The sequence below is a fragment of the Telmatherina bonti genome, assembly GCF_933228915.1.
Source record: "Telmatherina bonti genome assembly, chromosome: 13".
Classification (NCBI taxonomy): Eukaryota; Metazoa; Chordata; class Actinopteri; order Atheriniformes; family Telmatherinidae; genus Telmatherina; species Telmatherina bonti.
The window spans coordinates 4,021,766-4,078,633 of NC_136611.1; the positions used below are offsets into that span (position 1 = coordinate 4,021,766).

Here is a 56,868-nt window from a genome sequence, read left to right on the forward strand (position 1 = left end):
AAAATAATGATCCTCTATGGCTGGAATAAAGCCAAGAAGACATTTGGGATGCAGCTGAGTTGGAGGTGCTGCAGTGAGGATAGCAGGTAGATAGTAGCAGGAAGACGTATGGAAACATGTTTACATGCATTTAAATTCTCTTCATGATAAAATCATCTGGATGACTCGGCAGGTTTTCTGCAAAGCTGGGAGGAAGTTTCACCCCGAAATACGTTGTCTCAGCATAAAGATACAGAGACTGTTAATCATATTTAGGTTATTGATTGTTCATCTGAACTGAAAGTGGTTTTGTCCACATCAACACCTTCGCTCATCTTTCTACGGTGGCCCTGAAGACCAAAACACAACTACAAATGAAAAAACATCAAGACAAATTAAAAACATAATAACGTTTCTCCTCTTGAGCCGCAGCAGAGCGTCTCAGGTTAGTCCGACGTCCGTCTGCAGGACCCAACCAGCTTGTTAGGGGTTAACCCCAATCCGTCCAGCTTGTTAGGGGTTAACCACAACCCGTCCAGCTTGTTAGGGGTTAACCCTAATCCGTCCAGCTTGTTAGGGGTTAACCACAACCCGTCCAGCTTGTTAGGGGTTAACCCTAATCCGTCCAGCTTGTTAGGGGTTAACCCTAATCCGTCCAGCTTGTTAGGGGTTAACCACAACCCGTCCAGCTTGTTAGGAGTTAACCCTAATCCGTCCAGCTTGTTAGGGGTTAACCCTAATCCGTCCAGCTTGTTAGGGGTTAACCCCAATCCGTCCATCTTGTTAAGGGTTAACCCCAATCCGTCCATCTTGTTAAGGGTTAACCCTAACCCGTCCAGCTTGCTAGGGGTTAACCCCAACCCGTCCAGCTTGTTAGTGGTTACCCACAACCCGTCCAGCTTGTTAGGGGTTAACCCTAATCCGTCCAGCTTGTTAGGGGTTAACCACAACCCGTCCAGCTTGTTAGGGGTTAACCCTAATCCGTCCAGCTTGTTAGGGGTTAACCCTAATCCGTCCAGCTTGTTAGGGGTTAACCACAACCCGTCCAGCTTGTTAGGGGTTAACCCTAATCCGTCCAGCTTGTTAGGGGTTAACCACAACCCGTCCAGCTTGTTAGGGGTTAACCCTAATCCGTCCAGCTTGTTAGGGGTTAACCACAACCCGTCCAGCTTGTTAGGGGTTAACCCTAATCCGTCCAGCTTGTTAGGGGTTAACCACAACACGTCCAGCTTGCTAGGGGTTAACCCTAATCCGTCCATCTTGTTAGTGGTTAACCACAACCCGTCCAGCTTGTTAGGGGTTAACCCTAATCCGTCCAGCTTGTTAGGGGTTAACCCTAATCCGTCCAGCTTGTTAGGGGTTAACCACAACCCGTCCAGCTTGTTAGGGGTTAACCCTAATCCGTCCAGCTTGTTAGGGGTTAACCCTAACCCGTCCAGCTTGCTAGGGGTTAACCCTAATCCGTCCAGCTTGTCAAGGGTTAACCCTAACCCGTCCAGCTTGTTAGGGGTTAACCCTAATCCGTCCAGCTTGTCAAGGGTTAACCCTAATCCGTCCAGCTTGTTAAGGGTTAACCCTAACCCGTCCAGCTTGCTAGGGGTTAACCCCAACCCGTCCAGCTTGTTAGTGGTTAACCACAACCCGTCCAGCTTGTTAGGGGTTAACCCTAATCCGTCCAGCTTGTTAGGGGTTAACCCTAATCCGTCCAGCTTGTCAAGGGTTAACCCTAACCCGTCCAGCTTGTTAGGGGTTAACCACAACCCGTCCAGTTTGTTAGTGGTTAACCACAACCCGTCCAGCTTTTCAAGGTTAGGGGTTAACCACAACCCGTCCAGCTTGTTAGGGGTTAACCCTAATCCGTCCAGCTTGTTAGGGGTTAACCACAACCCGTCCAGCTTGTTAGGGGTTAACCCTAATCCGTCCATCTTGTTAAGGGTTAACCCTAACTCGTCCAGCTTGTTAAGGGTTAACCCTAATCCGTCCAGCTTGTTAGGGGTTAACCACAACCCGTCCAGCTTGTTAGGGGTTAACCAAAACCCGTCCAGCTTGTTAGGGGTTAACCCTAACCCATCCAGCTTGTTAGGGATTAACCACAACCCGTCCAGCTTGCTAAGGGTTAACCCTAACCCGTCCAGCTTGTTAGGGGTTAACCAAAACCCGTCCAGCTTGTTAGGGGTTAACCCTAACCCGTCCAGCTTGTTAGGGGTTAACCACAACCCGTCCAGCTTGTTAGGGGTTAACCCTAATCCGTCCAGCTTGTTAGGGGTTAACCACAACCCGTCCAGCTTGTTAGGGGTTAACCCTAATCCGTCCAGCTTGTTAGGGGTTAACCACAACCCGTCCAGCTTGTTAGGGGTTAACCCTAATCCGTCCAGCTTGTTAGGGGTTAACCACAACCCGTCCAGCTTGTTAGGGGTTAACCCTAATCCGTCCAGCTTGTTAGGGGTTAACCACAACCCGTCCAGCTTGTTAGGGGTTAACCCCAACCCGTCCAGCTTGTTAGGGGTTAACCACAACCCATCCAGCTTGTTAGGGGTTAACCACAACCCGTCCAGCTTGTTAGGGGTTAACCACAACCCATCCAGCTTGTTAGGGGTTAACCACAACCCGTCCAGCTTGTTAGGGGTTAACCCTAATCCGTCCATCTTGTTATGGGTTAACCCTAATCCGTCCAGCTTGTTAAGGGTTAACCCTAATCCGTCCAGCTTGTTAAGGGTTAACCCTAACCCGTCCAGCTTGCTAGGGGTTAACCCTAACCCGTCCAGCTTGTTAGGGGTTAACCCTAATCCGTCCAGCTTGTCAAGGGTTAACCCTAACACGTCCAGCTTGTTAGGGGTTAACCCTAATCCGTCCAGCTTGTTAAGGGTTAACCCTAACCCGTCCAGCTTGCTAGGGGTTAACCCTAACCCGTCCAGCTTGTTAGTGGTTAACCACAACCCGTCCAGCTTGTTAGGGGTTAACCCTAATCCGTCCAGCTTGTTAGGGGTTAACCACAACCCGTCCAGCTTGTTAGGGGTTAACCCTAATCCGTCCAGCTTGTCAAGGGTTAACCCTAACCCGTCCAGCTTGTTAGGGGTTAACCACAACCCGTCCAGTTTGTTAGTGGTTAACCACAACCCGTCCAGCTTTTCAAGGTTAGGGGTTAACCACAACCCGTCCAGCTTGTTAGGGGTTAACCCTAATCCGTCCAGCTTGTTAGGGGTTAACCACAACCCGTCCAGCTTGCTAAGGGTTAACCACAACCCGTCCAGCTTGTTAGGGGTTAACCCTAATCCGTCCATCTTGTTAAGGGTTAACCCTAACTCGTCCAGCTTGTTAAGGGTTAACCCTAATCCGTCCAACTTGTTAGGGGTTAACCAAAACCCGTCCAGCTTGTTAGGGGTTAACCCTAACCCGTCCAGCTTGTTAAGGGTTAACCCTAACCCATCCAGCTTGTTAGGGGTTAACCACAACCCGTCCAGCTTGTTAGGGGTTAACCCTAACCCGTCCAGCTTGTTAAGGGTTAACCCTAACCCATCCAGCTTGTTAGGGGTTAACCACAACCCGTCCAGCTTGCTAAGGGTTAACCCTAACCCGTCCAGCTTGTTAGGGGTTAACCAAAACCCGTCCAGCTTGTTAGGGGTTAACCCTAACCCATCCAGCTTGTTAGGGGTTAACCACAACCCGTCCAGCTTGTTAGGGGTTAACCCTAATCCGTCCATCTTGTTAAGGGTTAACCCTAATCCGTCCAGCTTGTTAAGGGTTAACCCTAATCCGTCCAGCTTGTTAAGGGTTAACCCTAACCCGTCCAGCTTGCTAGGGGTTAACCCTAACCCGTCCAGCTTGTTAGGGGTTAACCCTAATCCGTCCAGCTTGTCAAGGGTTAACCCTAACACGTCCAGCTTGTTAGGGGTTAACCCTAATCCGTCCAGCTTGTTAAGGGTTAACCCTAACCCGTCCAGCTTGCTAGGGGTTAACCCCAACCCGTCCAGCTTGTTAGTGGTTAACCACAACCCGTCCAGCTTGTTAGGGGTTAACCCTAATCCGTCCAGCTTGTTAGGGGTTAACCACAACCCGTCCAGCTTGTTAGGGGTTAACCCTAATCCGTCCAGCTTGTCAAGGGTTAACCCTAACCCGTCCAGCTTGTTAGGGGTTAACCACAACCCGTCCAGTTTGTTAGTGGTTAACCACAACCCGTCCAGCTTTTCAAGGTTAGGGGTTAACCACAACCCGTCCAGCTTGTTAGGGGTTAACCCTAATCCGTCCAGCTTGTTAGGGGTTAACCACAACCCGTCCAGCTTGCTAAGGGTTAACCACAACCCGTCCAGCTTGTTAAGGGTTAACCCTAATCCGTCCAACTTGTTAGGGGTTAACCAAAACCTGTCCAGCTTGTTAGGGGTTAACCCTAACCCGTCCAGCTTGTTAAGGGTTAACCCTAACCCGTCCAGCTTGTTAGGGGTTAACCACAACCCGTCCAGCTTGTTAGGGGTTAACCCTAACCCATCCAGCTTGTTAGGGGTTAACCACAACCCGTCCAGCTTGCTAAGGGTTAACCCTAACCCGTCCAGCTTGTTAGGGGTTAACCCTAACCCGTCCAGCTTGTTAAGGGTTAACCCTAACCCATCCAGCTTGTTAGGGGTTAACCCTAACCCGTCCAGCTTGTTAGGGGTTAACCAAAACCCGTCCAGCTTGTTAGGGGTTAACCCTAACCCATCCAGCTTGTTAAGGGTTAACCCTAACCCATCCAGCTTGTTAGGGGTTAACCCTAACCCGTCCAGCTTGTTAGGGGTTAACCAAAACCCGTCCAGCTTGTTAGGGGTTAACCCTAACCCATCCAGCTTGTTAAGGGTTAACCCTAACCCATCCAGCTTGTTAAGGGTTAACCCTAACCCGTCCAGCTTGTTAAGGGTTAACCCTAACCCGTCCAGCTTGTTAGGGGTTAACCCTAACCCGTCCAGCTTGTTAAGGGTTAACCCTAACCCATCCAGCTTGTTAGGGGTTAACCCTAACCCGTCCAGCTTGTTAGGGGTTAACCAAAACCCGTCCAGCTTGTTAGGGGTTAACCCTAACCCATCCAGCTTGTTAGGGGTTAACCACAACCCGTCCAGCTTGCTAAGGGTTAACCAAAACCCGTCCAGCTTGTTAGGGGTTAACCACAACCCATCCAGCTTGCTAAGGGTTAACCACAACCCGTCCAGCTTGTTAGGGGTTAACCCTAACCCGTCCAGCTTGTTAAGGGTTAACCCTAACCCGTCCAGCTTGTTAGGGGTTAACCAAAACCCATCCAGCTTGTTAGGGGTTAACCACAACCCGTCCAGCTTGTTAGGGGTTAACCCTAACCCATCCAGCTTGTTAAGGGTTAACCCTAATCCGTCCAGCTTGTTAAGGGTTAACCACAACCCGTCTAGCTTGTTAGGGGTTAACCCTAACCTGTCCAGCTTGTTAGGGGTTAACCAAAACCCGTCCAGCTTGTTAAGGGTTAACCCCAATCCGTCCAGCTTGTTAGGGGTTAACCCTAATCCGTCCAGCTTGTTAGGGGTTAACCCTAATCCGTCCAGCTTGTTAGGGCTTAACCCTAACCCGTCCAGCTTGTTAGGGCTTAACCACAACCCATCCAGCTTGCTAAGGGTTAACCAAAATCCGTCCAGCTTGTTAGGGGTTAACCAAAATCCGTCCAGCTTGTTAGGGGTTAACCACAACCCGTCCAGCTTGCTAAGGGTTAACCACAACCCGTCCAGCTTGCTAAGGGTTAACCACAACCCGTCCAGCTTGTTAGGGGTTAACCAAAATCCGTCCAGCTTGTTAAGGGTTAACCCTAACCCGTCCAGCTTGTTAGGGGTTAACCCTAACCTGTCCAGCTTGTTCCACCAGTCAGACGGCTGCAGATGGACGTCCATGACAGAAACCACGAGACACCTGGACGAAGCTTTACTTGTGAGGGATTTCATGCAGCATCACCCCCCCCCCTCCTGTTATTAATAATAAAGATGAAAGATTTCTCCGTGATGGTTTTGACCCTCTCTGATGCTCTGACTGCACTTCTGGAAAAGAAAAGGCTTTTTCACATCATATCTCAGATCGTGTCCAGTGAAGCGAATGGAGAGCATCTCTGTTCCAGCCTTTTATTCCATATGGAGCGCTCTTCGTCTCTCCACACCCTCCCCCTCTGTCCCACTAACACCAGCAGGAGGTTCAAAGATCCAGGCAGCAGCGAGGATTTTACTGCTGCATGGACGGATTCATGCACATCCAGCAGGATGAAGAGAAGTTTAGATTTAACAACTTCTAACTGGAATAAAAGCATTTTTACAGGATCTCAGCTGTTACAGAAGAAAGAGAAAAAGATTCAAATGAAGTCTGATCGTTCTTATTTCTGTATTTTCATCTGAAAAACTGTATTTCATACAAAAGCCTTTTTTTTTTTTTTTTTTTAAATTAGAGTAGAAAATAAAAACACAGGAAATCATGACAGGATGCAGTACAAACACGCTGAAATAAACTTCCAATTCAATACAACTTTATTTGTATCACGCCACTTCACAACAATGTTGTCACAGGACACTTTACATCCACATCACTTCAGGCCAGTTCATACATCCTATAATAGAAACCAGCAGATTGCATCGAGTCATGACTTGGATCCAATCCTCCATCCTGAGCTGCACGATAACAAATCTGTCATGGTGTTAAGATGTTGGACCCACATGCACGATTAAGCAATCTGGAGAATGTGAAAATGGTTTATTTGGTGAACTGAGGGGATGGTTCCGGAAAGACCCGAAGGCGGGGTTCTCTGCAAAGATAGATTTATGAGTAATGGAAATGATGGAATAATTCTCAGGGAAGTGAAGGTGTCCTACTTGTTTCAGAGTTGCCGTGAATTCGGGTGGTGTCAGGAGGTCCGAGAGGATGGATGTTGGCAGTGGGTGCCAGTGAGGGTCCTTCGGTGGAGGGCAGATAGGCAGCGACAAGCTGATCGGATCCGGAGGATAGCCAGTGAAGAGAAAGCCAGGTTATTGGTAGGGAGTGGTTGCTGGTGATGATTGGCTGCTGGGAGGGAAATCGCAGGTAGCTCTGGAGAGTCCACAAAGGAGTGTCTCTGGAAAAAACAAGAATTTGTAAAGTCTCTCAAACGTTAGAGGATACAGGAACTCGCTGGAGGGCTTAGGTTTTACCACAGAGGCTCAACACTCAAGCGACGAAGGACTGGCAATCAGCTGCAGATATAGTGCTGGCAGAAGATCTCTAATTCTCTACAGGTGTGCTGGTCTGCACACCTGTGGTGAAAACACCCTCCAGAAAATGGTTCCTCTGGCTCCCTCTGGTGGATCCTGAAAAGAACCCACACCCCCTGACAAAATCATGTGTTTATTTATGTAGACAAACTGAATGTAAATATAACAACATTAAATGTGGAGAATATAATATTTATTTATTTTCTACACCTCCTAGTCCAGTTCATGGTACTGGGAAACTGGAATCCACGCCAGTAACCAGCAGGAGAGAGACCGGATACACCGGGACAGGTTCCCTGTCCACCGGGGGACAAACTGTTTTCTGTGTCAAGACAGACGGACAGTTTTATCCGTCTCCTGCATCGGTTATCTGGTTAATCTAGATAGTTTTAAAGGAGCTTAAGGAGAACATAAAAAACTGTGGTTTTCTTCTTCTGGTGTTTTCTCCTATGATATCATAGCGGTGCGTTACCGCCAACCGCTGAACGGCGATGACCTCACTGAACAACCATGGTGATGTGAAAGATGTACGGAAGTACGAGGACGGTGACATATGACGACATGAGGGAGCAGAATCAAACCTTTCAGAAACGTGACGCAGGAGACGGATAAACGTCTCCGTTCAGCTTCTGTGCATGGACGCGAAAACCTTGTAGCGACGTAGCCATGCTACGTCAACACGGCGTCCAACAGCTGGACCTCCATGCTTTGCTGCAGCTGCTCTGATGGAACATTTCCACTGTGGAGACGTCTCGCCTTCATTCATTTATTCAGTTTGATCTTTAAACAACCGTGATGTTATTTTTAAAGATGGAGCAAAACTTTCAAGCGTAAAATCTATCGTGCATCAAACCATCTGCGTTGTCGGGAAAATGGTGAAAACCACGACGACAGATGCAGAGGTCACTCAGGAGAATGAGGAGAGAAGAGGGTTCGACAGATTTAGAGAATTTACCTTTTAATTTTACTAAAATACATCTGACAGAATCTAAATGTGCGTTTCCATCCCACCTAGAACTGCGCACAACTAAATATCGTAAAAAAAAACACCGACATTTAAAAAAGACTGAATTTTCACTAAAAAGTTTTTACGCTCTCATGAGGAGGTTTTTCAGATGTTTTGACAGAAATTTATCACAAAGGTGAAGAAACACTTCTCTTGCATTTACCTGTGGGGGGGTCATGAGAAGTTTATTTCCAGTGAAGATGACGCGGTGTGGAACAAACAACGGCGAATTTCAGAGTTTTAGAAAAAATAAGAGGGAAAAAAGCTTCAAAAAGTCGTAGCAAATTCTCCGTAGCAATTAGAAAACTCCAAAATAATGCTACGTAGCTAGCTCCCACGAGCCGATATCCTCATAGAATCTGGTCCAGCTGATGAACTGGAGCTTACGCGAAAAACAATGTCCAATGGAAACACCTGCAAATCGTAATTGTTTGGCAAAACGTAGAAATATCGCTTCTATTTCGCAAAAAAAATGTAACGGAAACACATCTTCCGACTTCAAACTCAAAACAGATTCAGGACTAAATTCTTTTTGAAAATATTCCCAGAAATTCATCTTTTCTCTTCCTCCAAACTTTTCTTTCCGTGACATTGAGTCTCCGACTGTCGTCCTGAACAGTTTCCAGGTCATGAATATTCATGATCTAATTAGCATACAGTTCAGCATATTAACAAAGCTGTGACATAAACGTCAGGCTGAGTGGAACAGCTGAATCAGAGGGCACAAAAAGAGCGAGCAGATGGGCCCCGAGGGGCCGGCAGGTCGCGCTCGTCAGCGGCTCAGAGCAGGAGGAAACATGGCAGCTAAGGAGAGTCCAGTCGGAATCGACCCGCCGACTTCCTTCAGGTCTGACTGGGATCTTTCAGCAACACTGAGCCGAAGCCCATCCTCAGCTTGCTCTCATTAATATGCAGAAACTCACCTTTGCCATCTGTTTTTATCAACTTTTCAGACTCTAATGAGCCGGTGGTGGATGTCTGCGTGTTGTCATGGCAACACAGTTCCAGGTTTCATCCCTTTTTATTCACATATGGGACGGAAACGACTCCTTGTGACGCCGGTACTTTAAACATTTCTGCTTGTTCAGGTCATCTCTGGCTTTCTGCTAATGCTCCACGTCGTGTTCGACCTCATCGCACACCTGAAGCATACGTCCTGGTTCTGCTGGATCTCCAGTGCATGGGTTGGAAAACGGTCCTGGACAGTCTGAGTGGTCCTTCGCTGGTTCCGGTTCTGGTTCTGTCCAGAAGACCGGGGTTATTTATGAATCTGAGCGAGTGGAGGTAACCTCTGGAGTCCCTCAGGGATCGACCCTGCAACCTCTTCTCTTCAACTTGTCCTGTTGGCTGAAATTCTACAGAACTTCTACAGGAAAGATCATTTATGCCGACGACACACAACTTTATGTGTTCAGAACAAATAAACATCTGGGTGAGAGAATTTCCTACAGTTGCCTGAAGACAAACTGAGATGAGTGTTTGGGAGGAAAGAGAAGAGAGTTGGAGTTAGTAAATACCTGGAGCCCGGAGACGTGAGCAGAATGAAGTTTCTGCTCGTTACATTTAGCCTATAAAACCTTTCCTGGCTGGGTTTATGCAACATGATGGTTTATAGTAAGAAACCTAAAATATGTATTATATGTAAAATATCCAACAGAAGGCTCGTACTTGACCTTTTATTGGCTGAGAGGGGTAAAGAAACTGAAAAATAAACCTATTTTTTGGAATTTGATTAATTTAAATATGATTTATTTAAAACAGTTACGATGTAATAAAATGATGGTTTATCATCTACAACAGAAAATCCATAATTTTTCTTATTAATTTGCCTGAAATGTTAGAAAATCAAATAAACTGATCGTGTTTAATGCTTAAAAAGTTTAAATGAACAAAATAAAGCAGATTTATTTACTGATACTGATTTGTGAAATGATAAATTTGACAAATTACATCAATAAGCTGCATTTATTTGTCTGCATGTGTGTGAGATGAAGCCGATGAGAGAGATCAGTTCCTCTGTCCTGTGAAACAAACATCCACCCCCCTCCCACCACCAACACCACCCTAACCCCCCCATCAGGACCGCTCTCTCAGCCAGAATGAGTTTGACTCGACCTTCAGGAACGCAGCTTCACCTGAAACCGCCGCCTGTTTCTGCTCTGGTGACCTTCAGTCGGACAAACTGTCCATGCAGGCGGCGAAACGTGCTGCTGAGGTCTGCAGACGCCCAGCGTGCAGCTCCACCTGCAGCAGAAACAGCTGCAGAATCAGGGTCATGTTGGGAACATGTTGCTGTATTTTATCAGTAGGATTTATTTTGATATTTTGGACTGTGTGTGTGTGTGTGTGTGTGTGTGTGTGTGTGTGTGTGTAATAAAGGGAGTTATAGATAGATATGGAGAATCTGTATGATTTATTTATCTGGAGGTAAGTGGCAGTGAGAGCTGCAACGTTTCCCCTGAACTGGTTTTTCTTTCATCTGCAGATTCTTTTCCTTCTTTTTACTGGTGTTGTCTCTGGAAACTCACTGCTGCAGCGCTGCTCACTCACCTAGTTTTACTGATCTTTCATTGTCTTTTGAACATTTTCATTTTGTTTCACCAAATTCTTTTGGTTTTCCTTAAACGTTTGGTGAAACAGAAAGAAAAACTCTGCAGAAATGGACAGGAGAACAGACCATCATGCTAGAAATAAGAAATTAAAATTATAAACATTAAATAATTATCATTGATGTCAAATGGAAAATAATAATACAAATTAACTTTATTTTATAATAACATGAAACAGAAACATGATCTGATACTGAAAGGATCTGCAGGGGAAACTCAGAATTACAAACAAGACGTGTCAGATTGTAATTTTTATTTTAAGATCTTGTTTGAAGGGATTCTGCTGCATAGAAAACATTTCTGAATGTCCATCATGTCGCTACTGCGCATGTGCACCGGATGACGCCAGCAGGGGGCAGCAGCGCCGCTGATCCGAATGATGAAGGTAAAAGAAGAAAGTCCCGGCCTGCACCGCACATAGACATAATATACATAGACACGTCATAGAGCGCTGGAGAGTGAACCAGCGTTGCCGCCATATTGGATGGGTCACTGCTTTAGAATCTCGCTGCAGAGTCAACGTAGTTTCCCAAAATAACTGTTTTCTGTGGAACAACGCGTATATATTACACACAAACAAAACACTTTTCTACAAAACTGGTTTATAAATAATGTTTACACAGTGAATAATCTACTAAATATGGGGTTCCGTTTGTGTAAAAAAAAAAAAAAAAAAAGTATATGTAATATGTGTACATGTTGTTGGTTTATGTTGTTCCAATGTGTCTTTGGTACATGTCTATGGCCTAATGTTTTTGACAAGTGTTGTTGCTTTTTGTATATGTCAATATTGAGTATGTATTTCTTGCATATGTACATGTTGTATATGTACATGATGTACATGTTGAACATGTATCTGTTGCATTTGTATTTATTGTACATATAAATGTTGAATGATGTAAATGTACATGTATGTTGTTGCATTTGTGTTTGCTGCATATGTAGACTTCGTATTTCGCTGCACGTCTTTACCTTCTGATTGGCTAATGTCGTTGCTTTCTGTTGTTGGTCAGTGCTGATGGTTTATGTCGTTGGTCTCTGCCGTTGTTGCCTTTGTCACAAATAAATGCTGAAATAGGCCATGTCTGGTCTAAGTGTTTATTAGACATTACAAAAAATGTTAGAATTTTAAGAAATAAACATTTTAAAAAGCTTGCAAAATATTTCCATTATAGCGGTTTTTTTTCCTTCAGGCGGTAATTCGGACAACAAAGGGGTCCTAGTGCAAATAGCGCCGGGGTAATGATGCTGGCTACTTTTAATTTTAATAACCTAAAACTAAATAACATAAAACAATCTAAAATATCTTCTTGGAGTTTGGGTTATTTACTGTGTATGATTGTGCGGCCGCATTGGCTGGACTCGGACTACTCTGCATGCTAGCTAGTGTCTGGGCCACCGGATTATCCTGTCGTTGTTCAACTGGTTCCAACTTTATTGGGACAGCAGGGGGCGTATTTGCTCAATGAACGCTAATCTTTATTTCTTCAATGAGGGTTATTTTATTATTTAAATTGAGAATATTAACGTATTCTTTGAAGATATTGTCACATTTCAAATGATCACAATGCTATTTGTGCCTTTATTCACAGGCTCTGAGGACTCACTGCAAAGTTTTGCATCCCTAAAAGTGGGAATCATTGCCTAAAATATTGGGTTGATCTACCTACTTTGATAACTGTGCATTCACATTTTACAGCAGCATGAGGGCCAAGGCCACTATTCGCACAATAAATGTCCCCTTCAATTCCCTTATTATCTTTAAATGACAAAATTACAGAAGCCTACATTTTAAGTCCAAATTGCCCACTTAACTGAAAACATTAAAGATTTTATATTTAAACTCTGCCACACAGTACAAAAAGATACATCTTCAGCACAGAAAAGACAAAGATCTTTATTACACATTAACACAAAGTTCACATTCAGATATAAACATAATGGGGGGGAGGGGCGGGGGGCTCTTTAACACAAATGCAAGTTAAGATACATCCCCCAAAGTATTTACATTTGTTTAGTCTTGGGAAGAACATCTAACACTTTTTTTTTTACCATCACCTGCAAGACTGAACCAGAAAACTGACATGACATATATTTAATAAAAAAAAAGAAAAAATCTGAGTTGTCAATGTGAACATTGTGAACAGAGTAAAACTATTTACAGATGGGGTGAACAAAACATAAAATTTCAGGTCAGGATAAAACAAACGCGATTGTGATTTTATAACAATATACATATCAACACATATGAATATATATGAATATATTTCATATCATACATATATATATATATATATATATATATATATATATATATATATATATATATATATATATATATATATATATATATATATATATATATATATTAGGCAATGATTCCCACTTTTAGGGATGCAAAACTTTGCAGTGAGTCCTCAGAGCCTGTGAATAAAGGCACAAATAGCATTGTGATCATTTGAAATGTGACAATATCTTCAAAGAATACGTTAATATTCTCAATTTAAATAATAAAATAACCCTCATTGAAGAAATAAAGATTAGCGTTCATTGAGCAAATACGCCCCCTGCTGTCCCAATAAAGTTGGAACCAGTTGAACAACGACAGGATAATCCGGTGGCCCAGACACTAGCTAGCATGCAGAGTAGTCCGAGTCCAGCCAATGCGGCCGCACAATCATACACAGTAAATAACCCAAACTCCAAGAAGATATTTTAGATTGTTTTATGTTATTTAGTTTTAGGTTATTAAAATTAAAAGTAGCCAGCATCATTACCCCGGCGCTATTTGCACTAGGACCCCTTTGTTGTCCGAATTACCGCCTGAAGGAAAAAAAAACCGCTATAATGGAAATATTTTGCAAGTTTTAAAAAATATTTATTTCTTAAAATTCTAACATTTTTTGTAATGTCTAATAAACACTTAGACCAGACATGGCCTATTTCAGCATTTATTTGTGACAAAGGCAACAACGGCAGAGACCCAACGACATAAACCATCAGCATTGACAAACAACAGAAAGCAACGACATTAGCCAATCAGAAGGTAAAGACGTGCAGCGAAATACGAAGTCTACATATGCAGCAAACACAAATGCAACAACATACATGTACATTTACATCATTCAACATTTATATGTACAATAAATACAAATGCAACAGATACATGTTCAACATGTACAACATGTACATATACAACATGTACATATGCAAGAAATACATACTCAATATTGACATATACAAAAAGCAACAACACTTGTCAAAAACATTAGGCCATAGACATGTACCAAAGACACATTGGAACAACATAAACCAACAACATGTACACATATTACATATACTTTTTTTTTTTACACAAACGGAACCCCATAACTAAATGCAAATGATAAATTTTACTCCTATGAGGTGTTTATGGGAAAATATGATATTGATGTTTCACAAAGAGAGTTTTACATGGTAACATAATTACCTCCACCAAGGAGGTTATGTTTTTACCGCTTTATCTGTTTGTGTTCAAGATAAAAAGTTCTGGACGGATTTTCAGGAAATTTCCAGGACTTGTTGGAAACGGGAAAAGGCAGAACTGATTTAATTTAGGTGGTGATCCGGATCACTGTTTGGATCCAGGAACTTTTTAAAGGCCTTGGTGGAGGTTTGGGGTCTCTGAGTGTTTTTCTAGTTAACTTTTGAATTGTATTATTTTGATATTTTTATTTCAGACTTTGAACAACTGTATCTCTATATTCATAAATTAATAAATGTAGATAAAAGAAAGAGTCAACCGTAGACAAGAGAAAGCAGCAACTATTCCCGTATTTTGTTCAGCATACGGTTGAAATTACCGGCGAAATATTGAAAGTAGATGGTGTGGAATTACATTTCACAAGGTTAAATAAAAATTTATTTGACCAGATAAAAATAGATAAATCCAAATGCATCAATAAACAATCAAACATGTTAGTATCAAATTCATTTATTTATATTGTAGCGACCTTATGTCTTTGTTAAATAGTGTTATAAAAATATTTTAGCACGTGGTTTTTAATGTTTTACAGTGATCTGTATCATAACAATATCTCTGTCCTTTGTAACAAACCAAACTGTGAGAAAAATCAGGGAGAAAATGTTGTTGTGGTTGGACCTACACCTTGGAGATAAATGTATTGGAGGCGCGTGGAGACCCATCCAAGATGGCGGCGCGATGATGCGGCGTCTATGTATACATGTCTATGTGCACTTCCTGTGTCCGACATTACGGAACGGAGCATGCCGAGCGGCGCCGGACAGCAGGATCAGGTCGGACATCAACAGTCTCCTCGGAGGTCAGGATGAGCGGCTTGCGGACCATCCTGGTCTCCACGGCGGTGGTCGGAGCGCTGGGGGTCGGCTACGGGATGTGGTCCATTATCTCCCCCAGCGAAGAGAGACGGAGGGAGATAGTGAAGGTGAAACTCTAAAACAAACGTTTTAAGTCGCGCGTGCGCTATATTTATATGTTGTATATGTCACGCACTGCGGTCCGACTTTTCCTCACGGTGAAAAATGTCTCAGACACATTTTGGCACGAGCCTCCAAAACACTTTTATTTACCATGGCAGTGACGTCAGCACGTTGTTTGTTAATAAACAAACAAGATAATAAAACAAAAGGTCCAAATAAAGGAAGGAAAACAACAATAAAAACGAATCAAGTTATTTGTTTTGTTTAGCGGAGGGATCACGTGACTGATCACCTGATCAGATCGCATTTAATTATTTTTGGATCATTTTAGGGACAAATTAGGCTTTTTCACACATTATTTTATCATAAGTGTATTTATTTATTCATATTAATTAAATTTGATAACAATTTCTTAAATACATACATATATATATATATATATATATATATATATATATGGTAGATTAAAAACACCCAAGAAGACAACTAAAAAGAAAAATAAAATAAATTAAATTGTGAAGCAAAAAAATCCCAATTTTCAATTTCTCGATCCGATTTCCCTATTTAATATTTACATTATATATATATATATATATATATATATATATATATATATATATATATATATATATATATATATATATATAAAGATATATATATATAATCACTGCGGGTATAGCTGTCAAATAAGCTCAGACCACGAATGTCAAAACACGGAAGCTGCTCACCATGCATGGAGGGTTCCATCCCAAGTCCAGTGTCCAGCGACTATACACTAAGCAGAAAGAAGGGGACTAGTGAGCATCAAGGCCACTATCCAAGATGAAACATCCAAGCTCCACAAATACATCAGGAAGAGGGCATCAAGGGAGGAAGCGCTTAGTGAATGTCTCAGACAATGGAGTCTGGAGGAACACGAGATGGAAGAACCATCATGGGAGGAAAAGCCCCTGCATGGGATGTACCAACGGCAGATCAACTAAGTGGCCGATATAAACAAGTCCTATCAATGGCTGGAGAGGGCTGGACTGAAGGACACCACAGAGGCACTAATCATGGCAGCACAGGAGCAGGCCCTGAGCACCAGAGTGATCGAGGCCCAGATCTACCATACCAGGCAGGATCCCAGATCTACCATACCAGGCAGGATCCCAGATCTACCAGACCAGGCAGGATCCCAGATCTACCAGACCAGGCAGGATCCCAGATCTACCATACCAGACAGGATCCCAGATCTACCATACCAGGCAGGATCCCAGATCTACCATACCAGGCAGGATCCCAGATCTACCAGACCAGGCAGGATCCCAGATCTACCAGACCAGGCAGGATCTCAGATCTACCATACCAGACAGGATCCCAGATCTACCAGACCAGGCAGGATCCCAGATCTACCATACCAGGCAGGATCCCAGATCTACCATACCAGGCAGGATCCCAGATCTACCATACCAGGCAGGATCCCAGATCTACCAGACCAGGCAGGATCTCAGATCTACCATACCAGGCAGGATCCCAGATCTACCATACCAGGCAGGATCCCAGATCTACCATACCAGGCAGGATCCCAGATCTACCAGACCAGGCAGGATCCCAGATCTACCAGACCAGGCAGGATCCCAGATCTACCATACCAGGCAGGATCCCAGATCTACCAGACCAGGCAGGATCTCAGATCTACCATACCAGACAGGATCCCAGATCTACCATACCAGGCAGGATCCCAGATCTACCATACCAGGCAGGATCCCAGATCTACCAGACCAGGCAAGATCTCAGATCTACCAGACCAGGCAGGATCCCAGATCTACCAGACCAGGCAGGATCCCAGATCTACCATACCAGGCAGGATCCCAGATCTACCAGACCAGGCAGGATCTCAGATCTACCATACCAGACAGGATCCCAGATCTACCATACCAGGCAGGATCCCAGATCTACCATACCAGGCAGGATCCCAGATCTACCAGACCAGGCAAGATCTCAGATCTACCAGACCAGGCAGGATCCCAGATCTACCAGACCAGGCAGGATCCCAGATCTACCAGACCAGGCAGGATCCCAGGTCTACCAGACCAGGCAGGATCCCAGATCTACCAGACCAGGCAGGATCCCAGATCTACCATACCAGACAGGATCCCAGATCTACCATACCAGGCAGGATCCCAGATCTACCATACCAGGCAGGATCCCAGATCTACCATACCAGGCAGGATCCCAGATCTACCAGACCAGGCAAGATCTCAGATCTACCAGACCAGGCAGGATCCCAGGTGCAGACTATGCAAAGGAGCCCCTGAAACAGTCCAGCACCTCACACCAGGGTGCAAGATACTGGCAGGCAAAGAATACATGGAGCGCCATAACCAAGTAGCTGGCATAGTGTACAGGAACATCTGTGCAGAATATGGACTGGAGACTCCTCAGTCCCAGTGGGAAACTCCCTCCAAGGTGGTGGAGAATGAGAGGTCTAAGATCCTCTGGGACTTCCAGATCCAGACAGATAAAATGGTGGTGGCCAACCAAGCGGACATAGTGATCATGGCGAAGCAGCAGAGGAAAGCCGTAGTGATCGATGTATCCATCCCCAATGATGGAAATATCAGGGAAAAGGAGCATGAGACACTGGAGAAGTACCAAGTCCTCAAGGAAGACCTGGAGAAGGCCTGGAGGGTGAAAGCAACAGTAGTACCCATAGTGATCAGAGCACTGGGGGCTGTGTCCCCCACACTGGAGAAGTGGCTCCAACAGATGTGTGTGTGTGTGTGTGTGTGTGTGTATATATATATATATATATATATATATATATATATATATATATATATATACTGTGCATTAGGTGCCTCACAATTGAATTAGAATATGATTCAGCGTGCTACCAATGGATTATTAAAGGATTATCATGAGTTTAAATGCATCTTTTCCCCACTGGGGTTTTCCTCTCATAGTCTACATGTGCATAACTCTGTACTCCATTCAGTAAAGACGTGTCGATGAAACCTTTGAGGTTTTTATTTGATTGTACTAAAAAAAGAGTCAAAGCTTGAAAGGCTCAAACTAGCGACATCTGGTGGTTAGTTGCAGTTATTACAGGCACATGTTTTCTAATTTCTCCAACTTGATTTCACTTCCAACCAAGCAGCAAGCTCTGGTGGTTAAAAGTGAAGCCTATGCTGAAGTGCATGAAACTGCAGTTCCCCCTTCATCCACTAGGGGCTGCAAAACAGAGCAAATCCCCAAAGACTCCCATGTTAAAAAGACCAACTTCACAGCAGGAATAAACATGTTTACAGCAGGAATAAACATGTTTACATCAGGAATAAACATGTTTACAGCAGAAATCAACATGTTTACATCAGGAATAAACATGTTTACAGCTGAAATAAACATGTTTACAGCAGAAATCAACATGTTTACATCAGGAATAAACATGTTTACAGCCGAAATCAACATGTTTAAAGCAGAAATAAACATGTTTACATCAGGAATAAACATGTTTACAGCAGAAATAAACATGTTTACAGCAGAAATAAACATGTTTAAAGCAGAAATAAACATGTTTACAGCAGAAATAAACATGTTTAGAGCAGGAATAAACATGTTTACAGCAGGAATAAACATGTTTACAGCAGAAATTAACACATTTACAGCAGAAATAAACGTGTTTACAGCAGGAATAAACATGTTTACAGCATAAATAAACATGTTTACAGCAGAAATTAACACATTTACAGCAGGAATAAACATGTTTACAGCAGGAATAAACACGTTTACAGCAGAAATAAACATGTTTACAGCAAAAATAAACATGTTTACAGCCTAGTTCAAAAATTCATTTTAGGTTTAATAGGTCAGGTTTACCTTCATGACAACTGTGAGGAGAGTAAATATTTTTCTAACTCGCCCGTTTAAAAGTAATTTAATCTCAAAATACGGCATGTTTAGGGGCGTGTCCTTTTAATTGACAGGTACCCGACCTCCCGCTTCAAGTCAGAAGAACGTAGAACAACCGTGGTTTTTAGCCGGTTAACAATGTGACTCCGCTTACCTCCGTTAGCTGGTTATCCTGTTATCTCCGGGTTAGCTCGGTTAGCTCTTAGCTACAGGCAGCTCAGAGTTCGCTCGATGTCAATCATCCACCATGACGCTCACAGCCCCCCTCTCAGCTCCACCTCTTTGCCTCTTTAAAAATCTCATGCTCGGTAACAGTAGCTGCTAGGTTAACTGCTAGCTTCCTGCTAGGCTAGCTCTATTTTTCACCATTTACCAGTGAAACTCACTTTACAGCAGCGTTTCTGTTATTTCAGTACTACTACTGCTTATAGTTTTGTAACTTTTACGAATTAATCAATTTGATTTTTTTTTATATTTCTTTAATTTTTAAAAAATACATATTACTACCATTATGAAAAAGTTTATTAATAATAATAATAATAATAATAATAATAATAATAGTATTTTTTTAAATAATAACAATAATAATAGTATTAATAATAATAATAATAAATATTTAATAATATTTTTGTGCATTTATCATGTTGTGTTGGTATATTTTTGTTTGTACGAGTATGCTACGTTGTCTTGGGTCGATTTTAATCCATGTTTTTTGTTTTGTACCTGTCCAGCATCATGACAGCTGACTGATGATCTGACTGTCGTGTTTTGCTGAACAATGCTTGTAGAAGCTCTTTGTTTCCATGACAACCATCATCACGTTCCTGCATATTTTCTGAAACTAAAACCGTTTAAACTTAGTTTTTGATCCATTTTGTCTCCTCCAGAACCTTCCTGAGTCCAACCCGGTGAGGTTGGAAGAGACCAGGCAGAGGAACGCCATGGTGATGCAGGTACTGAAGGAGGCGGCGGAAACCAACGACAACGTGGCGAGAGGATACGGCGGACCTTTCAAGTAGACAGATGAGAGTCTGTAAAGTGTTGATGTTGGTCAGACCTGCTGGTCTGGTGGACATGGACAGATGAGCACACGGAGGGAAGATGTGCAGTTCTGGACGTATACGTGTATTTAACTGTTTAATTACATCTCTGTCGAATTAAAAACTTGTTTGATCATGAAAGCATCAATACATCCATCCATAAATGAGAGAAATCCACCCCAACTGATCCCTGGCTACAGATCCAATCTTCCAGGAATGAAACTGTAAGGTGGATTAGACGTTTCCAATAAAACCATCCTTATCAGAGAAACAGTGGTAGCTCTGGGGAACAATGATGTTTGTCTGACTCTGAACGCCTCATTTGGTTTCTTGGTCCGGTTATGTGATTTAAACATCCATCATTTCAGGAGATTAAATCTTATTTAATTCAGGTTCCACGTCCAGTCTGGGCTCCAGTGAAATAATAAACTATAAATAATAAAAATGTCACATTTTCCATTTACTTTAGTACAAAGATGCATAATATCAATGTTTACAGTCAGTAATACCCTTTCAGAAAACACGCACAACATCTGGAGGGAAATGTTACTGAAATGGGAGAAGTTATCTGCAGATCATCTATGATTAATCTAAATAAATCTTTTTAAAAAATTAAGTTTGGTTCTGCAGTTTGACGGCGGGACGTGAACGCGCTTCAGACTGCAGTGACCGCGCCCTGCTGTCCAACACTTGAGCGCATGCGCCGCAGCAAGCAGCATTTCCGGGTCCGACATGTAAAATTAGACTCTTCAGCTTCGACAGAAAACTGGAAACCAATGATTCCCATCTGTCCAGTTGTCTCCTTCACCTATGGTGCGTATCGTTACCATAACAAACGTTGTTAAACCATAATCTGACGTTCTTCTGAGTTAATAAAAGTGTAGAATTGGTATTAATATTCTGGTTAATGTGTAGTCCTTGGACCGCTTAACTGACCGTTAGCTTAGCTTCATCATGCTAATGGTTAGCTTAGCTTTATCCTCTGTCCTCATGCTAACGATTAACTTAGCTTCATCATGCTAAATATTAGCTTAGCTTTATCCTATGTCCTCCTCCTAACTATTAACTTAGCTTAATCATGCTAACGGTTAGTTTAGCATCATCTCCATGCTAACGGTTAGCTTAGCTTTATCCTGCGTCCTCCTGCTAACGATTAGCTTAGCTTTATCCTCCTGCTAACGGATAGCTTAGTTTCATCCCCATGCCAACGGTTAGCTTAGCTTTATCCTGCGTCCTCCTCCTAACGGGTAGCTTAGCTTCATCCCCATGCTAACGGTTAGCTTCCTCCGCAGTGCCCAGCCGGCTCGGTGAAGATGCTAAAATGGCTACCGGCAACTACTTTGGATTTACCCATGGTGCCGCCGCACAGTACAGGTAAAGTGAGCCTTTATGTTATGTTGTGATGCTTCATGTCGTGATTGTGATGGGAAACCTCGGAGCGTGTTGTTTTTTCATCAGTTTGCTGCTGCGGTGGTGGCTGGGGGAGGGGAGGGTGGTTAAGCTGGACGTCAAGCTGACATCTCCTCTGCAGCCTGAGATGAGATTGGACACCATCACTGTGGGGGTCATCAGACCCACACAGAACACTGGAAATGAAGAGATTGTCTTACTGTTGTTTTAACAAACAGGTTTGGCCCATTGTCCCTTCACACTGCAGTTAATCTGGTTTTAAGAGGCTCATTCAGTGGCTGAAGCAGCCATAACAAACATGTCATAATGAAGTCTGCACACACACACACCTCCTCACACATCCCTGGTTTTTCTCTCCACTTCTCTTATTGTAGGTGTGATTATCACTGCATATGTTGTCACATAAAATCCTGATGTCATCAATCTGAAAATGTCTTAACAGACCAAATGTTGATGGTGAGAAAACAAAAAGAGCAGCTTTAATGGGAATGTGTGTGGACGGTGATGTGTTCACACTCTCCCTCAGCTTGTTTGCGTTACCTGATGGATGTGTAACTGAAGCACTGCACAGCATGTAACCACAGCGTTCAATCCAGCTTTATTTGTCCAGCGACGATTCACAACAAGCGTTGGCGACATGATCAGTTCAAGCCAGTTCACTGAGATCCAGTTCAGACTCATCCTGTACGTTTACTTTGGAGTTTTATTTCCTGTTTAATTCCAAACAAAGTTAGTTCCGCTTTAAACTGATGAAAAATGACCATGTAAACACTTCATTCCTGATGCTGATTTCTAATGGGAATTAAACTTAATTCCAAAGTAAGCAGCTGGTTTATTTGCATTTTAATTCCGAACTATTTAATTCCTCTGTCATGTAAACCTTCATTCCGCTCTTAGTTAATTCCGGTCGTTCTGAGCATGCTCGTTACCTTGTCCTGTCCCGATGACGTGCGTTGTTTTACCTCCCGTGTTCGGTGGTCTATCTTTCTTCTCCTTCTCAGTTGCTGCAGAAAGTGAAGTAGTATCCTCGTGTTGAGCTGCTACTTCACTTTCATAATAAAATAGCGGTGAAACTGGAACTTATTATGTAGTTTTTACAAGTTACGACTGAAAAGACGAGAAGCAGGGAGCCAACTTTGATTATTTCTGGTATACGTCATACGTCACGTCACCCTCTGTCCAATCAGAACCCTTCCCAACCCGCCGCTCTAAACAGGAATTAAGTGAGGACGTGTTTCATGTAAACCTTCATACAGAATTATTATTTTCATGTAAACTTGTAGGAGAATACATTTATTCAGAATGATTAATTCCGAATTAAACACCATGTCACCGTAGCCCTCCATGTTTGTCCAGTCTTCAAAACAAACCAGTTCAAGCTTGTTGCCAATCGGATGGAAAGTTTGGCTCGCTTTGTGACAAGCTTGCATGTTTACGAGACTCTTTACTTATCAGAGAAACGAGATGGTGACTGCGTTAGTAAGATGCCTGGTGTTGTCATGTTGGATGAAAGCGTAAATAAAGACAAAGAGCAGACAAATGGACCTCTGCTTGCTGGTTTCTCTCATTACGAGTCAGGTGGTGGTGTTTTTGCCCACTGAGCCATGATGCTCCAGTCTTATTTCATTACTTTCTGTTTCTCCTTCATTCAGTGTGGGGGGTTTAATGTTCTCCAACTTGCATGTATAAACTCTGCATCACAAAGGAGCAGGAAAATAAAATGGTATCAGTGAGCTTTGGTGGTGGTTACATGGTGGATGGTGGAGTTGGAAGTATTACTGTTGGTTGTTAGGCTGTCTTATTTGATAAAAAGTCTGCGTAATTTGCACATATAACATGAAAAGGTTTAGGTTTCTGTTGGAGGAGGCAATAAATGAAGCATTCCTGGAAACTATTAACCTTTTAAAGTAAGAAATGATCTTTAAGGTGTTAAGTGTTAAATTTGGCTTTAAAATGATGGAAACGGTGCAGATTAACATGTGAGGAAAACAAAGGCAATACCATGTGTTCAGAAAACCAGAATCCTGCACGGGTCCAGTTTTACCCACCAGAACCCCTTCAGTTGACCAACCCGACCCGTTTCTGCAGAACCAGCGACCCGATCTGCATGTTAACAATCCGACACTCCTTCATCGCTTCTCTTTATTTCTGCTTATATTTAATGGGATTCATGTGGTTTAAATCCCCAATGAAAAGGAAAACAAAAACAGACAGTAAACATGTGAGAAGCTTCATTTTAACGTATAATTTCACACCAGAACACCTCCCTGTTTGGATCAGTCGTCCAGAATCCTGGTTCCAGCTGGGTTCTCCGTCCTGGATCACAGAACCAGCAGCAGAAACGTGTCAATCTGAGTTTCGCCCCAGACAGAACAGCTGTTTTAACTGTGTCACGCTGTCCAGGAGGTTTGAGTGAATTATAGTTTAAAAACACACCAGATTAGGTCGAAACCCCCCTCACTGTCAGTCCTGGAGATGCTGATCTGCGATATGAAGCTGCTCGTTTCATTGTTTGTTTGAACAACTCTGCATGCCTGATTTTCAGCTATAAATGTCATTAAAACCGTCAGATTTCAGACTGTAGGGAGTGTAAAGTTGGCTTGCCAAGCTGTGCAGCTGGATGTATTTCACTGAAACGCTTTGTTTTATTTACTGTTTTACTGCTGCTAACGGAACTGACCTTGGTTTAGAGTAAAATAATGTTGACTTAATTTTATTTAGTTTTTATAAAAGGAAAGAAAAACACTTCCCTGTCCTTATAAAATGGAGAGATGTATTTATTTATGGATTTATATCTAAACTGACCACACTGTTCCTGTCAGATGGTTTTATAAAACAGGACATTTTTGTCTACTTCATGTAAACCCGCCTTTCAGCACCAAAAGTTTATATTTTTTTTATTGAATTACTCATCTTCCTTGTTTTTATTATCATTTGGCACATAATTAAAGCAAAATCATGCTAAATAAAAAAACAAAAAAATGATCCGATAAGTCGACTAATTGTTTAGTCCCTGACTAGTAGGGCTGTGATGATATGCTTTTGTCCTGATTCGATTCTTATTTTTTTGGGTGCCGATTCGATTTAAATGGCAATTCTCACAATTATTCAATATGGCTGATTTTTGTAGATTAAAAACAAAAAAAAATGTACAGAGCTTTTTTTTTTTTTTTTTTCCCCTCATTTTTCTGGATTTCAATGAGGAAAAACACAGTAACCAGATCATCATTCTGCTGCTATAATGCCCAAGAAGACAAGTAAAAAGATCAATAAAAACAATAAAAATGACAAAAAAATTTAATGGATTATTTTTAATTTAAAAAAAAAAGTTAACAAAAAAAAAATCAATGTTAAATTTGAGAATCAAAAAATCCCCCTTTTTTTTTCTTTTTTTTTTTTTTTTTTTGTTTCTGGTTTGATTTTCCCACTCCTACTGACGAGTCCACTGTTGAAATAGTCATTAGTAGTAGCCCTACCAATAATAAAGATTTACAGGCGGTCTTTTGGTTACGTCGTTTCAACTTTACGATACTCATTAAATAAATGTAAATAAAAAGAATAAATGAAGTTTTAAACTTACAAGGTTCTGTTTAAGGTCTTATGATGCGGAGGCTGGGACAACGCCTCATGTTTTATTTTTTATTTTAATTGCCTGGACTGTTTTTCCATTAATAAATATGTATTTACATAGTTATTAAGTGATTAAAGGGGTATTTATGGAGTATTTAAGGGTGAAAATCTGCCTTACATGGAATTTGGGACTACGACGTGACGTAGGAACAGAATTGGTTTGTAAACCGAGGAGCCTGTTTTATATGACTGTATACAAGTGTTATCCTGTGTTGTATTGTTCTTTACAGAAAGTGTTGATCTTTTTAGTAAAATCATTTAATTTGTTCATACTGTCAAATTCTGTTTTTTTCCAGCAAAATAAAAATATAACTTAGGATTTTTGAAAGTTTTTAATGCAGAAAATGCTTCTGGAAGGCGTGGCTCTAAAATGGAGGTACTTACTGCGCCGCGGGATACCTCTGTCGTCGCACCACAGTGAAACTTCTCTTTGCATGCTGTTGACATACTGGGGTTGTTTACGACATTGTTTTTACGCTGGAATAAACAAAAAGATGGTGAGGAAGAAATGATCTCAGAATGAAAGATGTGGTGGTATAAAACAGGAATTTTGCCCCGCTTAAACATGGCCGACCGATGCTGGACACCAGTCGCCAAAGGCGATGGTTACAGATTTACCTGAGTCTGAAACAATGTGGAGCATCCAAGTATCGATCGGGCTGAGAGAGTGGGGTCCCAACATGGAGCCGTGGGGAACGCCACACATGAGTAGATTTATTGTAACCAGCAGCACAACGTCCTCCATGTTTCCTGACAGTTGTCAGCAGACGTCTGTCTGGCTAACTTGTACTTTCTGCTTCTGCCACAGCCAGCAGCCTGCAGCTGGGTTAGCGTACACCCATCCCACCACAGTGGCCAGTTACACTGTTCACCAAGCACCAGTGGCGGCGCACACTGTGGCTGCAGCTTACGCACCGACTGCGGCTACCGTGGCGGTGGCGAGGCCTGCGCCCGTTGCCGTGGCAGCTGCTGCTACTGCCGCAGCTTACGGAGGTTACCAGCCGACTCACCCGACCACAGATTATGGCTACCCGCAGCGTCAGGCGGAGGTCCCGCCGCCACCTCCCCCCGTCACCTCCCAGAACTACCAGGTACTCCTCGTCGGGTCCGAACGCGGCGAGTTCTCTGAAGATGTTCTGGTTTAGAGTCTGTCCATGAAAATATGGAGGAGTCTGGCTTTGCAGACCAGTTGGAACTGGTGGGAGAACTGATCCAAATGACTCCCGGCTTTCTTTGCAGGACTCCTACTCCTATGTGCGGTCGACGGCTACAGCTGTGACGTATGACAGCAAACAGTACTACCAGCAGCCCACCGCCACCGCCGCCGTCGCTGCTGCACAGCCACAACCCAACGTTGCAGATTCCTACTACCAGACAGGTACCCTGAATGCACCGCCCAGTCATTTCATGGTTTTATTGCTTTTATCAACTCATCTTTGTGTGTTTCAGCTCCTAAATCTGGGTACACCCAGGGTGTCACATCATACACCCAGAGCCAGCAGACTCGGCAGGTGACTGTGATCAAGCCGGCTGCTCCCAGTCCGGCTTCTTCCACCTTCTCCATCTACCCGGTGACGTCCACCGTCCAGCCTGTTGCTGCAGCAGCTTCTGTCGTCCCGTCTTACTCCCAAAGCCCCACGTACAGCACCAATGCTGTCACCTACTCTGGTAAATACTGGAATAACCAGGAATGTATGGAACACTAGTAGACCTGTACCCAGCAGATGTTCGATTTTCTCTTCCAGGACCTTCGTACTCCGGCTATGAGGCAGCAGTGTACTCTGCGGCCTCCAGCTACTACCAGCACCAGCAGCAACAGCAGCAGAAGCAGGCGGTAGCAGCCGTGGCAGCCACTGCAGCCTGGACGGGCAACACCTTCACCAAGAAACCCCCGTTCCAGAGTAAACAGCTGCGGCCCAAACAGCCACCCAAACCCCCCCAGATACACTACTGCGATGTGTGCAAGATCAGCTGTGCAGGTCCTCAGGTAAGTCCAGTTCTGGATGTCCTCGTCTGTCTGTCTGGTTCTTGATGTCCTCGTCTGTCTGTCTGGTTCTGGATGTCCTCGTCTGTCTGTCTGGTTCTGGATGTCCTCGTCTGTCTGTCTGGTTCTGGATGTCCTCGTCTCTCTGTCTGGTTCTGGATGCCCTCGTCTGTCTGTCTAGTTCTGGATGCCCTCGTCTGTCTGTCTGGTTCTGAATGTCCTTGTCTGTCTGGTTCTGGATGTCCTCGTCTGTCTGTCTGGTTCTGGATGTCCTCGTCTGTCTGTCCGGTTCTGGATGTCCTCATCTGTCTGTCCGGTTCTGGATGTCCTCGTCTGTCTGTCCGGTTCTGAATGTCCTCGTCTGTCTGTCCGGTTCTGAATGTCCTCGTCTGTCTGTCCGGTTCTGAATGTCCTCGTCTGTCTGTCCGGTTCTGGATGTCCTCGTCTGTCTGGTTCTGGTTCTCGACCAGATCCAAGTCCAGCCACCAGGATGAAGCTGGTCTGTCTTTCTGGAATTTTCTGACTCCAGATGTTTGCAGCTGGACGGCTGTTGTCATGGTACCCAGAGCAGCAGAGTCTCATTTCCTGCATATATGAGCTGCGCTGCAGCTGTTGAGAAAATCCACCAACATAAAGTTTTTTTTAAATGTTTCAGACGTACAAAGAACACCTGGAAGGTCAGAAGCACAAGAAGAAGGAGGCAGCACTCAAAGTGTCTCAGAGCAGCAGCAGTAGCAGCAGCAGTTCTGGTGGTGGTTCGTTGGCCCGAAACGCTCAGAACCAGCTACGCTGTGAGCTCTGCGACGTGTCCTGCACCGGTGCCGATGCGTACGCGGCACACATCCGAGGAGCCAAGCACCAGAAGGTATGCATCCCAGATCAGACACACCAGTTTGCTGTTTTACTTTGCAGAGGATGAAAGCAGATCTTGTTCCTTTTTTCGTTGTTTGTGGATGAAAATGACGAATGGCGTCACTGCGAAATGCAAATCATACGGGATTGAAGAACATTTGTCAGCGGTGAAGAGCTGAAGTTAGCTTAGTTCAAACTCTGATCCTGTTGCCGAAGGTCCAGATCCACCATTTACAGATTTGAGACCAACGTGTTTGATGCAGGTTGAGGCAAAAACCAGCTCATTAGAAATAAAATGCATAAATATATTATACTTGGTGTATAACAAGCTAGTGTCAGCTGCTAATGTGAGAGCCTGCCATCTTAGCGTTAACTGCTAATGTGAGAACCTGCCATCTTAGTGTTAGCTGCTAATGTGAGAGCCTGCCGTCTTAGCCTTAGCTGCTAATGTGAGAGCCTGCCGTCTTAGCGTTAGCTGCTAATGTGAGAGCCTGCCATCTTAGCGTTAGCTGCTAATGTGAGAGCCTGCCGTCTTAGCATTGGCTGCTAATGTGAGAGCCTGCCATCTTAGCGTTAGTTGCTAATGTGAGAGCCTGCCATCTTAGCGTTAGCTGCTAATGTGAGAGCCTGCCATCTTAGCATTAGCTGCTAATGTGAGAGCCTGCCATCTTACCGTTAGCTGCTAATGTGAGAGCCTGCCATCTTACCGTTAGCTGCTAATGTGAGAGCCTGCCATCTTAGCGTTAGCTGCTAATGTGAGAGCCTGCACTCTTAGTGTTAGCTGCTAATGTGAGAGCCTGCCATCTTAGCGTTAGCTGCTAATGTGAGAGCCTCAGGTCTTAACGTTAGCTGCTAATGTGAGAGCCTGCCATCTTAGCGTTAGCTGCTAATGGGAGAGCCTGCCATCTTAGCGTTAGCTGCTAATGTGAGAGCCTGCCATCTTAGCGTTAGCTGCTAATGTGAGAGCCTGCCATCTTAGTGTTAGTTGCTAATGTGAAAGCCTGCCATCTTTGCGTTAGCTGCTAATGTGAGAGCCTGCACTCTTAGCGTTAGCTGCTAATGTGAGAGCCTCAGGTCTTAACGTTAGCTGCTAATGTGAGAGCCTGCCATCTTAGTGTTAGCTGCTAATGTGAGAGCATGCCATCTTAGCGTTAGCTGCTAATGTGAGAGCCTGCCGTCTTAGTGTTAGCTGCTAATGTGAGATCCTGCACTCTTAGCGTTAGCTGCTAATGTGAGCAGTAACAAACTACTAAATGGTTAACAGGTGAATGTAATCTACTGGTGTAAATATAAAAAATATTGTCCGATCCACCAAAACCCACGTTATCCTGCTTATTACTATTGATAATGTCGCACAACTTGAGCCGGGCTGAATGTGTTGTGTGTTTGTAAAACTCTGAACTGGCCAGGTCGCCGTTGGAGATGAGATTTTCATGTCTGTGAGCTTCTTCTTGGTTACATAAAGTTTAGAAGAAAAGTTGCTGTGAATAATTTTGCTGCTCGGATTCTTCTTCAGGTTGTGAAGCTTCACACCAAACTGGGGAAGCCCATTCCTTCCACAGAGCCTAGTATGATCACCCAGACGTCCTCCTTCACCACAGCTGCTTCCAGTAAGACCACCACGGCCTCCAGCACCTCCAGCTCCCTGTGTCTGTCCTCCACCTCCTCCTCCTCCAGCCTCGGCGCCTCCTACCTGAAGCCCGTCAGCATAGTCAGCGGTGGCGTTGCCAGCGCCAAGAGCCCGCAGACCGGCAACCTTTCTGCTGCTGGTGCCGCCGGGAAGAAAGTTAACGCTCCCAAGATCAATTTTGTTGGTTAGTAGCCATGGTTGTTATGACAACAGCAGAAAGAAACTGTTGATGCTGTTGTCTGACGAGTTGATCTGGTTCAATCAGGTGGGAGTAAACTGCAGACTTCGGGGAAGATGGACGAGACGCGAGCGGAGGTCAAAGCGGAATCGTCCAAACCCGCAACGCCATCCTCGGGATCCCAGGACGCCAAGATGGACATCTCTGAGGCGTTGTCCACGTCGGCGCTGGCGGCTCTGCAGAGCGACGTCCAGCCCGTCGGGCACGACTACGTTGAGGAGGTGAGAGTGCAAAACTTCCGCGACTTTTCAACCGAACTTCAGGTCCGACATGTGATGTCCGTGTTTGGTTCTCCAGGTCCGGAACGATGAAGGGAAAGTCATCCGCTTCCACTGCAAGCTGTGTGAATGCAGCTTCAACGACCCCAACGCCAAAGAGATGCACCTGAAAGGTCGGCGCCACCGCCTGCAGTACAAGGTCTGGAGCCGGACTTCGCTCTGCCGTCATACAGCCTGCTGGGTCACACACATCTGGGTCTGGTCTGGGTTCGTCTGATCCCGTCTGGTCCGGTCTGGGTCCGTAGGGTCCGGTCTGGATCCTGTCTGGGTCAATCACATAGACATATAACCAGTACAGCACCAGTACGGAAATGGTTTCCATCACATAGACATTTAACCAGTACGTCACCAGTACGGAAATGGTTTCCATCACATAGACATATAACCAGTACGTCACCAGTACGGAAATGGTTTCCATCACATAGACATATAACCAGTACGTCACCAGTACGGAAATGGTTTCCATCACATAGACATTTAACCAGTACGTCACCAGTACGGAAATGGTTTCCATCACATAGACATATAACCAGTACGTCACCAGTACGGAAATGGTTTCCATCACATAGACATATAACCAGTACGTCACCAGTACGGAAATGGTTTCCATCACATAGACATATAACCAGTACGTCACCAGTACGGAAATGGTTTCCATCACATAGACATTTAACCAGTACGTCACCAGTACGGAAATGGTTTCCATCACATAGACATATAACCAGTACGTCACCAGTACGGAAATGGTTTCCATCACATAGACATATAACCAGTACGTCACCAGTACGGAAATGGTTTCCATCACATAGACATATAACCAGTACGTCACCAGTACGGAAATGGTTTCCATCACATAGACATATAACCAGTACGTCACCAGTACGGAAATGGTTTCCATCACATAGACATATAACCAGTACGTCACCAGTACGGAAATGGTTTCCATCACATAGACATATAACCAGTACGTCACCAGTACGGAAATGGTTTCCATCACATAGACATATAACCAGTACGTCACCAGTACGGAAATGGTTTCCATCACATAGACATATAACCAGTACATCACATAGACATATAACCAGTACGTCACCAGTACGGAAATGGTTTCCATCACATAGACATATAACCAGTACGTCACCAGTACGGAAATGGTTTCCATCACATAGACATATAACCAGTACGTCACCAGTACGGAAATGGTTTCCATCACATAGACATATAACCAGTACATCACCAGTACGGAAATGGTTTCCATCACATAGACATATAACCAGTACATCACCAGTACTGTCGGAGTAAAAAGCTGAAAGTTCTGTTGGTTTCTGTTGTCCGGCTGCATCTCGTGTCGCTGCTCCTCCTGACACGTTTCTCCTCCACCCGACATAAACAGTTTTTTACTAAACATTTCCTGCTTCGCCGTGTGCAGCGGCGGTTGGGCGAAGCGTTGGCGTCTCGGTGTCTGCTGTGTGTTCTGCGTTCCGGCATGACGCCGTCTGCTTCTGTTTCCAGAAAAAGGTGAACCCGGATCTGCAGGTGGAGGTGAAACCCAGCATCCGAGCCAGGAAGATCCAGGAGGAGAAGATGAGGAAACAGATGCAGAAAGAGGAGTACTGGAGGAGAAGAGAGGAGGAGGAGCGCTGGAGGATGGAGATGAGGTCTGAAGCTTCATCGTTACTGTGGCAACCCCTCGGCTTGGTTTCCATAGTAACGATGGAAATGGTTTACATAAGACTTAGGAAAATGATCAGAATTAAACAAAATGCAGGAAAAGAGATTGTTTTTTTTACATGAGATAAAATCTAAAAATTGAGATTATTTAAAAAAATAAAAAAGTAGAATAGCTCTACATTTAGATAAAATAATTGAAAAAAATTAAACGCCTTCAGCATTTATTGTGAAAAACAACTTCCTGTCTTATTCGCTGATCTAAATGACTAGATGATGATGGCCGGACGTCGCGACCTCTGTTGCTATAGCAACGGGTTTTTGTCTTGCTTTCTACAGATGCTCATACAAACGACATTAAGATGTTAAAAAAAAAAAAAAAAACACTTTTAGAAAACGTCGAGGTTGTTTAATGGCTCCATGAGGCATTTAAGGTCCAAGAAAAATGGAAACACGGCTTCTGGTACAAACTGAAACAGGAAGTTTGATCCAGTAAGAATAAAAACTCTGCTGGGTTAGAAACACAGATGGTTTCATCATGGAAATCATTCTAATCATCATCTTTTCATTTAAACAAGTAACAATATTAATAAGTTTAACTAAATATAAATCATTATACCAGTAGAAGATGAAGACCAGTAAAGCAGAGAAACTGGTTTTTACACATGAACTGGTTTATGACCTTCCAGGCGATATGAAGAAGACATGTACTGGAGACGTATGGAGGAGGAGCAGCATCACTGGGACGACCGGCGGCGGATGCCAGACGGCGGCTACCCACAAGGACCTCCTGGTCCTCCTGGTCTGCTTGGAGTCCGGCCTGGGATGCCTGGTCTGCAGCCTCAGGGCCCCATGGTAGGTTTACTGGTCCTTCTGCACTGTTCCAGTATGTCTGTACTGGTTCTGGAGGAACGTAAAACAGAACCAAACCAACTCCTGCGTTCCCACAACGGCAACCTCCTCAGACAAACATAAACCAGTGTTTCCTTCCGTTCAGCCGCCCCGCCGGCCCGATTCCTCCGACGATCGTTACGTCATGACCAAACACGCAGCCATTTATCCCTCAGAGGATGAGCTGCAGTCCATCCAGAAGATCGTTTCCATCACTGAGCGCGCCCTCAAGCTGGTGTCTGACATCATCACAGACGAGGAGAACGAGGAGGAAGAGGACAAAGAGAAGAAGGAGCCCGCTAAAGACAGGTCAGGCTTCCGCTCCAGGCGTGGTTTCATCCGCTTCACTTCTCTTCTGATGGACACAAACCTTCCAGAAGGACTTGTAACGTTTCTCTTCCTCTTTCCTCTGCAGAGCCCTGAAGGGAGTGATGAGGGTCGGAGTCTTGGCGAAAGGCTTGCTGCTCCGTGGGGACAAGAACGTCAACCTGGTCCTGCTCTGCTCCGAGAAGCCCACCAAGAGCCTCCTGACCTGCATCGTGGAGCACCTCCCCAAACAGCTAACAGTACTGTCTTTACACGCCACACCATCAGTATCCTCCAGTTTCCCACCAGTTACATCCAGTTTCCCACCAGTTACATCCAGTTTCCCACCAGTTACATCCAGTTTCCCACCAGTTACATCCAGTTTCCCACCAGTTACATCCAGTTTCCCACCAGTTACATCCAGTTTCCCACCAGTTACATCCAGTTTCCCACCAGTTACATCCAGTTTCCCACCAGTTACATCCAGTTTCCCACCAGTTACATCCAGTTTCCCACCAGTTACATCCAGTTTCCCACCAGTTACATCCAGTTTCCCACCAGTTACATCCAGTTTCCCACCAGTTACATCCAGTTTCCCACCAGTTACATCCAGTTTCATCTAGTTTCAACCAGTTTCGTTAGACACACAACACATTTATGTCCATCTGAGCCGAGACAACATAACCGGTTTGTTTCTGACCAGTTGCAACTTACTGGGGAATTCCATTGGTTCCAGCCGGGAGGGGCCAACGTGTCCCGGGGGCCCAAACCGGTCCGACAGGGAGAGTTTAGTAAATGTGAAAATAACAAAAGATATAAACTGTAATAATATGATAAAAGTAAAACTCAAAGTAACAAATATTTTAGTAAAGGTAACAATTTAAAGTAAAAAGTGAATAAGATGTTTTTATTAAATGCTTTATTTCAAATAATTTTATTATAAATGATAAAATGTCAAATTTAACATTAAAAATTCACAATTTAAAAAATGAACACAAACAATATATTTATGTTAATGTATATTTACATGTTTGATACATAATTAGAGTTAAATTCATTCATTTTATTTTATTCTATTTACCTTTATTCAACCAGGAAGTCCTGCTGAGATCAGGACGTTTATTCATTATCCGAGCGGCTTAGTCGGGTTAAAGGTCGCGGCGAGCTGGAGGCCATCCCAGCTGTCTGGGCGACAGGCGGGTCGCCCGTCCATCACAGGACAGTCAGGGTCCATTTTAGAGAAACCAGTAAACCCAGCATGCATGTCTCTGGACGGTGGGAGGAAGCCGGAGACCCTGGAGAGAACACACACACACACACACAGGGAGAACATGCAAACTCCAGTGTTACATTTAATGTTTTTTATATCTGCATATATAAAATTTCCCACGTTAGTATCCTGCTACGTTGCCAAATCAGTAACATTCAGCTTCTTAGCAAGGAATGGTTCCTAAATATTACCCGGAGTAACGGCGTTCTTATGCAACAGTATGTGGTGAAAATACAATAATGCCTCCAGAATGTGGGCGTTTCTCTTTCATTATATATACGGAGCTACCGACGGAGCAGCTCTTTGGTGGAGTTCACTGCAGCTGAAATCAGCCAGAACTGGCAACTCTGACAGGGTCAGTTAGGGCCGTTAGGACAGCAGAGTTTCTGCAAGCAGCCTGCAGCTCTTGTTTGTGGAGAGAACTGCAGCGTTGAGGATCATTATGACTTGTTTAGATGCATTTTCAGAAAGCCAGAGGCTGCTTCACGAGCCGCAAGTCAAGAGTCAGAGAGCCGCATGCGATGAAGAACACGGCACTAAAAGCCAGATCTTTGTTTCAAAACCACACATTTATACTTGTATTTAGGTAAAATGTGTCGAATAAGAATAAAACTTGTTGAAATAGTTAGATCTGTAATGTTATTATGTTTGTATTGGTGAGGTAACTTCAGAAAGGATGGGTCATTTATTACAACCTGATGAAATCTGACACAGTTATAACAGCAGTAATAACCATAATAATGTTCACATAAACACATCTGGTATCGGCAGATATTCAGGTTTCAGATATCCGTATCGGAACTCCCATTAAGTGGATCGCTGCATCCCTACTACAAAACCACATTCAGTGCTGGAAATGTCTGGTTTGTCCTCACCTCCTTCTTCTTTCCCCCCCCCCCCCCCCCCCCCCCCCCCCCCCCAGATGGTAACTCCAGAAAAGTATGAGGTAAAGGCGTCAGTCCAGGAAGCAGCCATCATTCTGACATCTTGTAGCGAGCCAAAGATGCAAGTGACAATCACACTGACTTCCCCCGTCATCCGCGAGGAAAATGGTCGGGACGGAGGTTGGGAAACGCACCACAGCCTTTTCCTCTGCTCCTTCTCTCTTGTCTTTCTGCTGTCTCTATAAAATCAGCTTCAGTATGTTGGTCAATACCCTGAAGAGCATCGTCCTGCTGGCACGCCACCAACACGCTCTGTTGTCTGCGATTATTTCCACAAATGATCCAGCACACTGCTTTCCTTCAGGGTTTATTTAAACACCATGAATTGTCCTCAGTCTCAGACTGACAGCATTGAACTGGCGTAGAGCCCCCCCGGTGCCAGCAGTGTTGCTCTTAGACCTTTGGCTCTGTAACTCCTACCTCTCAGATGCTCTATTTCATCATTTGAACAAAGCATGATCAGTGTTTGCATTGTGTTAAGTCTAGTTCCTCCCAGGTGAGACTCTTACTTTGTTTCCTGTGTCTGAGGAGAAACTTTCCGGCTTTGAACGGAAGATCCTTGTTGCATCTTCACATCTTTTCTCTGTAAGAAGACAAAGTAAAAAGAGGAGGTCGCCATTACCTCAAGCTGAATTTGACAGTAATTGCGCAACCTTTTCTGAAATCAGACGTAAGGTTCCCACAGGAAACAAATCTTCCTTTTGTGTAACGGTGAACGGTTCACCGCGCTGAAGTCCCCTGTTATAAACCGCTCCCCTGACTTCCCATCTTATTCCCCTTTCTTCCTCACATGCACCACTCTGAATTCGGCCCAGAAACGGATCCAGTTTTACTTTATCTCACTCACAGAAAGATTGTTCAGAAATCTGATTGTGCCAAATTGTTCTTGGGGGAGTTTCGTGAAGCGTTGAGTAAAGCAGGTTATCACAGAGGAATCTTTGGTTGCACCTGAGCACAGCCTCCTGTCAGCAATGACTGCTGGGTCTGATTCATGTTAGGTATGCATGCGGTGATATCTAACACCTTTTGTTTCTGGTATTTGTCTTTATTTTCTCTTCAGCAACCATTGCTTCCTCCTTTCCTCATGTTTAAGTCAATCTATGCACATTTACACACACACACAGACACACACACACACACACAGACACACACACACACACACCCCAGATCAGAGGAAAAGGTTGGACAGTATGAGAGGTTTACAAGGAGAAGCCAGGGATTCTCGCACCAACTCTGACTTTGGCTTCATGCTTCGTTTACCTTCAGCTCATCCCTAGAGACGACGTGGTCACACACACACACACACACACACACACCTGGGACGGACCATCACACAGAGGAGACCTGGACTCTGCTCAGACCCAGACATGCAGACTCTGGGGGGGTCAGGGCTGCAACACCGCCATGTTTCCAGGACGTTTTCAGATGCAGCTCCTGTTTCCAGGTTCAGGTTGTTTCTGAGGCCTGGAAGGCAGAAACGCGTCGTGATGAGACCGAACGGGAAAAATGGAAAAAGGAAATGCAGAGAACATGTCTTTCTGGTTACCATGGTGGGCTTGATGGGCACCAGCGAGGTGAAAATGGCTTCCAATACACTGATGTTAGTCATGTGACTGTTTTTCTCTGCATTTTATTTTTCATAGGCTTTTATAATTTATTTTACTATTTTTTTATTTGTAATCTTATTTTATCTTTAGTTTTGTGCCTTTATTTCTTTTATAAATTTTATTTAATTTTAGAAAACATTTTATTTTCTCGCTGAGGGTTCAGTTGGGGGGACGGTTTAGTCGAGACGCGTGGGAAGATACAGTTCAGGTTATTCCAGCTGTGATAAAATCTGACGCGGTTTTGTCTTCCGTCTCGTTCATCATTGTTTTCTGTCGGTAATAAACCGTTCTGGAGGATTACGACAGCCGTGCCGGGGTTTGGCTCGCGTAGAGGCGGGGTTTGGCTGGCACGGAGGCGGGGTTTGGCTAGATGGTGGGAGACTCCAGCAGCAGATCCATGTTTAACCAGCTGAGGTACTGAAGTTGTCGGATCATGTCCGCCATCAGAACGACTACTTATTTTTCCTGTTCCTGTCGTCAGCTCCACTTCAACGCCTGTGGAAATATGTCTGATGGTCCCCTCCCTCCTTTAGGCTCCTCAGAACCGGCTTCTCTGCCTTTAAGTCACATGATGATGTTTACAAGTCAAAGAGGAAGCGAGAATCAGTGGGTTTTCTTTTTACTTCCTACTGTCATAATGTCCCACTTTTCCTGGTTTGGGGTTGTACGAACATGCAGCTCAGACTTCCCGATCCCTTCAGCCCCCCACCACCACACACACACACACACACACACACACCAACCCTGTGTTTTCCTTCAGATCAGGGCCCAACGGTTTCGGAAGGATTTTTGACCAAGGTTTTCTCTCATCCCAAAAACTTTGCCACACCTACTATTTGCTGCCATGCCACTTTTTATCAGGTTAGCAGCTCATGCTAGTGATTAGCCTCGCCTGACATTCAGCTGCAGAACATTCAAACAGCCATGATTTGTTATAAAAATAATAATTACCTGATAAAATGGTGTTGGCTTCCATTCTGTCATCCTAAAACCCAAATCAGAGCGACTGGAGCTGAGTCAGGATTTACAGTATTGCTTCATATTGATGGTCTTATCAGTGCTTCTGATTTCACCAAAATAACAAAGAGAAAGCATTGTGAGTCATGGTATGTGTGGCAATGTGTTTGCTCTCTGGCAGCCTCGCTGACCTGGTCAAACACCCATTCCTCATCATCATTTTGACACTTGAAATCCATTTTTAGATGTAACCTCGGGTATGGTGAAAGACCCAGCGGACGTCTTGGACAGGCAAAAATGCCTTGACGCTCTGGCTGCTCTGCGCCACGCTAAGTGGTTCCAGGTTCGGAACATCATTTTACTTTCTTATTGTAGCCTTATGAGATGCATTCTGTTAAATTTTCTTTGGTTTTATTTTTGAATTAAGAAAACTTTTTACCATTTGAAACAAAAAAATATGTTCATGTATATTCAAGGATGCCGCCTGCTACCAGAAGGATCTGATTGGGTTCTATTGTTTACATCATTATAAATCTGAGTCCACCTCAATCATTTGTAGATCAATAAGTGTAAAGAATTGGCATCCTTGTATTCTCCTATTGACCTCTGCAAGTATGACTTTATCGACCCATGTGACTCCATAAGGCTGCACAATAACCAGCGCAAAGTGCCTTTTTATGTCCAGCGTTGATATTTTCATCTTTAACTTGTTGTAGAATGGGGATTGAGAGAAAAGGGAGTATCTGAGTGGTTTCCTACGAGTTTGCTCGTGAAGCAAAAGCGTGGGCCAACTAGATCAGATTTCCAAGACTCTTTCAGTCCCTACACTCTCTCCTCTGGCGGACTGTAACTTCTCAGTCCCTGTTTGTGAGATACCTCTATAAATATGGGGTCGGGGTTTAGAAGATGGCAAGAAATGATCACATTTCTTGTGCATCTTGCAAACTCTGGACTCCCTTACTAACTGCGAGGTACAAGACTACTGGGAATGGCAGCTGATTGCAAACTGTTGTTCACATCAGACGATACTTAAGCTTCCATTATGCACAGTAGTGTTTGGACCTCTATGATGGAACTGATTCACCTGTTTGTTTGGTCCATCTCTTGTCACTCTGGGTCACTCCATAAACCTAACTTTATTGCATCAAAAGGCTAGAGCCAATGGTCTTCAGTCCTGTGTGATCATCATCCGGATCCTGAGAGACCTCTGCCAGCGAGTCCCGACATGGTCGTTGTTCCCTGGATGGGTACGTATGGCGTTCCAGTACGGCACAGTTTTAGATCTTTAGATCTGACAGAAACAAACTCTTCTTTATGCTTGGAGAAGCTGGAAATGAGTCGCGCTGTAGGCTAAAAACGAGTCTTTCCTCCGCCTCCTGTATCCATTGTGAGTGTAGTTGTTTTTACAGATGTGGAGCCCGATGTAGCAAACAGCGTAATCACACATTTTATTTGTTCCGATCATAGCTGCTGCACAGGACGAAACCAACAAGGCAGAAAACGGGTAAAAACATGTGTTTAAAGTTCTGGTGAGAGAAGCAGGTGGAATCAGGTGGGTTTGTAGCCTTAAGTCGTTTACTTCGTCAGGTTACGTCTGCAAAGGACGCAGAAGACGGAGGAAACGATCCGTTCTTAGCATAGAGCGGAAACCAGCTTGAGATTATCTATTAACCCCCCCCCCCCCCCACTCATCACTCGCTGCTCCATCACCATGGCAACGAGTTTCACAGCTCTTCTGATACGAGGCGAAACTGCGTCACATGACTGCTTTCCATCCCTCTTTAGTCACATTTAATGTCCCAAGCAATGGCAAGGAGATGGTCTGTCTGGATGATGGGGGTGATGATGATGATGGTGGTGGTGGTGGTGGTGGGGGTGATGATGATGATGATGGGGGTGATGATGATGGTGGTGGTGATGATGATGGGGTGATGGTGATGATGATGGGGGTGATGGTGATGATGATGATGGGGTGATGGTGATGATGATGATGGGGTGATGGTGATGATGATGGGGGTGATGATGATGATGATGGGGTGATGATGATGGTGGGGGTGGTGGTGGTGATGATGATGGGGTGATGGTGATGATGATGATGGGGGTGATGATGATGATGGTGGTGATGATGATGATGATGATGATGGGGTGATGGTGATGATGATGATGGGGTGATGGGGGTGATGATGATGATGATGATGGTGATGATGGTGATGATGATGATGGGGTGATGGTGATGATGATGATGGGGTGATGGGGGTGATGATGATGATGATGATGATGGTGATGATGGTGATGGGGGTGATGATGATGATGATGATGGTGATGGGGGTGATGATGATGATGGGGGTGATGATGATGATGGGGGTGATGATGATGGGGGTGATGATGATGATGATGGTGATGGGGGTGATGATGATGGGGGTGATGATGATGATGGTGGTGATGATGATGATGATGATGGGGGTGATGATGATGATGATGATGGGGTGATGGTGATGATGATGATGGGGTGATGGTGATGATGATGGGGTGATGATGATGATGATGATGATGATGATGATGGGGGTGATGATGATGATGGGGGTGATGATGATGATGGTGGTGATGATGATGATGATGATGGGGTGATGATGATGATGATGATGGGGTGATGGGGGTGGTGATGGGGGTGATGATGATGATGATGGTGATGATGATGATGGTGATGGGGGTGATGATGATGATGATGATGGGGGTGATGATGGTGATGGGGGTGATGATGATGATGGGGGTGATGATGATGATGATGGTGATGGGGGTGATGATGATGGGGGTGATGATGATGATGATGGGGTGATGGTGATGATGATGATGGGGGTGATGATGATGATGATGGTGGTGATGATGATGATGATGATGGGGGTGATGATGATGATGGTGGTGATGATGATGATGATGATGGGGTGATGGTGGGGTGATGATGATGATGGGGTGATGGGGGTGATGATGATGATGATGGTGATGATGATGATGGTGATGGGGGTGATGATGATGATGATGATGATGGGGGTGATGATGATGATGGTGATGGGGGTGGTGATGATGATGGGGGTGATGATGATGATGATGATGATGATGATGATGGTGATGATGATGATGGTGATGGGGGTGATGATGATGATGATGATGGGGGTGATGATGATGATGGTGATGGGGGTGGTGATGATGATGGGGGTGATGATGATGATGATGGTGATGATGATGATGATGATGGGGGTGATGATGATGATGATGATGGGGGTGATGATGATGATGGTGATGGGGGTGATGATGATGATGGGGTGATGATGATGGTGATGGGGGTGATGATGATGATGGGGGTGATGATGAGGATGGTGATGTTTCCTGTCTCTTGCAGGCGATGGAGCTGCTGGTGGAGAAGGCCATCAGCAGTGCGTCTGCTCCCCTCAGTCCTGGTGATGCTCTGAGACGCGTCTTTGAATGTATTTCCTCTGGGATTTTACTTTCTGGTGAGTTTTATTTCTTGTGAAATAAAGTTTTATTTCTCTGACTTGTAGTCACAGGGCGGTTGGGGACTCTGTACGCTGGGGGACTTGGTTTAATGGGGGACACAGGGCGGTTGGGGACTTGGTTTAATGGGGGACACAGGGCGGTTGGGGACTTGGTTTAATGGGGGACACAGGGCGGTTGGGGACTCTGTACGTTGGGGGACTTGGTTTAATGGGGGACAGAGGGCGGTTGGGGACTCTGTACGTTGGGGGACTTGGTTTAATGGGGGACACAGGGCGGTTGGGGACTCTGTACGTTGGGGGACTTGGTTTAATGGGGGACACAGGGCGGTTGGGGACTTGGTTTAATGGGGGACACAGGGTGGTTGGGGACTTGGTTTAATGGGGGACACAGGGCGGTTGGGGACTTGGTTTAATGGGGGACACAGGGCGGTTGGGGACTTGGTTTAATGGGGGACACAGGGCGGTTGGGGACTCTGTACGTTGGGGGACTTGGTTTAATGGGGGACACAGGGCGGTTGGGGACTTGGTTTAATGGGGGACACAGGGTGGTTGGGGACTTGGTTTAATGGGGGACACAGGGCGGTTGGGGACTCTGTACGTTGGGGACTTGGTTTAATGGGGGACACAGGGCGGTTGGGGACTCTGTACGTTGGGGGACTTGGTTTAATGGGGGACAGAGGGCGGTTGGGGACTCTGTACGTTGGGGGACATGGTTTAATGGGGGACAGAGGGCGGTTGGGGACTCTGTACGTTGGGGGACTTGGTTTAATGGGGGACAGAGGGCGGTTGGGGACTCTGTACGTTGGGGGACTTGGTTTAATGGGGGACAGAGGGCGGTTGGGGACTCTGTACGTTGGGGGACTTGGTTTAATGGGGGACAGAGGGCGGTTGGGGACTCTGTACGTTGAGGGACTTGGTTTAATGGGGGACACAGGGCGGTTGGGGACTCTGTACGTTGGGGGACTTGGTTTAATGGGGGACACAGGGCGGTTGGGGACTCTGTACGTTGGGGGACACAGGGCGGTTGGGGACTCTGTACGTTGGGGGACTTGGTTTAATGGGGGACACAGGGCGGTTGGGGACTCTGTACGTTGGGGGACTTGGTTTAATGGGGGACACAGGGCGGTTGGGGACTCTGTACGTTGGGGGACTTGGTTTAATGGGGGACACAGGGCGGTTGGGGACTCTGTACGTTGGGGGACTTGGTTTAATGGGGGACACAGGGCGGTTGGGGACTCTGTACGTTGGGGGACTTGGTTTAATGGGGGACACAGGGCGGTTGGGGACTCTGTACGTTGGGGGACTTGGTTTAATGGGGGACACAGGGCGGTTGGGGACTCTGTACGTTGGGGGACTTGGTTTAATGGGGGACACAGGGCGGTTGGGGACTTGTTACGCAGACAGAACTTCATAGAGGTCCTGCTCCATCTCTCACCATGATGTCTTCTGATTGGATCAATTTTTCTGATCAGTTGTAGAAACCGTCCACATTTTAGTTGTAGGTTCTGAATCCAGCTCGAGGATCCATGATGGGGAGGAACTTCGGGGGTCTTACAGGTGAATTAAAGGCTGATTTTCTCCGGGCAGGTGGACCGGGACTGCTGAATCCGTGTGAGAAGAAGCCGGTGGACACGTTGGTTCCGATGGGGGAGCAGCAGAGGGAGGACATCACATCTAGCGCTCAGGTACCAACATTACCTGGTTCTGGTGAAGGAGCCGAGGTTCTGTTCAGTCACTGGATCACAGGTGGACCAGGACGCGATAAAACAAGCGTTTTTATTTAGACACCAACCAATCTGTCTTCATCCGGGTCCTTGGAGACAAATCAGCTCTTAGTCGTCTGTAAATGAAAATTAAATGTTTGTTTTTCTGGACAATTTCTTCTGATTGTAAAAATAAAAAACAAAAAAAAAGAAAACCTCAGAGGATCTAGGCCAGCTTTTTCCATCTCACTTTTCCATCTCACTTTAGATGGAGACAGAGATTCCTCCAGATCCTCTGAATATTTTGATGATATTATGGACTGTTGGTGATGAATCTGTAAATTTCTGCGGTTGTACATTGAGAAATGTTCTTAAACTGTTGGACTGTTTGCTAACGCAGTTGTTTTCTAAGTGGTGAGATTCAATCCGACGTTGCTTGGAAACAACCGAGCCTTTTGGGGACGCTCTTTCTATACCCAATCATGGTGCCCATGTGTTTCCAATGAACCTGTTCACCTGTGGAATGATCCAAACCGCCGATTTTCCTCAATATTCCCAGTCCTTTGTTTTTCAGATTGAACGCAAAAAAATCTCGACTTTGAAGTGGATTTAGTTGAACATAAGTTAGAAGGATTTGCAGATGTTTCAACACATCATTCCAAATTCATTATGAAGAAAATTCAGGGATTCTGATCAGGTCCAGGATTTGTTTTGACTTTACAGCTGATTTAATCAATCACCTCCGTTCAGATGGAATCAGGAACATCTGATTTCCTTCCTGATCAATCAGACAGAAATCTATTTCTCAGTTTCAATCAGGATTTAGTGGAAAGTCTCCGGTTTGTACCAGTTATTTATAATAAGCAGATTAGTCCAGTTTATCACCTTTCCACATAGCGATGGTCTGCTGGTTGTAAATCCTGCCCAGGTCACGTGATCACGATGACGGGATCAAAGCTGGTTAAGGAGGAAAATCTGGTTCGAACTGGTTTATTTTTATCTGTCCACCAATGAGGCTGAAAACTTGTTTGTTTGCAGTTTGCTCTGAGGCTGCTGGCGTTCCGTCAGGTCTACAAGGTTCTGGGCATGGACCCTCTTCCCCAGATGAACCCCCGCTTCAACATCCGGAACAGCCGAAAGCGTCGCCGTGACAACAGCGACGGGACGGACAGCTTCGAGGGCGAAGGCAAAAAAGACAAGAAGGATTACGACAATTTTTAATCCCTTCCCTCCTTATTTAAGCTAACGTGTATCCGTGTACTTAACGTGTTCGCCTGTTTCCGTGTCGGGAATTTTCTTTCCTTACAAGCTAAAAAAAAAAAAAAAAAAACTGTAACAAAGGAAAATGTGGATCTGTGTATTTTAATTGTAGATTTTCTCAAACTGGTTCTCCGCTCGATAAAGTTACACCTGATGAAGCAGGTTTTACGCATCAATGGTGGCGGATCTGACCAGTTCCACCTGGTTTACGCCAGTTCAGACTGAATATGACCAGTTTCTGACTTGATCTAAAACAGATCTTATCATTTCCAACCAGATCTGACTGGTTTTTACTGGATCTGGCTGGTTTACTCCCAGGTCTGAGTGAATCTGACCAATTCCAACGAGACCTGACCAGTTTCTGACGGGAATCTAATGGATCCAACTCGTTTATGGCAGGTTTTGACTGAATCCAACCAGTTTCCAACATGATCTACACGCATCTGACCAATTTTGGCAGGTTGCAACTGGATCTGACGCTTTTACTGGGCCCAACTGGTTTGTGGACGGTTTTGACTGACTGTTTCCAACTTCATCCAACTGTTTCCGAACAGATCTTACTGGTTCTGAGCGGTTCCAACTAACTGACTGATTTCTCACTTGACCCGCTCAAATTTGACAGGTTCTGAGCGGTTTCAGACTTGATCTGACAAATTCAGACTGAATCTAACCGGATCCACCAGGTTCTGACAGCTTCCAAATGCTTTTCACTGGTCCCCATCATATCTAACTGGTTCTGACAGGTTTCAGTCGGCCCTGGCAAGATATGACCGGTCTAAAACGGTTCTGAATGGTTGTGATGAATGTGACTGGTTTCAACAGGTTCCAACCGGTGCAGACCAGCTGTCGCCGGACCTCACACCCCAACTGGTTCCAACTAGTTCTCACTGGATCTGTCTGTTTCCGACAGGGTTTGACAGGTCCGGACCGGTTTCGATCGGATCGTTCTTACTTGATCTGACTAGTTTCTGACTGGGTGTGACAGGTTCCGACCGGCTCCAACCAGCTCTCGCCGGATCTGACTTTGACTGGGTGTAACCAGTTCCAACCGATTTCGACCGGTTCTTACTGGATTGGATTCTTTCTGACTGGGTGTGACCAGTTCCTGACCGGTTTCGACCGGTTCCAACCAGTCGCAACCGGTGGCCGGCAGCCTTGCTTGATGTGTACCGCTGCATCCAGACTTCGGTATTGTCGGTGTTCCTGTTGTGAAGCAACTGCTGAAACTAGACGTGTTTTTGTTTTGTATGAACAGCTGACTGCAGGTGATGTTGACCGCTGTGATGTCACGCTTATCGCCACTAACAAACGCCACCGCTGCATTTCACACGTTAATCTCGTAAAGTCGTGAAGTTCTCAAACTTTTCTTTCTTTTGCATAAAAACCCTGAGAAAAAGGCTGAAATGACTTTTATTTTCCTTTTGTGAGAAACATGTTGTTGGTTTTTATTTTGTGGCTAAGTGTATCTGAATGGGCTTGTTTGCTTTTTACTTTAGTTTAGCTGCTAAACAAAGTTGTATTGTGTAAATAAGGACATAGACGATGAGTGTGGGAGGACGCTGCATCCTCCAGCTTCGCTCCTGTTTAAGCTTTCTGTGCTGCTTTCTGCTCGACACTTCTGCTAGAAAATAAACATTTTCAGATGGAAGAAACTTTTGTTTTCTTGAAATGCCCGCAGACTGAGACTCTTTTCATTGGTTCAGCCAGTTGGAGGAGGAAACGTTCCTCTGGGTGCAGCCGAGGATCTCTGGGAACGTCCAGCTGCTGCAGACATGCAGCTGGCTGGTATGTAAACAGCCAGAAAGCTGCAGCTGCAGCTGCAGAGCAGATAGCAGTTAAAACCATTTGTAAATCCAAATGCATCAATAAACATTTAAACATGTTCATATCAAATTCATTTATACATTAATTTATATTGTAACAACCTTATGTCTTAGTTAAATAGCATTATAAAAACATTTTAGCATAAATACGTGTAGTTTTTCATGTTTTACAGTGATCTGTATCAACTTCTCTGCTCTTTGTAACAAACCGAACTGAGAAAAATCAGGTAAAAGTTGGGGAAGTTATTGTTGTGGTTGGACCTACACCTTACATATGAATGTATTTGAGGCGCATGGAGACCCATCCAAGCTGGCGGCGCCATGAGACATCAGCTCGTATAGGCAGCGTGATGCTATGCGGAGTCTATGTATATTATGTCTATGTATCAAACCAGGAAAAATTGTTTGTCAGACGATGATTAGAGGAACTTTTATTTTGAAAGTACATGTACATTTCCACACGCGTGTAGTAATCCCGACCAACTGAACGACACACCTCGTGTAAACTGAAGTCGGAAGGATGAAAGAGTCCTGCTGGAATGTTACACGGGACGTTTCAGACGAGATGGAGTCCATCCAATCAGGCATCAGTATTCTACGGTTGGGGGGCGGGGCCATGTTGTCCCAGCTGTGGGATTCCCAGTCAGCGGCGATCAATAACGTCTGTTAAATGGTGTTTTGTTATTGGACTTCTGTGCTCGTTATGGATTGTCCATAACGAACACCATGTTCCAACATAAGAGTGTCCATATGTAAACCTGGCATCAGGACTCCCTGGGCCGCAGTTCGATGATCAGTTTTGTGGTCATAACCTCAGACCTGCTGCCACATGCCTTGGACACTCGGGTGAAGAGGGGGGCGGAGCTGTCAACTGATCACTACCTGGTGGTGAGTTGGCTCAGATGGTGGGGGAGGAAGCCAGTCAGATCTGGCAGGCCCAAACGTGTTGTGAGGGTCTGCTGGGAACGTCTGGCTGAGTCCCCCGTCAGAGCGAGCTTCAACTCCCACCTTCAGCAGAGCTTCGACCATGTCCCGAGTGAGGCGGGGGACATTGAGTCCGAATGGGCTGTGTTCCGTGCCTCTATTGCTGAGGCGGCCAGCCGGAGCTGTGGCCGTAAGGTCGTTGGTGCCTGTCATTGCGGTAATCCCAGGACTCGTTGGTGGACACCAGCAGTGAGGGATTCCGTCAAGCTGAAGAAGTCCTATCGGGCCTTCTTGGCCTGTGGGACTCTGGAGGCAGCTGGTAGGTACCAACAGGCTAAGTGGCTTCGGCTGTCGCCGAGGCAAAAACTCGGGTGTGGGTGGAACTCTCGCTTGAGCGATTCGCGGTCGAGTGTGAAGCGGCTGGGATGAGAATCAGCACCTCCAAATCTGAGACCATGGTCCTCAGCCGGAATAGGGTGGATTGCCCTCTCCGGGTCGGGAGTCAGGTCCTGCCTCAAGTGGAGGAGTTTAAATATCTGAGGATCGGTGCGGCGTCTGCAGTAATGCGGACTCTGCGCCGGTCTGTCGTGGTGAAGAAGGAGCTGAGCCAGAAGGCAAAGCTCTCGATTTACCAGTCGATCTACGTTCCTACCCTCACCTATGGTCATGAGCTGTGGGTCGTGACCGAAAGAACCAGATCTTGTATACAGGTGGCTGAAATGAGTTTCCTCCACAGGGTGGCCGGGCTCTCCCTTAGAGATAGGGTGAGGAGCTCAGTCATCCGGGAGGAGATCAGAGTAGAGCCGCTGCTCCTCCGCATCGAGAGGAACCAGTTGAGGTGGCTCGGGCATCTGGTCAGGATGCCTCCTGGACCTACCTGGTGAGGTGTACCAGACACGTCGCTCTGGGAGGAGACCCCGGGGAAGACCCAGGACACGCTGGAGGGATTATATCTCTCAGCTGGCCTGGGAACGCCTCGGGATCCCCCCCCCCCCCCCCCCCCCCCCCCCCCCCCCCGCAGAGTTGGTAAATGTGGGTGGGGAGAGGGAAGTCTGGGCTTCCCTGCTTAGGCTGCTGCCCCTGTGACCCGACCCCGGATAAGCAGTAGAAGAAGTATTCATTCAGAATTATTCTTTTGTTTATTTTTAATTAGTGTAATACATCTTTTTTTTTTCTTTTTTAATCAATGTATTATGTATTTTTGCTTATTGTTGCTTTTTATTTTTAAAGTATTTGCATTTATTTTGTTTCTATCAGTATTAATGTTTTATTATTCATATTTTTATCATAATCGTTTTCTACAGCAGTGACAACGAAGAGGAAACTTTTTGCAATCATCTTTATTTTATTTCTGTGTTGACGTGTTCGCGCTGATCACATTGATTCGTATTGACGACTGATCAGTCGTCTGCCTGGAGGCCGGTTCTGGTTCCGGTGGCGGATCCGTTCAGCGTGTAGCTGTAGTGGAGGGTTCCACCTTTCTCCAGGTAGCAGTCGTGGCTGTGGGTTCCCACTTTGATCTGCCGGGAGCAGACTCCCATCAGGTCGTCGAACAGGATGTCGCTGTCGTGGACCTCCAGCCGCAGGACGTCGTTCTGCTGGGCCTTGAAGTGGGTGAACTCCTCCTCCCACCAGGGGTTCGGGTTGTTGTTCCGGACCGAGGTCTTCCCCAGAGACGCCGAGCCGCAGAACACCTTCACATAGCCGTCTGTGGTTCCGAACAAGCTCGAGGGAAGGTCGCTGGCCCGGAGGTTGAAGAGCCGCAGCTGGGACCAGGACGAGCCCACGATGGACAAGACCAGCAGGAGGACACAAAGTCTGGAGGCCATGACGTTACTGGAAGCTGAGGAGAAGAAGAGACCTTCAGCGTCTTCTAGGGTACACAACTTTACCTGAAACCAGGAAGTCCCAGGGACCAGACAGATCCCCGAAACCAGACAGGTCCCCAGCAACACGACCAGGTCCCAGAGACCGGACAGGTCCGAAAGACCAGCACGTCCCCGCACCCGACCGAAGTCCCATAGGGTCCCTGGACCCAACTGAAATCCCAGATACTGATAGGTCTTCAGGAAGGAGCTCAGTCTCAGATCAGATCTAAAGCGGATAAAACTGCTCAAGGACTTCATGGTTCACAGACCCGTTCAGGCCTCCAGAGTCCTGCAGGTTTCAGATGCTGAACCCGATCAGCTCTTTGATCCATTTCACCTGAATCAGGTGGAGCAGGAAAACCTGCAGGATCCCCACCAGGCTGAACCCGTCATGATGGGCTAGAGGCTGGATCCGGATCTGGAGACGGGCCTTGACTGACCCGACGCTCCTGGAAAAACCCCACCTAGGTCGTTTTTAGAAGCCAAAGTCCAGATAAACTATTTTCTCTTAAATAATATTCAGACATGTGGAAGCCATCAAACATCTGGACCCCCCAATGGCCATGACTTCAGACTGCCGACCCGGTTCTGACCAGTTCTAACCACCACAGAACCACACAGTGGACCCGATCTTACCTGTCTTCTGCAAGCCGTGCTTCTAAGCGCTGCATCTCCGACTCCTTGTTTTTATACCCGGGGGGTTATCATCTCCCAGCTGATAAGCCCCCATTCCCCCACCAACTGGGTCCACAGCTGCTCTGTTCTCAGCATTATGCAACATCATTCTGAGGGTTTGATGCCGTTTGCCGCTGGAGGCCTCGTGCAGGACGAAATAGATTTTTATAAAGAAGCCAGAAAAAGAAAAAGAAACACTTTATTTTATTCAAACTATTGTTTCCATCATGTTTTCTTTATTTAACTAAATAAAGTAATTGAGCTGCGATGGACTGGCGAGCTGTCCGGGGTGTGCCCTGCCTGTCGCCCGGGGCCAGCTGGGATATGCTCCAGCTTCCCCGCGACCCTGAATTGGATTAAGCGGTTCATAAAATGAATGAATGAATGAAGTAATTGAGTCTGTTCCGCATATGTCCACTAGGTGGCGGTAAGACACCTCCAAGCTAGTTCCCAACCGGTGAAACAACGGAAGAAGAAAGTCTCCTTTTCTGTTCAGGTGTTTATTAATTAAATCGAACGGTGATATTAATATTTAGCGGTTCTCCCGCCGGAACAGCTGCTCGGTTTGCCGTTTTTAACTCGGAACTAGAGCTAGAACAGATGTGGGACCAGACGCTGCAGTACTTTCTGAACCAGAACCGGATTCCGAGGAGAGACGCCGCCGAGATCAGCTGGTCTCACGCGGTCAACAGCAGATCGAAGCTCCTCGAGGCGCGAGCAGGTAGGTGGTGCGTTCACTGCAGCTGGGACACCCCGCAGCGAAAGAAAATTACATTTAATTCTAATTTTTTGTCTTCTCTGTAAGTTCTAACTTTAGTTTATAAATGATGATAATGAATGAAGTTCATATAAACACCGATATCAGGAAAAGACGAGAACATAAAAGTGAAACTGAGCAGAAATCTTTAATGAACCAGATTTAAAATAAGAAAAGGTTTCAGGAACAATCTGGACAAATATGTTGAAGAGGATTAATCCAGAAGAGGATTAAAGACAGTTCAATAAATAAAATATATATGTTATTTGTGGTCAACTAGGTAGTGGTTACCAAGATGGTAGTTAACAAGTGGTTGTTAGCTAAGTGGTGGTTAGCAAGGTTGTAGTTAGCTCGGTAGTGATCAGCTAGGTAGTGATTAGCAAGGTGATATTTAACAGGTGGTAGTTAGCTAGGTAGTGGTTAGCAAAGTTGTTAACAAGCTGGTTGTTATGGAGGTAGTAGTTAACAGGGTGTTTGTTAGCATGATGGTTGTTAGCTAGGTGGTAGTTAGCAGGGTGTTTGTTAGCATGATGGTTGTTAGCTAGGTGGTAGATAGCACCAGGTCTAAACTCCGGTATTAGCTATGATCGACTAACCAGGATGTCTGTTCGTACTCAGCATCATCTCATATGATGGAGGCTGATGTCATCATGAGAGGCCGTGATCCCAAAGAGCCAATCATGGGTCATCCTCCTGACACGGATAGTGACATTACACTGAGGGAGTGGCTGGAGGAGGTGAAGACGCATAAGCAGGGACTGAAACTAGACTTTAAGAGGCGAGTACTGCCCGTCTTCCTCCTCAGAGTGATGATGAAGCTGATGATGTTTGTCCTCCATGCAGCCTGGAGGCGCTGTCTCCGTCTCTGGCTCTGCTGGTGGACTGGCTGGACAGACCGGCTCGGCCCGTCTGGATCAATGCAGACATCCTCTGCGGCCCTGGAGGCCGGGCCAGACCTCTGGAGGCCGAAGCTTTCCTCTCCGCTGTCTCGGCTCTCCCCCCTCACATCGTGCTGTCTCTGGGCTGGACCACAGGATGGACCGCTGGAGGACACAACCCGGGTCGGTACCATCTCCACATCACAGTGCTGGGTTTGTTCAGTTCAGCTTTATTTATACAGCGCTAATTAACAACACGGTTCACTGTCGATCTGTTATGATCCGATTTAGACAATTCCATCATGGGACCCATATCAGTTTGTTGTAGTAGAACCAGGAAGTAGAACCGCCATTGGAACCAGAACCAGGAAGTAGAACCTCCATCAGGACCAGAACTACCAGAATTGGTTGCGAGTAGGGAGAGCAAGTCATGTCCCGGCGGGGCGTGGCCTGGCGGGTCGTGGCCCTACGGGTCGTGTCCCGGTGGGGCGTGTCCTCTCTGCGGAGAAGGAATGGGTTTGCTGAGCACCAAACTGGGTCTTCGGGGTTCTGTTGGGATGTGTCCAGGTTACAGCTGGGACATGGTCCACCTGATGGAGGAGAAGTGTCGGAACCTGAAACATCCAGTCACCTTCCCAGTCCGAGCTGCTCTGCTGGCCCAGTCCCTCCCCCAGTTGTCCTGGCTGCTGCAGCAGTCGGAGCGGTGAGTACCAGACTGGGATGAAAGACCAATATCGTCCCGGGTCCGGGTTTGCCCGACTTGCCTTCATCCCGCTGCGTGGAAACCCCTCAGATGTGACGTTGGCGTGTTTCGTCCACAGGTTCTCCCTGACCGTGTGGACCGGACAGAGGGACAAGTTCACGCTTCAGGACCTGATGTCCTACAGAGAGGAGTTCGATGTGAGCCGGGTTTATTACGACCTGCCGGACTCTGTCAGAACCGAGCTGACGACGATGAACGGAAATGGCTGCTGATGTTCGTCACATCTGGCGGATCAGAGACCGACGTCGGAGGAGTTTCTGGGATTATCGGAAAGCAGAGGACCAGAGCAGCCGTGTTTCATCCCAAGACCTCATTCAATTCAATTCAACTTTATTTATATAGCGTCAAATCACGGCAATGCCGTCTCAAGACGCTTTACAGACAGAAGAAAACATCATGAAAGCCAATTCATAACAGCCTATATGAGGAAACCAACAGATTGAGTTGGAGGATTCAACTCAGTCTCCCATCCTGAGCAATCACACTGGCGACAGTGGGAAGGAAAACACATGGAAAAACATGTTCCCTGTCATACTGAGCATGTGCAGAGATTTATGCACACGGCGACCTTCACTAAGAAGTGCAGAGAAGGCTGCCAGTTTGTCGCTCGTTTGTCGCTTCGTAGCCCTTTAACCCCTCATGTGACGCAGTTTTGGAGATTGTTTGCATCATTTTACGGAAAAAGCGTTTCAGCAAACCTTGCTGAGACTTGTCGTCTGCCCCCTGGTGGTCACATCGGGTACTGAACTGATGGACATAGGAATAAACTGTACTCATGCAAATTCTTATTTTTCTGTGTTTAATATTTAAACAGATAAATACTTAAGTAAACAATAAAAATTATACTTAGTCAAACTTTCACACAGTATTTGTCACGCTGAGACACAACACGACCATGCTGGAAAAGTCCAGCACAGCCAGTAAAGAAAGGATAAATGTATCTGGAAGGGACTCCAGTCAGCGGGTCCACTGCTATGTTGCACCACAACTCCTACAATGCACCGCACCTGCATGTCTACTAAAGGCCCACCATGTCTCTAGAGCTCATTAAAGGGGTCATCACCTGGAAATTGCACTTTTTCAAGTTAAAGTGTGTGTATTGGCGTTGACTGGAAGTGTTAACATCCCCGGAAGTCTTTCTTTTGGAGACAGTTGAGTTTTGCCTTCTGGGCACTTTATTTGCAGCTAAACTGTCCACAATTTTTGCTGTCCACTATTTGCCCCCTGGATGACGAAATCCCAGGGCAAATGAGCTAATTGCATAAACACACCCCTCCCCTACGCCTAAACACACCTGCTGGTCCCGCTTCAGTCGCCGTAGCAACAGGCTGTGAGAAGATGTGGAGACAGCGGTCCCATGTCCACTGCTCAGCTGTCTGCTGCTAAAACCAACACCAGAATGGTTTTTCTCTCCTTCATCAGCGACCAAACTACCAGGGACAGATGGATTCCATTAGTTTTGCTGATAATGCACCTGCAGCTCTGCCGGCTGCGGCCTGCTTCTGTATTTAGCAAACATTTAGGAAAAACCAGGTGAATGGTTTTTCCTAAATGGTTTTTACCATTTAGGCCCCTCTAAACGCCCCTCTTTCCAGCTCCTGCTGGAAAGAGGGGCGTTTGTAACTTTAAGCGGCTCACCATCAGTGCAGTCGGTAAGTTTTGCTGCTGATATCAAGTTATCTTTTACCCTGACTGAGACGTGACTCAACCTGATGCAGATAATGCTAATGCTAACAGGACATACCTGAAGGTTTAACCTCCTGCTGTGTACAGATGAGCCCCGTGTTTTATCGGCTTCACTTTTAAGCGCCGGAGGCTCCGTCCGTCTTTCATATACGGCCCATGGTTTAAACCAGGGGTGGACAACTCCGGTCCTTGGGGGCCGCAGTCCTAAATGTGTTGGGAGTTTCCCTGCTGCAACACAGCTGACTCATATCAGACTTAATTAGCAGACCGCTACAGAGCTTGACATCCAACTGAACTAGTCTGATAATTACCCACTGAGTTGCAGCAGGGAAACTCCCAACATATCGGACCATGGCCCTCGACGACCGGAGTTACCCACACCTGGTTTAAACTGACCATCTGCAGATGCAGGTTAGTTGATCTAACTACAGGAGTCATCATGTGCAAAGGAAGATGCCCAGAACACTGGTGGTTAACGTGTTTAAATCTGTTAAAGTTTTATCTTCAGAGGTTAACTAGTCTACGAGATTACATGTTGTGTTCAAAAGCTCCGTAACGCAGAAAACAAGTCAAACCTTACCAACTACCACTTCACTAACTGCCACCCTACTAACTACCACCCCACTACCACCACCTGGTACCACCTCACTAACTAACCCATCCTCTGACTAGCACCCTAACAACTTTCATCTTATTTATTTCCATCTTGCTAACTTCCACCCTGATAACTACCATCCAACTAAACACCATCTCGCTTACTACCAACCTGATAACTTCTACTTCACTAAATATCACCCCCCTAACTACCACCTAGCACCACATCGACCAGCTACCTACCACCTGCTTACTTCCTCCTCGCCAACAATGTCACACTAACGACCACATTACTTATTACCACCCCAAACACCTCACTAACTACCAAACTTCCACCACTTTGTAACTACCACACCGCTAACTACCACACTGCTAACTACTAGACCGATAACTACCACCGCTAACTACCACACTGCTAACTAGCACATCGCTAACTACCACACTACAACCATTTTGTAACTAGCACACTGCTAACTAGCACACTGCTAACTACCACACTACAACCACTTTGTAACTACCAGACCGCTAACTAGCACACTGCTAACTACCAGACCGCTAACTAGCACACTGCTAACTACCATCTGGTACAGATTTACAACATTCTCTTCGATGTCGAAGTAAAACTGGAGATGGTTTTAATTCCGTTCTACAGACGTGTAAATGAGCTGAACTGAACTAACTCTCCAGGCCGCGTTTACATCAGGTGGCACAGATGACATTGGACGTCCAGCCCCGCCCCCTCAACATTCTGGTTGGATTAACCCCAACCCTAACCACGCCCATTGGACGTCCGACCCCGCCCAATGCCCCGCCCCATTCTCCAGGCTGCACCCGGGGATTTTTGTGTTTTTCACCGTTCTCTCCGGTCCTCGTCCCTCCCTCCTCTCAGAGCTGGGAGACCCCGCCCCAACCCCCTGACCACGCCCTCCCATGTGTTTTCCTCGTGTTGTGATTGTCTAAATAAGTTTCTTTTTCTGTTTTGAGTTTTTGTGTTGAATCTCCAGACTGCCCGTAAGGCGGTCCAGAGAAACTTCCTTCTTTCTCCTCCAACCCATGTTCACCTCATGTTGTTTCTTTCCTCTCTGTTAAAGATAAAAATGGCTGCAGGGCCTCAGTTTATGACGTGTTCTGGGATCTGTGTAGAATTATGTGTTTGTTTATTGTTCTGTTTGTCTGGAACCTTGAATTTCCCCTCGGGGATGAATGAAGTTTTCTTGATCTTCATGAGGACAGACGGACGGACGGACGAACGGAGAGATGGACGGACGGAGAGATAGACGGACGGACGGACGGAGAGATAGACGGACGGACGAACGGAGAGATAGACGGACGGACGAACGGAGAGATAGACGGACGGACGAACGGAGAGATGGACGGACGGACGGAGAGATGGACGGACGGACGAACGGAGAGATGGACGGACGGACGGAGAGATGGACGGACGGACGAACGGAGAGATGGACGGACGGACGGAGAGATGGACAGACGGACGGAGAGATGGACGGACGGACGGAGAGATGGACTGACGGAGAGATGGACGGACGGAGGGAGAGATGGACGGACGGAGAGATGGACGGACGGACGGAGAGATGGACAGACGGACGGAGAGATGGACAGACGGACGGAGAGATGGACGGACGGAGAGATGGACGGACGGACGGAGAGATGGACAGACGGACGGAGAGATGGACAGACGGACGGAGAGATGGACGGACGGACGGAGAGATGGACTGACGGAGAGATGGACGGACGGAGGGAGAGATGGACGGACGGAGAGATGGACGGACGGACGGAGAGATGGACAGACGGACGGAGAGATGGACGGACGGAGAGATGGACGGACGGACGGAGAGATGGACTGACGGAGAGATGGACGGACGGAGAGATGGACGGACGGAGGGAGAGATGGACGGACGGACGGAGATGGACGGACGGACGAACGGAGAGATGGACGGACGGAGAGATGGACGGACGGACGAACGGAGAGATGGACGAACGGAGAGATGGAAGGACGGACGGACGGAGAGATGGACGGACGGACGGAGAGATGGACGGACGGACGGAGAGATGGACGGACGGACGAACGGAGAGATGGACGGACGGACGGAGAGATGGACGGACGGACGAACGGAGAGATGGACGGACGGAGAGATGGACGGACGGACGAACGGAGAGATGGACGGACGGATGAACGGAGAGATGGACGGACGGACGGAGAGATGGACGGACGGACGAACGGAGAGATGGACGGACGGAGAGATGGACGGACGAACGGAGAGATGGACGGACGAACGGACGGAGAGATGGACGGACGGAGAGATGGACGGACGGACGGACGGAGAGATGGACGGACGGAGAGATGGACGGACGGAGGGAGAGATGGACGGACGGAGAGATGGACGGACGGACGGAGAGATGGACAGACGGACGGAGAGATGGACGGACGGAGAGATGGACGGACGGACGAACGGAGAGATGGACGGACGGACGGAGAGATGGACGGACGGACGGAGAGATGGACGGACGGAGGGAGAGATGGACGGACGGACGGAGATGGACGGACGGACGGAGATGGATG

At 45.8% G+C, this 56,868-nt stretch overlaps 3 protein-coding genes across 3 annotated transcripts; all 3 read left to right on the plus strand.

Annotated features, from left to right (window-relative positions):
• The first annotated feature begins 15,062 nt into the window (after positions 1-15,062).
• uqcc3 (ubiquinol-cytochrome c reductase complex assembly factor 3) lies at positions 15,063-20,502 on the plus strand. The gene is made up of 2 exons (XM_079251087.1): positions 15,063-15,253; positions 20,030-20,502. Exons 1-2 carry the CDS (start codon positions 15,137-15,139, stop codon positions 20,159-20,161), a joined length of 249 nt encoding a protein of 82 aa, XP_079107213.1. The 5' UTR covers positions 15,063-15,136; the 3' UTR covers positions 20,162-20,502.
• A 304-nt stretch (positions 20,503-20,806) lies between these two features.
• On the plus strand, positions 20,807-45,985 carry zfr (zinc finger RNA binding protein). The gene is made up of 20 exons (XM_079251086.1): positions 20,807-20,995; positions 21,475-21,556; positions 26,031-26,313; positions 26,462-26,600; positions 26,672-26,890; positions 26,968-27,209; positions 27,862-28,071; positions 29,575-29,872; positions 29,954-30,147; positions 30,224-30,343; positions 31,717-31,862; positions 32,562-32,727; positions 32,870-33,072; positions 33,179-33,329; positions 35,262-35,403; positions 38,093-38,190; positions 38,999-39,094; positions 41,245-41,356; positions 42,947-43,044; positions 44,101-45,985. The coding sequence occupies exons 1-20, from the start codon at positions 20,881-20,883 to the stop codon at positions 44,281-44,283; spliced, it is 3,297 nt and encodes a 1,098-aa protein (XP_079107212.1). The 5' UTR covers positions 20,807-20,880; the 3' UTR covers positions 44,284-45,985.
• A 4,278-nt stretch (positions 45,986-50,263) lies between these two features.
• On the plus strand, positions 50,264-52,667 carry fam151b (family with sequence similarity 151 member B). Its single transcript, XM_079251799.1, is given in 5 exon segments — positions 50,264-50,333; positions 50,988-51,148; positions 51,151-51,430; positions 51,815-51,950; positions 52,069-52,667. Coding segments are annotated over 4 exon segments (720 nt in total). The 5' UTR covers positions 50,264-50,333; positions 50,988-50,998; the 3' UTR covers positions 52,223-52,667.
• Positions 52,668-56,868: the final 4,201 nt, after the last annotated feature.

Excerpts from the sequence above, each read along its gene's own strand:
- zfr (XM_079251086.1), top strand. The coding sequence starts at position 20,881 with ATGCGCCGCAGCAAGCAGCATTTCCGGGTCCGACATGTAAAATTAGAC. Across the intron at positions 26,891-26,967 it reads CAATGCTGTCACCTACTCTG|GACCTTCGTACTCCGGCTAT; the intron begins GTAAATACTGGA and ends TTTCTCTTCCAG. Across the intron at positions 35,404-38,092 it reads GGAAAATGGTCGGGACGGAG|ATGTAACCTCGGGTATGGTG; the intron begins GTTGGGAAACGC and ends ATCCATTTTTAG.
- uqcc3 (XM_079251087.1), top strand. The coding sequence starts at position 15,137 with ATGAGCGGCTTGCGGACCATCCTGGTCTCCACGGCGGTGGTCGGAGCG. Across the intron at positions 15,254-20,029 it reads GACGGAGGGAGATAGTGAAG|AACCTTCCTGAGTCCAACCC; the intron begins GTGAAACTCTAA and ends TGTCTCCTCCAG.